Consider the following 71,271-nt stretch of genomic DNA (forward strand, 5'->3'; position numbering starts at 1 on the left):
CGCAGGGAAGAGCACATACGCGTGTAACATGTATGCTGTGGGTGGGTGCCTTCAGCCGACCAGGCGCCCAAATCTCACTGAAAAAGCAGCCGGAGCCTCCATCTGTGAGACGAACAGTGACTGGGCGAGAGGCTGACTGACTGAAAAAGCAGCCACTCGATAGGCTGCAGCACGTTTCCTTGAGACTGTGTGGTTTCACGAAAAGTGACAAAGCCCACACACACAACAACTACAGGAGAGGAGCTGTGTGTTTTGTTGTTGTTGTTTTGGTGACTCATCCTGAGCCCCTAAAGATGTTAATGTGGCCCAGAAATACTCAGCAATGGCTGCTACAAGGAGGCAGCAGGAAACCAAAGAGTGAGGAACCTTATGTAATGTAGTAAAAGTAATGAGGTGTGAGGAGTAATTTTAATGCGCTGAAACATACTTGGAAGAGGAGAACTAAATAAAGAAACGTGCACAACACACAGACACACACACACACAGGTAAAAGGTAACTGATGGAACACTACTTCAACGGCAGTCCCAAGCAGAGAGGTTTCATTCCACGTAAGTGGGAACTGTGGCAGCATCGGAATCGGCCCAAAGCAGCAGATGCACCGCAGAGCTTCCCATGACAGTCAGCACAGATGCATGAAGTAAGACGCAAGCTGAGACGGTCCTGTGTAAAGAAACAAGATTCTGCAGAGCTTGAAGTTCCAGACCGAGAAGCAGCTGCTGGTAAACCAACCAGACATGGGGACGGGGGACGGGGGACGGGGGACGGGGGACGGGGGACGGGGGACGGGGGACGAGAGGGTTCAGAGGGGCGGCTGCGGCTATCTCAGCTGTAACGTTAGGAGGGAGGAACGAGTATAGGAGACGATCAAGAAGTTCGGGACTGCTGGTAAAGATCTGGAAGCTGAAGTAGTCCCAGTGGTGATTGGTGTGTTTTGGTCACGACCCCCCCCCCCCCCTCCCAAACTAGAAGAGTGCAGTCCAGTCAGGTGAGGCTGAGTTAGCATGCTGCAAAGACAGCAGACAGACCATCCTTTTTCTTGTGGACAGCACAACCTCAATCGTCTTGTCTACAGCTGCTGTACTTTCACACAAGAGATTTTCATTATTGCTTTTTCCATTAACTGAGTGATTGGATTTACCATAATAACTATAATGAACCAAATAACCATAACTGACAGCTCCAAGTGTTACACCGAAATGTGCTGGTTTGTTTGATCAATGGCCCAAATCTAAAAGAGGATTCAGTTTATTCAGAAACTAGAACCAGGACGTTTTGGACAAATAAATAACAAATAATAATTTAAACAAATGCTTTCTTATAAATGGACAAATTCATGAATGCACTAATCAGTTAGCCTCTACTATTTCAGAAGCTTGGGAAGTGTAACAGTAGATTTGATTAGTTTTATTAGTTTTAGAGGGTTTTAGTCTTTCGTGTTTTTGTTTTGTGTTTTAAACCTGGGGGGGGGGGGGGGGGGTAGTAGCTAGTACGAAAGCTGTTAAATGAGGGGGGAGTAAGAGGTCAGAGGTTTCCCACTGAAATGGTCCAGAGAGCAAATACAAAGCAGACTAAAAAAAATAAAAACATCTAGAGAAGTGATGTGCTGGAACGAGGAGAGCGCTTGAGTAAATGCAGAAAAGTTTTTATCTGTCTCTTTGTCACTGTCTACCCATTTAATCACTACTCGGTTGTGTATTTCTCCTTCACTTACTGGCATGAAGAGAAAATGAAGCTCGGAATATCCAGTGTCCTTTAGATGGTATGTAAATAATGCAGTCCAGACTATTTGAAGACGCCATAATGTCCAAACTTCAGCGGGCCTGAAGGTGTCTGAACTAAACAAAGTTGATTTCAAAGTCTATCTTCAAGCATCGAGAGGCTCCTAGAAGTGTGTGTGGTGTGTGTGTGTGTGTGTGTGTGTTCGTTGTGAGAGCAGATTGTTTGACACACCAAGCTATGACCTGACTTGGAAAGAATTTCTGAAAGCCTAGCGATGTAACGGAGCGACATTTGATGGCAACCTGGCAAAAACCGAGCCGCTCATAAAGCTGCAGAGCCGATCATTCAGTGGGGACATAAATAAAACCTCAGCCGATGTGTGTGGGAGCTGGGATAAATAAAGGAAAAGGTAGACTGAGATATTTCAAACTCTGCATTAGTGCTGCTGGGTTTTTTCTTTTTTTTTCTTTCTCTATGTCCTTGTGCTTGGAGAGATGTTGTTTGTGTTATGTATTGTCTCATGCCTTGCTCGATGCCCTTAGATGCCTGATAGCGAGCAGAAGCGCTTGTACAAACACAGATTTCCTTCTCCGTATTTCTGTTTTTGTCATAAAAAAAATATGCGTGATGTCACAGCTTTTTCCTATCAGTGCTTCAGGATGCCTGTTCTTTTTTTTATTGCATGACTGGACAAATACATACAAATACACCTCAAATGCTCTGAATGAACTGCAGGCAGCTCATCTGGGCTATTCTGGATTTGGGGATGCTTTTCATCATGTTTTGTTTGCGGTTGTTTGCCACAAACGAACCCTTGAAGCCTCCGAAAATGGTACGCGTTTGTGTATTTGGTCCGGCCTCAGTCATAGACCCGTCATGATCTAATGTCCTTTGTTTCCAGGAGCTGTCAGTACCATCAGAAGCAGAAGACAACTGAGCGACTGACTGATCAGGTCAACTCTGTTGCTTCTGAAACATTTACAACCAGGATGACTCACGGTCTCTTGTCTTCCTCTGCTCTCCTGTCTTTCTACATTTTCCTTCTCTGTCTTCTGGTTTCTCAGAGATGCCGTTCCTCCCAGTCCTCCTCCTGCTGCTGCTGACTGTCCCCCACCACGCCACCAGTCAAGACTCCGATGACCCCGAGGCTCTCCCGAGAGGCTGCGGTTGGGGCTTTGGCCGTCCCTACACACTCCTCTGTGACCTGGACTCCGTATGGGGCGTGGCCGTTGAGTCGGTCGCCGCCGCCGGCGTGCTGACTGCCGTCTTGCTAGCCCTAGTCCTGCTGTGCGGTTTACGCCACGTCAGTGAGGCTGAGAAGCGGAGTGGCGTGGGACCCGTCCTCCTGCTGCTTCTCGGCGTCCTGGGCCTGTTTAGCCTGAGCTTTTCTTACCTGATTGAGCAGGATGAGTCTTTATGCTTGGTCCGCAGAGCCCTGTGGGGCCTCCTCTTTGCAATCTGCTTCTCCTGCTTGCTGGTGCAGGGCGTCCGCCTTCGCCGGCTCGGCCGCGAGCGCCGGAGCCCCGGCGGCTGCACCCTCACAGGCCTTGCGCTCGGCATGAGTGCTGTTCAGGGCATCATCGCCGCCGAGTGGCTGCTCCTGACCGTGCTGAGGGAGGGGCGGGCTGCCTGTCAGTACCTGCCGCTGGACTTCTCGCTGGCGTGCAGCTATGTGCTCGCTATCCTAGTGGCTGCACTGACCGCCAGCTGCCTGGCCCTGTGCGGGAAGACACGCCAGTGGCGCTCCAATGCCGTCTGGCTGCTGGTGACCTGCCTGCTGTCGCTGCTGCTGTGGGTGGCCTGGGTGGGATTTTATCTGTACGGGAACGAATGGCTGGGGAGGTCCCCGGACTGGAATGACCCGGCACTGGCCATCGCTTTAGTGGCTCAGGGCTGGCTCCTGCTGATCTTCCACGCCATTCCTGAAGCCCACACCTACCTGAGACCCCCACCACAGCCCACCGCTCCAGACTACTTTGACACATCCCAGAACTCGACACGCATGCGGGAGACCAGCTTCGACGAAGACATCCCGCTCTCTCACAGGCAGTTTGTGGAGAACCAAGGCTACGGTTACAGCGACGAGAACGCTGCAGGTACGGCACAATTTCATCTTTCACAGCACACAGAAATAATATGTGCTGACAGCCTGTTGGGTGGCAAGTAGGCCAAAGTGAGTAATAGAATGAGATGGCAGATCCGCTTTGTGTGACCAGAAATAGGCACGGGAGGAAACTCTGCATAATTACAAAGCGAGAGTTTCTCCTTCAAGTGACACGCCGATGACTCACAGAGCGTAATCTTCATCCAGCACTTTGTCCATCTCATGCCACCAGGCCTGAGGAGCGGCAGCAGCGCCGGGCAACACAACAGCAACACTGGCGCCAGACCCAGCGCTCCTTTCCGCAGCAACGTCTACCAGCCGACCGAGATGACCATGATCCTGAACGGGGGAGCGGTGAGTACATCCGCCCAGTCACAGGTACACAGCGCCCGCTGACACGCCGCTCCCGCTCGTCCGCACCGACTGCATGCACATTGGTGCGTTCCCGACCATACGCCATTGCACAAGAATGAGGCAGAAGCGTGAGTGCGTGTGCATTTATTACATTGCAGGTACAGCGATGACGTGCCTTTGGGCACATGCATGGACAGTTTGTCCCTCATGGGACATTGACTCATGTGTGGGTGAGTGTCAGAGAGCTTCCATATGCTCCTGTGTGTGTAAATAAATCTGTCCACAGGGTGACGTGACTTTCTGCTGAGCTGTCGTTGTGCAGGATTAATGGCTCACACAGGCGCCTGTACACAACAAACCTCACACCCCTAAAGAGGTTAAGATGCTCTTCCAGACTCTGCAGATGGGTTCACGGCCGTTCGACTTCACGGCCGCACTCATCTGTTGTTTCTTTGTCTGCTTACGAGGTGTTTTTAACGACATGCCGGAAAGCGAGGGAGACAGTTTCTGCGGTCGCACCCACGATGTCTATCTTTCTACATTTACAGAATGAGGAAACAGCATGATGTACTTAAGGTTATGTAACATGGGAAGATTTACGACCAAGTCGGCTTCAGACAAAACCCTCAGAACCAATTGTGGTCGTAAGTCGACGACCCCCCTGAATACATATTCTGGCAGGTCCTTCCATCCATGCTCTTCATTCATTTTATTCTTATTTGTGTACGTTTCCAGAGGGCTCTTGAAACGAAAGATGTCTATGGATAACACAAAGCAGGAAAAGTGAAATGAAAAATATAAAAAAATATCTCTGCACAAACTTGGCGGTTTTTATATTAAAGTCAAAGACAAGGACTTATTCACGGAGTTCTTTTACATAAGCACGAGTAAAAAAGTATGAATGTTGCCAATGCATCTGCTGCTGCATTGAATGCATGTGTGATTATGGGATGCTCATTTACAACCCGTCTTTCCACAGGTGCCTTCCGCCCCCCCGACCTACACGGGGAGGCAGCTGTGGTGAGCGCGAGAGGTTCGGAATGAAGATGGAAAATGAAGAGAAGAGGAGGAGGAGGAGGGAGGAGAGAGAGGGTGAGGAGAGAGGAGGTCCAGGAATGGGGCGCTTTGGAATCGAAACGTGGATGCCACCTGGGCCTTTTCGCTCTGCACAGACTTAAACACCGACTGGGTGCCAATCAACCATAGTGTAAGTGTGAGTGAGTGCGTGAGTGAGTGAGTGAGGGTGGGGCATGGAGGACAGAGCTAAAGCTCTTCTAGCACACAAATCCCTACAGAAGAGATAAAAAGAGAGGACCAGACAGCAGAACACAAGAGCAGAGCGGCCTCTGATCTGAAAGCACCAATACGCCCCATTCTTCCTTCGAGCTTGATTTACGCCCGACAGCACTGCAAGCGTCCTCAAAAAACTGTGGCATGTACATTGTCCTCTGTCCCGGTGCTCTCTGGCGGAGAAACATTTGGCTCTGTCCTCCATCCAGCCGCGGTGCAGGTGAAAGATAGAGCACAGGGAACGAGATCCGCCTCTCTCTGGCTCTGTGGGCACGGTATACACGAGGGAATGAAGCGCGAGTGTATTCCCTACAACTCAACTCCACCACGCCAATAAACTAGCCCCTCTCCAGACTGTTACCCCTCAGCCTCTCCATTGAATGAGTGTCCCTCGTCCCTCTCCATCCTTTTCCTGGCACTATCTGTGAATATAATATGAGCATCCTTCCACCTGCGTGGACACGTGGACTCAAAATGTGAAGCAAACTGTGAAGACCGAGCCAAGGTCGGAAAAAGACATTCCTGGTCACCATGCACACAAGAAACAGAGCCCACACACACACACACACACTCTCCCTGGAACACGTGAACTCCGATTGGATGAGCGGGGCGTCATTCATCAGCGGGTATGCATCTAGGTCAGACTGCTGTGCGCTGCTTTCCCACGACTCTGGTGGCCACTGGCGGTTTCAAACCGCCAGGGGAAACTGTCACTTTACATCAGCAGGAAGCGGAGCGACAAAACGAGGCGGCCTGATGCTCTCCGTTCATCTGTCCGTGTTCATATGTGTGTGTGTGGGGGGGGGGGGGGGCAATGAAATGAAAGATCGAGTTGTTATCATGAGCTAAAAAAATCATAATCCTCCATGCGAGTTCGTGTGAGCAGAACTAAAGCAGAGGAACAGCAGCGATGCAGATGCAGTAGAAAAAGGCGTGAGTGACGATGGAGGTGCGCGTGAGAAGATATCCAAACCGAGAGCCTTAGAAAGATGAGATTTACAGTGAACAGGTAGAAGGAGGGAGATGAAATGGAGAACCGGGGAGGGGGGAGACAGCAAGAGGAGGTATGAGGTGAAATCCCTTCCCTTTAGTCTGTTTGATCCGTGTGAGAAAATAGTGCCCTGATCCGTGTGTGTTTGTGTGTGATGTCTTCTTCATTTGGTGACGCGCGCCCCCCCCCCCCCATCCTCTTCGCCCTCCCCCTGCCTCTCTGTGGTCGTCCATAGCTCAAGTCCCAGTGCCAAGCCGGACTCTCGTGTCCCCGGAGTCTCCATTTCATGCCCCTTTCCCTTCATGGTGATACCGGCGCTGTACATAGTCGTGCTGTAAAGCTTTGCTTGCTTGTTCAATTCGTTGGCTGACATTAGACACCAGCGTCAAACGCCTGATTACTTAATTTCTTTTTTTTTTAATCTGGAGATTTTTTTTAATGACTTGCTTTATGTTCATACATTATGCTTTTATTTTTCAATCGCTGGTGTCTTTAATTTTTTTTAAAACCAGTATTATGGAAACTGTATTGCCAACACTAGATATACTTTTATTTTTATGTTTGTCTGTTGTTGTTGTTTTATTTTGCTTGATTAATATAAGGAACTCATATGAGCTGATATTTTTTTCGGGGTTTTGCACCAGTCCTTGTGCAGTATTCTCACTCACGATGGTGGTCCACTCTGTGCTGTCTATGCTGTAACAGTTGTTGGGGATACAAACATAAGTTTTTTTTTTTTTTTTAATGAAGGTCAAATTGCAATGGCTGTGAATAACTTTTGGCACTTCAAGCAGTAAGCAACTTTTAATCTGTGACACTCTAGGAATACAGAACAAGGAGCAAAATGATCAGAAAATAATCCCTGGAAGAAAATAATACTAATCTGTCCAAGGACAGAATCAGGGTCAACCCTTAACTGCTGCTGTATGTTTATGTCGTACCCACTGGCTATTCTAAAACTGGACTGGTACCAGCAGACCAGCTCTGAGTCCAGAAGAGTGTCCTGCCATGTCAGGCCATCAGAAACCGGTTCCAGATCCGTGCATCATAAGCTCTTAAGAAAAGCTGTCAGCAGTAATAAGACAAAGCTCCATGAGTCCCAGACTCACAGGGGGGGGGGGGGGGTCAGTTCTTGTAATGAATGGAAAAAAAACAAACATGTGACTTTGTAGATTTTGCACTCGTCAACTACCTATCTGTGCATGCTTATCACCATTTCTACATGTAAGAACCTTTCTCAGACATACTTTTGAATACTTACGTAAGGGTCATGTGACAGCAATCATACTTTCAGTGTAACTCAGATGACACATTTAATGTCTGTGCTTTCTTATACATAAAAAGGGAGCTGGCTCTGGAAAAGCAAAGAGAGTAACACGGGGATATGGGGGGGCGGGAGGGGGGGGGGGGGTCCAAAATAGTATGATTCCTCAAAAGAAGGAATAGAATGCCATCATGACTGGACCTAATAATAACTTCCTCTGTTAGTTGGAAGCTGGGGGGGGGGGGGGGGGGGGGGGAGATTCTGACTGATATCGTCTCTGTGTTGAAAATCAAATAAACTGTGGTGAAATTTGCACAAAACTTCTATATGTTACGTTTGTCCTCCCGGGGCAGCCCGCCGGACACCCACCCTGGGTTGGAGGCCCTCACCTGTCCTCTACTGATCAGTCTTGCCATCAGACTGTTCCAGCAGGGTGGCTGACGGGGGGGCGGTTTTGGTTTTCACAGCTGTGACTGTTCAGTGACGCAGCATGCCTGTATAGAACCCGATTCCCCTAAAAAAAAACAGTTCACTCTATCGCTTCTGTAACAGAATCAGGAAAAAAGTTCAATAAAAGGTGTCACCTTTGTAGTTAACTTTAAATTGGATTTGGAGTGTGTTGTTTTTTTTTATTTTTCTAATGTTGATATCAATATTTAAATGTATCTTATGTTATTTTATAACTAAACTGATGCTCTATATTAAGATACTCAGAAACATTGAAGATCTGAGAAAAACATTTTTGTTTTGAAACAAAACAAAAAAGATCTTGAAACAAAATGAATTTCAGAATACTTAAAATAATAGTTTTACATTTTTGGAAATACGCTTTCTCCTTTAGCTTTTTAAGAAGCATTTGATGAAGCCACTCAAATGTCCAATGAGCTGCTTGGCGGAGGTCTGCGCTTTCTGAGTGCTTTTCTAGTTGTACTTTAAGTCTTAAACTGATCAGTTTCATTTAGCCTATGGATATTAGAATTATAGTAACATTCTCATCTAACTCTCACTACGAAAAAGTCACATGTCTGAATAACTGCACGAAATGACAATGTGAATGCGAAATAGGTCTCTGTTCTGCCACAGTGTTTTCTTTGTTCCAGTCTCTCAGCTGACAAAACATTATTTTCAGTTGCAACAAATGTTCAGAAGTCCTTGAACACAACCTCTTCACCACCAAACGGCATGCAGACACATTCACCAAATGGCTAGTGAGCACGGTGGGGGCATTAAACCTAGACTTCCTCAGTAGTCTTGGTTGAAACCAAAAACAGAGCCCCCCCCCAAAAAAAGCAAATGATCGCAAAAAAGGTGACGATACAGCCGACAATATTGTGTTTCACACTTTTGTCCACTGATCCCGAGAAGGCTCCTGTCATTAGATCAGTCACACAAACGACTCCAGCATTTCAACTGGGTTTTATGTTTAGACCTACCTTAGCTCATATTGCTACTTTGATACTTAACTTAAAATCAGCATCAAATAGAAATCCATTCTAGGAGTTTCTGCACAAACTTGTGTTCCACACGTCCACCTTTACTCTAGAACGCCAGCAGAGCAGCAGTTGCTCTTGGTCTTTACTATGACAGCTTGGCGCCCCCCCCCCCCCTGCCGCTGTGTGATCCAGTTTCAGGCGCTTGTCAGGCTCCGAGGAGCTGGCTGCAGTATCGAATGTCACCGGGATGAAATGTTCCGTTCTATCACCTCACACAGTGGCAGCTGTCTCTCCGGCATCCACATACCTGCAGTGGGGAGATACGTGACCCCCATCATGCCCCAAAGCGAGGCGGTGGGCTTCATCGACCGGGCTGGTCGGGACAAGAACGCCGTCAGAGACGCTGAATGGGAGCGTTAAAGTGTCCTCTCTGCTCTGCAGGGCTGAAGGAGTGACAGATGCAAAGGCAGCCTTAAGGTGGCCTTTTGAACTTTACATGTTTTTATACATTAAACTTTCTTTGTCGGATGTTTCACGTTTGACTTGATGTTTCTTTGCTACAAAAGACTGAACGTAATCCTGAGGATTAGTATTAATACTACACTGTGCAGAAAAGTACAATTATTCTAAAACCTGCAGATCGTCAATACTCATAACAGAACTCAGCATGCAGAAGGCAAAAAGGAAATGACGCTATCCTGCAGTGCCATACTTTATCAATGTTAGGTACGAGTATTGTTCTTTTGATCATTTATTTTATGTCTTCATGAGTGGATGTTTTTTGTTAAGCCAAGTCTCAAACCACATCACCTTATTGTCTGGCGGAATTGTTCATTTATTAGTCGACACAGGCTGTATTTATCCAAACTGCTGTACAGAAGGTAAGATTTCACACGACAAGGTTATTATTACCGGTACATGGAAAATAATAATTCCTTTCTGCAGCTCTGTCAACCAATTGCTCAATTTAGCTTCTTTTTTTATGATTATTATTCTGTTTCCCTGACAGGGTATTTTCCTTTCTGATAAACAGGATAGAAATGGCTGCTCTTGTTCCTGTCTCTGATGTGGACAGATACTGCATGCATGGAAAAGGGAAAAGGAAATGGCAAGGCAGGGAAATATGTTTTGGACGTCTTCCAGCCAGAGGTGCTGAGTGGACAACAACTTGGATGAACACGCCGTTGTCACGCTGGGGGGCTTCCTGGAAGGTCCGTCATGGCAGAGCCCACTGGAGACAAACGAGAACAGCATCAGCTCCTTCATTCAAGTTTGAGGCAGGGCAGATTTCTTTTCTAAATGTGGTTTTGAAAAGAGAAGTTTCTTATTTGTTTTGTTCTTAGAGGTCACATCTGAAGAAATGAAGCTCCTTTACGGCAAATTATTATCTCAACAAATAAATTTCACTGTTTACAATATAGCGTTTTTATATGTGATGACGCACCAATCACACCAATTTGAGTTTGTATCTTGATCCGAGTATTCAGAAGTTTTTTTCCGTGATAATATTGTTTTCCTCAGCTGGATTAATAATTAGAACAGAACTGAAACTCGTTGCTGAAGCGTCAGGCAGTCGTGTGATTCATGAGCTGTGGGGGGGAGCTACACCTGTCGAGTGAGCCGTGACCTTCTGTCCCTGACGTGTCATGTGTCTCCCGCGTGCTCCTTTCGACTCTGTGTTACTCTCAAGGTCAGCCTGAATCTGATGTCAGACCGCCAAACGTGAAACGGAAGAACACGCATCGGGTGTCGGTCTCTTTGGGTCAAATGTGATGAGTGCAGCTGTTGGATCGACTTAAACAGCAGGGAGGTGCGGGGGGGTCCCTAAATAGTTTCACTCTCCTATTCACCCTCTCACAACCTGCGTGCTGAACATGGCTCATCTATCTGTCAGCAGTTCTTGTTTCATTACATCCGAAACAGCAGCAAGCTGCAGCGTCAGCATCGCTTCGGCCTCCCACTGCTGGTCCTCGTCCATCCATCATTTACTGACCTCATTCAGAAAAAGCCTTCTATTCCGAACAGTCACCTTCTTGCATACACACACAGAACCCCCCCCCCCCCCCCCCCTTAAAAAGACAGGTCAGCAGTAGTGGTACAGTGGCAGTGGCTGCAGCCCGGTGCGACTGTGGGAGAATGTTCGCCGGCCCGTCGCAGCTGCAGCCTTTGTTGTAAGGAATGTGTCGGCATGGAGGAAAAAAAAAAAAAAACGTGTTTGTGACGGCGTCTTTGTTTGTGAGCCGCACAAACAGAGATGCTACATCACCTAGCCTCAGAGTGGAATTTGAAGCGCGCACACGCATCATCACCTTTTTGTTTGTGCATTCCCTGAAAGCGGCCTGTTAGTGAATAATGAATTTTTGGATGGATGGATCACGTGACTGATGAAACTCATGACTCAGCAGCTCCACTTGGTTTTAGGGCATCTTGTAGCTGTTGTTGTTTTCTGAAACACAACTGTGTAAATTACCTGCCTTCTGTCAAATGAAAGGTGAGATTCAGTCACTTTTGTGTTTACAGCTTGTTTTGTTTTCTCAGAATGTTGCTTGTCGACCGACCAATGCAAACCATGTAAAACAATGACAACAAAATGAATGACTTCAGCTGTAGTCTCTGATATTGGGTGGAGTTTTCTCAATGCCTATTACACGGTACAACGTATCTGTGTATGTGTGTGTCGGTGTGTGCGTGTGTGTTTCTATTTCCAAAGGCAAAGTTGTGTTCGTTACTCTCACTGAGCCCTACTGCTAGTCACACTCGACGTGGGCCTGCATTCTCAGCTGCTCTGTCCTTCATGTGCTTAATGTACACACACACACACACACACACACACACACACACACACACACACAGCTAAGCTAAGGGACACATTTATCGTTTCATACATCTCCCTCTGTCATCGCTATACCTCCTCCTCATGTCTCCATCCTCTGCTCCATCCCTTCCTGACAGAAACACAGTCCTGCCCCACGGACATCGTCTTCCACTCCTTCACGTTCAATCATCTCTCTCTATCTCTCTCTCTCTCTTTCTCTTCATCCCCCCTGTCTCTCTCATTTTCACTGTTCTGTTCTCATCGCTCTGCTTTTGCTTTAAAGCCTTGTTGGCATGAGTGCTGCTTCTCTATCATTTATACGTGTGCCATTGTGTGTCTGAGACTACGCAGTGCATCTTTTGCTACATACGTGCACGTGTACTCGTGTACAGTGTTGTACGGTTTGACCTTTGTTTGTCTGAATGTAATTGTGTGTTCATCCTATCTCTCAACAACCACAGGAGAAAATTCAAGATTGATGGTATCGTGTTGTCAGTGAGCCTGAAACTTGCCATTCAGTGATGCCATGGGAGTGTGTGTGTGTGTGTGTGTGTGTGTGTGTGTGTGTGTGCGTGTGTGAGTTCTCACCTCTGCTCTCTTGTCGAGCCCAGAAATGCTCAACGGTTTTTGCAATGTCACGCTTTTCCCTCAGCTCTTTCTGCCACTGGCGCAGCTCCTGGACGTCTGGACGCGCTCTGATCTACGACACACCCGAAAAGCATCGACAGTTTTAATATTTCATGATGTCGTTTTTTTATGCTCTTTGTCTCCCAGATTTTACGTGGTCTTATTTTCCCGTGTACCCCGCCCCTCGCCTGTAGCCATCTGAGATGGACTGCAGCATAACCTGCCACCCGTGACTTCGGACAGACTCGCCATCATCGCCTCTTCAAAAAGATAAATGAATAAATGAAAGATTTGCCCTCATAAGGCTCCTGACAACTGTGTTTAGAACGTTGTTTTTGCACCTCAAACGAGTCGGATTAAAGCATGCCTGTCTCACTGTGTGTTAAGGAAAGGTTTAGCTCACCCACAGAGGAATGTTAGGACTGTGTCAGTGCATCTGTGCACACAGAAGGTAAATGAATGGGTGACATTCTGTTCAGCTGTTTCCTGAGAAACAGCTGAACAAACTCGGTTGTTTTCACATGAATAGAAAGTGTCCCTGAAGAGCTCCATCTCCCTCCTCCTTCTACAACTCCTCTCCTTCAGTGCCCGGTCTCTCTCTCTCTCTCTCTCTCTCTCTCTCACTCTCCTCTTCTTCACAGCAACACGTCAGTCTCTCCTCATTCTCCAGCACATTGATCTTTTATCCTTTTCCATCCGTCTCCCTCCTCTCTATTTTCTCCCACCTTTCCTCTCTTAAATCTCATTTTCCTCTCTCCTCCTCCTCCTCTTCCTCCTCCTCCTCTCTTCAGCCCCTGCTGCTTGAGTGTGACAGTAATGTTGCTGTTAGCAGCGGCTATAAAAGTGGCCTCGTTATATAAGCCTGGCAACGGGTTGAGGGATGGACAAAACTCGCAGGCTCCACGAGTTAATTTACCGTGTGTCACCGTGTCACAGCTTCCTCTCTGCTGATTGGAGCAAACCATACAATTGCAAATGAAGGGGGGGGGGGGGGGTTGTTTGTTGTGTTTGCTCACCATAGCTTGTCTATTTGTGTCTGTGTGGTCAGTTCTAGTCTGGGTCACTTTCCATTGCTGTCCTGCAGCAGCGTGTGTCGCTCCACTTCCTCTCCCGCTGCTGCCAACTATACCACTAAGTGACGTTTTTGTACTCAATGGCCATTGGACCCCCGAGGCAACGTTTGCATGCGTCAAAAACAAAGGGATAAATCCAAGGCTCCGTTGTTGGAAAGCTGGTGTGTGTGATGGCAGCACACACACCAGCTGATTAGAAGGGCAGCGGTATTGTTGTGTATCTCTGCATGCTGTATCTCTCTCTTCGTCTTCATCATCATCATCATCATCATCATGAATTCGTCATTAACAAGAAAAGCACTCAGAGAGCACAGAACTCCACCGAGCAGCTCGTTCCCCTCCTAACTGGATTTACACCGTCCACACGGTGATCTGGATCATCCTCAGAAGGTTCTAAATGGTTCTTGGTGTCTTTATACTCCAACCATGAAAAGTAGAGGTGAATCAGAGTTGATGTGTATTTATAACTGATTTTTTAGTTTTTAATGTTAAAATGTCATATTTTTTCCTAACGTCATTCTGGATCTGATCCGGATTAAATTCGGTGGTGAATATGAGTCTGTACCCCGTGTTGAGTGACAACATGAACATGGGATTACACAAATTATGAAAAGGAAATTGCAAGGTGCAAGCATTTGTGCAAAGCTACAAACGAACACACACACACACTGAAAATGGAACCACTAGCACACAAACTGTGCACACCGTGCCCTCTGTCTCACACACACTGTAATCCCACTGCGCAGCCTTTCAAGTTACCTTCCTCTTTGTGCAAAGCTGCCTGTGAGACTGAGCTGCTCTCTTATTCTCACCCTCTGCAGCAGCACAATGGCCTCTGTTTGGAGTCTCCAGCCTCTCTGACAGGCTGCACAAAGACAACCTGCTCCGTCTGCACCTCACACTCCATCCACTCGCCAGGCCTTCATCTTTCTGTCGCTGATGCTGCTATTTAGGCTTAAACAGAGCAACCCGTGATCTCGTTTGTACTTCTATATAGGTTTAGGCACAGGGATACCTAAGATCGCTTAAAGGTAACAGATAGAATACATATGCGGGAAGGAAAGTCCCTGCAGCCTCTGCAGAGGGAGATGGGAGGATAAAGCAGGGTCACAGGTTACTGGATGTCCCTCCTGAGTGTCTCTGATATAGTTTCTGCAGGAGTGCCCCTGCATGCACTCCTGTCATTTATTCAGCACTGGCCCTCAATTCAAGTTATTCATCTTTCGCTGCCCTTGGATCATTCAGCTGGAATCACAGACCCAGTTCTGCTGTTGACTATATAGATCTCTGTGCATGGATGTGTAGGACTCATTCAAACAGTTCTATTTGCTAATGTCAAGACAAATATTCACAGATTCGGACTTCCGGCAACAATAAGTCATTGGTAATACGTTGTCAAAAATTAAAAACGATGCCTCTTTCCCATCGTAGCCAATGTGCTATCAAAAGTAGCCGTCTTTCAAACTGCAGAAATAACATCGGTGTCTATATGCCGGCTGTGAGACAAGCGCAAAGGGACCGTCTGCAAATTGCAAAACCTCTGCAACAGCGAAGAGAGACACGACACAGATATTCACAAAAATCACTGAGCTGCATTACCTGTAGCAAAACATCCTCAATAAATTTTACAAGTTTATAAAACACAAGACTACATTTTTCAGAATGCAAAAAATAATAATAATATTTAAAGTCATGAAATCAACTTTTTAAAACTAAAGATTGACAATCTGGGAAATGATTTTTTTGTTTGTTTATCAGTAGAGCATAAAAAAAATCCTTGCTTCTAGTCTGTGTGGTAAAAAAATGCTAAAGCAAGCAACTGCTTAGCTTATCTGAGCTTAGTTTTCTCTGTACTCAAACAAAGTGTGAAGTAACAACAATTTGCCGTTCAATTTCTTGACTGGGAGCTGAACTTCATAAGAATCTATGACCCACATAAAGCACAAAGAACCCTTTAAGTTTGTAACAGATTTCCATGAAACTTTTATCAGACATTTGCGTCAGCGATGGGAACAAATGATTCAATTTTATAAAGAATCTGCCATTCAGAATAGGAAACGCGGACTCTTCTCTAACGGCTGGTTTTCCAGTAGAGAAAGTTAAAATTCTGTGTGTATGTTTTCACTTTGAAAGAATCTAAATACAGATGTTATATAAACAATGGTGATGTGATTTGTGGAGAGAAGAGACCCATTGGATGGAATGGTTTTCTGGGTCATAGATGTGTGTGTGTGTGTGTGTACGCTACTGCTTCTCCTCTTCAGTTCTTGCTTTTAATATGTTTTGATGAACCCTATTAATAATAGAGGAACACAACGCCGATCTACAAAAATACCCTCCCTCCCCCTCCAGCCCTGGTGCTCAGTGTGTACACACACACACACACACACACACACAGCCTCTGCAGTCAGCGCTGCGTCAGGCGGGTTATATAACAGTTGAGGTTGTAAGAATGAGGGGCGGAGGAGGGGGATGTGACTGGGGGACACTGGTTTAGGTTGAGCAATCTAATTCCAACCAGGTTACTGATCAAAGGATGAAATCCATATCTCTGATTCTTAGTTCATAAACCAGACCGATCATACTGAGGGTCGACTCAGAATGTGTTTTCAGTGTTTTAGATGGTTCAGTGCTGAGTTAAGCTCATTGTTTGCGCATTTCGATAACAACTCTGTAAACACTGCTGCCTTGAAAAGAGCGTTTTCTCAAAATACATGCGCAAAGGTGGAGAACTATGTTGCAGACGGCGCGTTCAGGTTCTCAGCAGCAGACACACACATTCTACAGTACATTTGTGCTGCATGTTTGTCCTTGTCTTTGCACTGCTGCCCACTGAGCTGTTAAATGCTGTTTTCTCAGGCCGAGGCAACAGCGGTTGTGACAAGCCGCCGCGCCTGACAGGACTTTGCCTCAGTGCCTGTCGACGTTTAATAAGTCATGATCCTAAGAGGCACACAAAAAATCTTTCTGGCCTGATCGGCTTTTTTTTTTAAATCTTCCCACTGTCTTTAACAGCTACAGATGCAAGGTTGAGCGTCTCCTACCCTAAACCGAGGTCACGCGGTGGCCCAGGCTCTCTCCGGATTTGATCTGTTATCCTAAAATGTTTGTTTGTCATCTTCCCAGATACCACAGGCATTCTCCGTCTCTCTCGCTCGCTCTCTCTCTATCTTTCTAAATGCGTCTTTCTTCTTCTAAATCCTTTCGGGTGTTGGGCTGCAGTGCTGTCAGAGGCCCCCCCAAAAGAAGCTCTGAGGCTTCAGCGTTAGAAGCGACAGACACCCGGGTCAATGCCGCCACCCTGTGTGAGAAAAGGTCAATCGAAGTGTTTCTCATTACGGACAAAAAATAGAGGAAATATCTCCCTCTGCTGGTGGTCAACTAGCCAGCATGCACAAATTCGTCCACAAATGCAAAGATACACACACAAAAATATGCTTTCATTACATTTACATAAAGGGGAGCACAGAAGGCCTTTTGTGCAGAAAGACTGACTCATGCTGATAAGAAGGAAAAAGTAAGAGCTCCAGGTGAGACAAGCAAAATAAAACATGACCCCTGCGTACATCAGATCCACACAAGACTCGGGTTGCTTGTGCGCGAGTAAATCAATGCTGTGGCTATTTATGTCGCAGCGCAGAGCACTTCAGAACACAACACCCACACAGGAAGGAATCAAAGCCCCGTACCACTGATGACATAATCAAGCTGCAGAATAAAATTGCAGTCCCTGAGGAAGAGGGTCCTTTTCAGTAAAATGGGATTATACAACAAGATTGCAGTGCAGGAGGACGCCTATTGTTTCTTAACAGACTCACATACCCAGGCAGAATGGCTCACGGTGGGGTGCCAGGGTTCCTCATGTTTCAAACCTCAGAATCTAATTTTTGCCATATTGTACAAATCTTCAAACCCATGATTAAACCCACCTGACTCTGTGCCTAATTAGAGTTGACCAGTTTGAATAGCATAAAAATATATGTCAAATATGTTCAGGATTAAGGAATGTTTAAGTTTTTTGTTTTCCGAGTATTTTAATTTAAAACATCCCTGATTTTCTTATAGTTAATATTTTTGAGTACATATTACGGCTCCTCTTTTTCTCTTCCTGTCTATGGTTCTGGTCCTTTAACACAATTCTTGACAGAAAGCTTCCAAACATTGTTTTGCTTCTAGTCATGTAAATTCTACCTTGTATCCCCTCCAGAAAGCCTGGATGAGCAGAGCAGCCTGGTCCTTGCTCAGCAGCAGAAACAGGGGGAGTGGAGGTCTGGGGCTGAAGAAAGAGGGGGAAAGTGTAACAAAATGCAAAAAATTTAGGACTGCCTCTTTTCTTTTTCTCATGAAAGTTATGCATATTTAAATTATTAGATTCCTTTTTTTTGTTTTAGAATTCAAAAGCCAAAAATGAAGACATTTTTCTGTTCTTAGTCCAAAATAAAATGACTGCACTGAATAAGACCAAATGAAAAAAAGATTTGTCTTTATTTTGCTTCGAGGACACTAGAATAGAATAGAATAGAATAGAATAGCACTTTGTTGTCATTACACACGGTGATGCAATGAAATTCAACAGACGTGATTATTGGCTCTGGTTTTATAGCCATATAACCGCATATATAGCCATATAATCGAATCACTTTTTAGATGCTACTCCTTCCTTTTTTGACTACGAAAAAGAAAAATACTTATTTTCAGTTTTATGTTTTTGGATATGTGGACAGAGGCGACACTCACTGCATGCTGAACCAGTCCTTTACAAATGGGATGTCTTGGAAGTCCACTTGGACTTGTCCTCGTCTGCGTGGGTTGTTGCTGAGAAAGAATGGACATTAAGAGAGGACAAAAAAATGTGTGTGTGTGTGTGTGTGAGAGAGAGAGAGAGAGAGAGATTGTATTAGAAGGCCCTTACTTGTAGAGCCACTCAGTTAAGAAGTCACAGGGGTTAAACGCTGTTAACTTAGTCTGCAACAAGAAAGACAGTATTCAGTGCTCTGCAGAAGGATTATTCAGTACATTTAATCCCATTTATTGACTAAAAGTATTATTTTCATGATGTAAAGATACTTCTGAGAAAATGTAGAGAAATGCTATTTGAAAAATACTCTTGAAGTTTCAACACTTGCTTCTGTCCACGGGGTGAATTTTGGAAAACAGCAGAGATTAAAGTTTGTGGAGTTTCCAGGAGGAGTTCTGGATTCTGTATCACTTTTCTTTATTTATCATTTTTCAACCTAACAAAATAGATGTTTGAAAGTGCAAAGCACTTGAATTTGTTTGTGTATTTGTCAAGTTTTTAGTCATTTTATCCAGTCGGAGAAATAAAAATATACATTCCTCCAATTTCAGGGTTTAAATCAGCCTTGAATCATTTTACAGAATTGGTTGCATGTGGTTTGTTTATTAGTAAGATGATTATAAAAAGACATTCAGACCTCAAAACAGTCATGCTTCTGGGCTTCTTTCAGCAAAGCCTCCACTCCAGGCAACAACGCTGGAAACACATTCTTCTCTAAAAAATGTGTGACAGGACCTGAAGCAAACATGTAAAAAAAAATGCACACGACAAGTATATAAACACATTTAGAACAGATGTTTGTTTACATGTTCACCCTGTAGTCCATTCGTCTTACGTTCAGGCGCTTGCGGAGGTGATCTAGTTGCATCTGCTGAGAGATGCTTCTCACTTAAACTGCGAGGCTTTCCTAACAAAGAACAGCCAGCGAGAGCCGGGTGACAAAAAGGAGGCTGAAATTCTGTCAGAGGATCCCCATCAGCAAACACCTTATGAGATAAGATGATGATGATGAGGCACGACGGGATCTAAATGGAGGGGTTAATGTACTGAATGAGAATCTGACCTTAGATGTGTTCTTAAGTCCATGAACGTCTGAGGAAGGTTGACTGACACCCGCTGAGCTGTCATTTACCCGCACGTCATCGGGGGGACGAGGCTGATCACCTTCAAACTCTAAAAATCCACCGTGGATAATAAAAATAAAAAATAAAAATACCTGTTTTTCCCCCCCCCAAGTTAATTTATATTAAATATTTAAATGTTTCATCTTACCTTCACAAACTTGTTCCCAGAGTGATTTTGTAGCACTGGAGATGTTTGTCATTCTGCTTGGCCTCCAGGTTTCCAGGAAGTCGCTGTTACTAAGGAAGTAGTCAAGCCCATTACTTCCGGTGTAAACACGGAACTGGCGTGCAATAGTAGTAGAGTATGGAGGCGTTAGAAAGAATAGCAGACTATAGAAAGTTCGGACTATAGAAAGTTCGCTCACGTTAACGCGTCAGAATGTATTTTTATTTTATTTTTACTTGTTCTTACGTTTGCGTCACGAAGCGCTATATTTTGCGGCTTCTCTACAGACCAGCTCTGCAAACATGATCTTGTAGAATGTGACGCATAGCCAGCTGTTTATCCAGTAAATTGAATTTAGTCATTTGGGTCAAAACTGAAGTGAATGTTGTAATTCCGTCAAAAAATGAAATCACTGTCGCACGTCTTTAACACTGTTGTATCCATATTCGCCGCTAGGCGGCAATAGATTGTTGCTAGTGTATGTTGTCGTTTATTAGAAAGTTTCATCCTAAAATATAAACAGAAGGCTTTATGAATACTCAAATGTTCTGACTTTAACAAATAAAATATGATCATATATTTGTCTCATGCTGTGGGTTTAATTTACTCAAAAAGGTGCCTGAGAAACAGAGTAACGTGTCTTGCAAGTGCTCTTATAAAACCCCAAAACTCTCCTGGGGCCTCTGGATATTATCGGTTACATCTCATCAGAGAGGAAATGCCGGGGAAAGAGGTTCCTGAAAAGAGAACATGCAGAACAAACAGTTTGTATGAGGCACATTTTACTTGATATTTCCCAGATTTAGTGCCAATGTACTGAAGTTTAAAGTGTCATTTAAACTTTAAAAATGTATTTGGTCTGCATAATTCCATATTCTTCCACATTTCTATCTACATTGGCCGACCTAGACCTTTAATAAATAATTGGGACAGAAAGCCTCCAAATTGTTACGTCTCCCATCCCCCTCCAGAAAGCCTAGATGAGCGGAGCAGCCTGATTCTGCTCAGCAGCACAGCTGGAGGGGGAGGCCTGGAATGAGCAAATGGGAAAAGGAAATAAGTGTGGCAAAAACCAGGGACAGGGGCGTTGTGTTGCCTTCTTTATCATTTTGGGCCTTTACAGCTGTTTGGTTGGGGACTACTGGATTATTACAAATGCTTCTCCAATATTTTCTTTTCTTTTTTTCCAAATATCTATATTTTATTTCTTTTCACTGAGATGAAGATCAGTCCTACATTTTTTGGGATTTGAAATAAATTATTTCAAAAGATCAATCAAAACCAACTAAAAAGAAATAAACAATCAACTCTGTCTCGAGTTCAATAACTTAGATTTCTTCAAAATTAAAGTCTTTATTGGAATATATCCCAAAGCAAAATACTCTCATGACTGAACAAAATAGCAATTTATCTTTAAAAACAAAAAGTCCCAAGATGTTTCCAAAATGCACTGAAAGCTTTTGACAAAATATACATGCCAGTAACTTAAATCTTGCGATCACTAATGACTTGTTAATAAATAAGATTGTGAACAAGACATCATTTTATACATACATTTTAGATTTCCCCATATAAGCCACCCAAACCCATAACTACAAACCCTCCATTTCAATTAGACAAATTGTGAAGACCTGTGCAACAAACATTTCTCAACCCAGTTGCTGCAGTGCATCCTCTGACATCACAAAAACCAAACACAATGTAGAAAAACTGTAGCTTTACAATAAGGATGGTAACGGGTATTATAAAGCAACACTGACAAAAGCAGATATAAAAGGACAACCTATCAGCGATTAAATGTACATTACATTCCATCATGTGTTCAGAATAGAGGAGCCCACGTGAGGACGTTTAGAACTGAGCAAGGACACAGTCCACTCTTCAGAAGGTAAGAAACAAAAATTAATATCTCGTCTACTTTTGTAGACAAGATATTAATTTTTGTTTTTAAAATCAGTGAGAACTCAAATCTGAAGAGACGAAACTCGTGTAAATCCATAATGCATGTAGGTGTAAGGTTCGCTATGAGCCACATGCTGGAGGAAATCCTCCTTCATCTACTGCATTCAGTGAAGGGTCTCCTATACTCTGAACACGTAGCGCCAAGGTCAGTGGTGAGTAACATAGTGCCGCTGTTGCATTAAAGGACGACTTGCATCAAACCCTCCGGTTCAGAGTCATTTAGTTTATTCAGAGGCTTCTTTAATTCCAGGAGAAAAATATCATAGTTATGGCTCTGATGAAGCACGATGCCAAGTTTCGAATGCAGTGAGGCGTTCTTGTCCAGTTTGATCCAGTCCCGCAGGCTGTACAAACTACACCGCTCCAAGACATGGCGATATATCAGCACAGCATCGCAGACAATGAGGCTTGATCCTGGAAGTAGCTGACTCGGACCAATCCCACAGAGATGCGCTGCCAGAAAAATTATTGTTCAACTCCAGTTAGGAGCTCCTGGCGTGTTGCTCCTTATTGTGCCCTCTCGTGTTTCTTTGTGAGCAACGGGGCTGAACGTGAAATCAAAAAGTTACATGCATGAGTAAAAACATTAAAAAAAAAAAATTCAGATTAAAATGTGAAAGGTGGAGGAGGCTGAATCCCTCACTTCAAGCGCTCGTTTCCCTGGCAACATGGAGTCAATGGACATGTTTGAGCCTGCTGCCCTCATTCAGTGCAAGAGACATTTTATACAATAAAAAAAAAAAGGGGCGCTGGGATCTTAGCTTCTTCTCTGCTCTATTCATCTTCAGCAATTGTTAACAGCCCCCCTCCAAACGTTACTGTGATTCTTCCAATGTTACAAAACATCCGAGCAAGATTCATTCCGGACACGATCCCCACACATCCCTTTAACAATCCACGGCTTCTGTCTTCTTCATGTCCACATAGTTACCATCGAGTCCACTGTATTTTAACAAGCTGGTGCGAGCTATGTACAGATAGTGTTTGTCGTATATACGAGGTCGTTCACCGAGGCCGAGGCTCTCCATGGACTCGGATGCGGTATATGCATGTATATTCTGGGTGACCCCAGTTAGACAGCACCCGCACTTCGATAATCTGGAAGGGTTTGTCATTCTTCTCCTGTGAGAACAGAAAACAATCAGAAGCGGGCCAACAGACCAGGAAATAATTTTTAGTTGAGAGGAGGAGTCTTAAGTACCTTGATGGGAAAGGTTTGCAGTGACTCCCCATCTTCCTGGTATACGTAGTGGCCCAGCAGCGTCCCTTCTTCCTGGTACTCATCATCTAATCCCTGCACGGAAACAAACATTAAAGATCACACTGCTCCACTGACGACTGAGTGTCGAGCTGCAAAACTCCTTACAAGAACAGTGAAGTTGCACGGAGCACTGGTGATGTTTCCGGTGGGAGACATGGCCTTGGGGATGTGCTCCACACAGAAGGATGTCGGTAGGATCCTCATTGACAACCGGATTACCAGGTAGCCCTGAGACCCTTTGAATGCCCAGCAGTTACCTGGGTACACATCAGGCTGAGGAGGAGGGAGAAGAATATACACGTTTGTAAAAGCACCAAATACGTCAAGGTCATTTGTCCCTGAAGGGCAATCTCTAATTCATATTAGTTTCCCAACATTCATTAAATGAAAAAAATACTATAAGTGAAGGAGCAGAAAAAAACTTAAATAAAAAAAGCCCAACATATAGTATTTTTTCTCAAATCTTCATCCTCTTCTTCAGCAACCTTCACATGCTCATTCTCTAATGAGGCTCACCTGGATGACGACGCGCGGCGACTGGGAGAAGTACCAGAGCGGCAGGCCGAACAGACTCATGAGGGCCGTCTTGGTCTCGTACGTCTCAGAGCAGCGAGTGCTGAGGACGCTGCCGCCTGGACACGCACACACGGGGTTAAAAAACACAATCAGAATCAAACCAGGTATATTATGATCGTATGCAGTCTTTCTAGTCTGCTAGGCCATGCCCTCTGTGACACTCCCATCAAGGTCAACAGGCTGCTCAACAACACACATGAAAATGGCGCCTGAGCTTCCACTGTTAATACCTTGCTGTCCTCAAACCGAGCTAATGCCTGCCCCCCTCATCGTGTAGGCGATGCACACGCTGGACACGCTGCTGCTTCTAATCCCTGCTCCGAGTGACCGTCTAATGGCCCTGGATGGACCGGCACTGGTTTCCTACCTCCAGACTCCAGGGCGTAGTCGACCAGGCCTGTTCTATCCTGGGAGTAGATCCTCAAGGCGTTTTGGACAATCAGCTTAACTTGCTGCGGTCGAAAGCACAACACAAATGAAAGAACGTGATTTAGAAACGCAGCAACAGCATCAGAATGAGATGTAATCCGAGTTCATTACCTCTTCTGTCAGTCCCTCGCTGGCAGCAGCGTGCTGGACGGTGCTGGTTACCGTCTTAACGATGGCTTTGGCTTGAGACTCCGCTCCACCACGCGTTTGGCTGAGGTCGAGCTGCAGGGATACGTTTCTCAGGATGTTCGTCTCCAGTGAGGCCAGCGAGGCCTGCAGGTCCGGCGTGCTCACGTAACGCCGGGACAGCCAGAGGACCAGAGACTCGGGCACCTCTCCGGACTCGCTGCCGTAGAACAGCGCCCGCAGCTCCTTACGAACCTGGGATGACACCTGGGTTGATATCTGGAAAAGGGATTGACAGAAATGTAAAGAAAGCAGACATGGATGTTTGTGTGAATGCAGTGAGCGAGTGAATGTCGGTGAATTGGCCGCCTCGCCCCTGTCATCTCACCAAGCATGGAGTGAATGAATAATGCACATAGAATGTAAAGCGTCTTTGAGTATCTAGAAAAGCGCTTTATAAAATCAATGCATTATTATTATTGATGAAGCCAAATAAGAATCAGTGTTCATGTTACTCACCGTCTCCTGCAACATGCCCAGCTGCTCACACTTGCCCCTGCATCCCATAACACCCTGCAGGTCCTGTCTGATTCGGCCCAGCTCCGCCTCAAGTCTCTGTACCTCCGACAGCAAAGCATCATGGTCCTCCTGCTTGACACCAACACTAATCGAAAGACAGACAAATCGGCTGACAATCTACTCTCACAAAACATAAACACATAAAAATTAAGAACGAGGCAGCGCGTGCGCCCGAGGCTTTACTTCTTCTCACCTGGCAGAGAGAGTGTCTGCTGCTGTGGTGATATCCTTTCTCTCCCTCTCCTGCTTAAACTGCTGCTGTTTCTGCTGCAACTCCTACAACACATAACATGGGGGGGGGGTCAGATGAAAACTGCTAAGTTCCTAACAGACAAACCGAAACAATAATTATAGTGAAGACAATTTTCCATGAAGACTCGTCCATTAGATTTCTGATACAGCATCAATGATCTGCCTTCATGCCCGTCGTTTGTCCTCACCTGTCTGATCATGTCTTCTTCAGGCTATTGGTTTCTATCTGGGCGTCTCACTAGAATAATGAGACTCATTCGTCACCATTAATAATATTTTGATGGCTTATGTCTTGTGCTGGCTGGATTTGATGACTTATCTGCTCATGTATGCTTTTCTTTGTAGATTGGAATTATAAGACCCCCCCCCCCCCCCAATAATTCAGTCCTCTGGCCACATTCTCACAAGCATTCTGCATGTTTTCAAGTCATTTGTTGTAGTTAAGAATGCGATCCACACACCTCCGTTTTGACAGCCAGAGCACTTAGCAGCAGTTGTACATCAGCCAGCCGTGTCTCCTGACTTTCCTGCTGCAGCTTCTGCTGCTCTGCACTCTGAACGGAGCACAGATGAAGAAAACCAAAGTGATATACACACTAAACGTTTTAGCATTACTCCTGTAACGCCACACTCCTCCTCCTTTTTATTACCCGTGTTCTGTGGACGTTCATCTGCACCAGTTCTCCCTGCATCACGCCGAGTCTCTGCTCCAGCAGGGAAGACACCCACGTTCCCAGGCTCTCCCTGTCAGTCTGAGTGTGGAGGCGCTCTCTCAGGGTGTTATACAGAACAAGAATATCACTGCGGTACTGCTCCTGCTTCTGGTCACCCTGCTGGACTCGCTCCCACAGCAGGGCTAGCCGGCGCTCCATGTGCTCCAGTCGCTCCAAGTCCAAACCAGAGAGCGCCAAAGGGCGGAGCATTGGCTGAGGAGAACAAATGAGTAAAAACCGGTTCAAATGTTTTGGCTACTTGTGAACCAACTCTGCATTGCAGCAGACACGCACACTGACAAGAATGATTTCGTCGCTTTCTCTTACTGGTCCCTGTGAGACCGGCGTGGCGGGGGTTTGTTCCACCAGAGTCTCCCGTGCAGCAGCGGGACCAGATGCAGGAACCGGAGAAGAAGCTGGCACCAAGATAGACAGGAAAGTGAAGGCAGAGGCCGGATGCCACTCAGTCAGGTTTACTGCTGGAAGGTAGGCAAGCAGGGCAGCAGTGGACGGACCCCACAACCATAGCGCTGCACACAGACAAAGATAAATGTGCTAGAGTGTTGTTGCTCTGTCAGAATGTTTGAGCGGTGTGGGGGTCAGAGAGGCTGGCCTGAATCTGTACTGGATAAACGGCATTAATCAGGAACAGTCAAATCTTGGAAACTCACCGAGGAGGAGCAGAAAAGGCAAAAGGAACAGTAGGAGCCTCCAGAGTATTGGAAGACATCTGAAACACAGTCGCACAACAATCAGATAAAGACACAAACCGGCAGGTTGTTTATAAAAAATAAAATAAAAAAACTCCTGAACAGCATAAACTGTTCTTTATGCCAGTACAGTTAGTATTACCAGTCGAACCGTCATGGAAAACTGGCTTAGCTAGAAGAATGAGAAGTAATGTCAGTACCATTGTTGTAATTTTTAGAACTGATATAAAAACATCTGCATTGTGCAGACAGCAGGGGAGAGTTGAATATTCATCCTGCTGCTTCATTTTCACTTTGTCATTTGAAACATTCACATATTAACAGAGGAAAAGGAGGAAAGGCTTTTACCGTGTCAGAAAGAAGACGTTCAGGACAGACATGAGGGACGCCAACTGGTACCATCCCGTAGCAAGAAACCACAAGAGTCCTCTCCCCGCCGTCACTGGGTAGGTTTAATGAATATAAAAATACAAACGCATACAGAGAGTAAGAGTACAGTCGCACCATGCTGTGAAAGGAGACATTTCTAGAATCACATCTAACCTGGAGCTACCAGGAGCCTCCAGGACAGCGCCAGCAGCCTCTGCATCACCGTCCCAGCGGCAGATGCCAGCGCTCTGCCTGCTGCCACCACGCAGTACCCCGGCTGGAGGAGGCAGTGACCTGGAGGGCGGCGCCAACGAGGGTTTGGTTAACGGGTTTTAAATGGAGTACAACTATAAACTATCTTCATAACAGTGCATCATCAACATAGGAGGTGCTAGTTAACCTGTGTAAGCTAGGACGCTGCACAGAGCCCCCGCCAGGCGGCGACGCCTGGAGGAATGTTCGAGGAGGACGGTGTGTGTCTTGGAATGCCGTTTGCCTTTACAGTCATCACCTGTGCACGGCGAAAACATGCGCCATGGGCAAACGGGAAACACAAAAGCAGCAAACGAAAAGATGAGAAAGCGTAAAACTGAAGTAAAAACCACGCAACAGAAATACAAACGGAGAATGAATGACAACAACATGCATATTATTTAAAAAACACAAGTGGCCCGCTTTTAGGCAGCGTGATGTTTATAACAACATGCTTTTTGTCACTGCATTGTAATTATTGGCAGAATTACAGATGCGATGAATTGATGAAACCTTTGTCAACCAAAAACACAAAACAAAATCAACAGCCTGTAAACAGGTGCGGAACAAGCAGCACAAATATTTCACCGGGGTGTTATCTAACCCCTTAAAATCGGTTTGGATGACTAACATGTCTGAAAGAGACGCATCTGCAGGTTAAAGCTGTTCACACAACCTCTGCTCACTCAGGTCACGCATATAATTAACTCCGTCGATCACAGCTACAATAAGAAAACATACGTGTGTGTGTGTGTGTGCGCACTTACAGAGGGAACCATTGAGATGCGCTGCGTCTTCAGTGACCAAACCTTCCACGTTCATTCTTCCACAAAAACTGGAGTGAGCTGCAAAACACACAACACATGTATTTACAACAACAGCATGGTGTGTGAGAAGAGAATGGAATGAATGGATGAAGAAGAATGAATGCTCATGCCGCCAGTCCAGATCGTGATGTAGAAAAGGAGAAGAAGAGGATGGGCTGTGACTGCTTGAAACAAGAAATAAGGAAGCACTGAAGTTCAGGGGATCAAATTCTTCTGTGAAAATCAGGAGAAGACGAGAAATAAAACCGTCCTTGTGAAAATTACAGCCGTTTAACTTTAAAACTAACCCAGACCAAAACTTGGTGGGCTGAAGGAAACCCCCACCCGAACGTGAACACTAAGGTCATAATTGAGACAGGAGTCAGGATGTCACTTTAGTTCTGCTTCATTTAAACATTTATAATATATATATATACAGAAAGCGTGACCTACCCACTCACACACATTCAAATGTGCCCATGCGGAAACAGTGGGATCTTTGCAGGATCAATAGGCCTATTCTGGGAAACCAATGTCAAGGGATGTAAAACAATCACCTCATTGGGGATAGGGGTCTGGTACACGCACCATCATCCCGACTGATGGGACATAAGTTCAACCAAGACTAGAGAACGTCACGGATGTTTGGAGATGTGCACAGTTTTGATTTTATTTCTAGTATTTTCTAGTATTCCTCCTTCAGAAATAGAGTGTGAAAGCAGAGGCTGGATGGAGGGAAGAAAAAGAACGTCCCTCAACTTGAGGCTTGAGCATAGAAAGGAGAGAAATGGTGACAAGTAAACAGAGGTCAGGAGCCTCACGGCGAGTACCTTGTCCTTCATAGCCTTTATCCCTGTAGCTCATTGCTCTGTGGAGCATAGCCCGCTTCATCAGCGACAGCCGGGACAAACTGAAGGAAGCTGCGCGTGTCATCGTGTCTGAAAGTGATGAAAAAACACCTGGTGGGACCCCCGCCCCCCCCCCACCACACACACACACACACAATCACCATTAGTCCAAATGGAACATTCATGGATCCAACCCTTCATAAAGATTCACTCCAATGGTTCTTTAGCCGCCACTTGGGCAACCCTTTACGAAGTTAATCTGTTACCGGTAATACAATAATAGGCATGATGGTAGCCCGTTTTTCTCCTCAGGATCCCCGAGAGCTGCCACAGCAAAGGGACGGAGACCAAAAACAGAAACTGCTAATTATTAATGAGCAAAGAACATCCAATTGAACTTTACCTTTTCCTGGGGGGCTCGTAACTCTTGACCGCAGCCAGACCACGCTGCGGAAGAGCAGGGTGACCAAGGACACTACGGGGGCCAGTGCTCGTTTGCTGTAGCGCACACAGGTGTTAGACATGGACACCAGGACACCTGGGGACACAGGACACTAGCCATTATGCACAACGACTCCTCCCAGCTCCAGTAATGACGACGTCCAGCAGTTAAAAGGCAGCAGTGCACCTGTCTTGTTCCTCCGAGTTCTGTCTCTGCTGTATATGCTTGTGCACGGAGAAGATGAAAAAGAGAGCGCATCCGAGGACGCTTCTGCGGCACGAGATGATGAACACGATGTAGAGGACCGCGTGAGACAGGAGTCCGTCTTCGGAGAGTGTGAAGAGCAGTCTTTGCAGATGTAGCCGTTGTGGAGCGACGCGTGGGACTTCGAAGCATCGCCGTTAAAACTGGGCGAGCCGTGGTCAGCAGTGAGGCTCCTCCCTGCAGACGCAAAGATGGAGGACCGCTGAATTTCCAAGATGCCTACGCAACATGCGTGATAAAACGTTCGTCTGGTTCCCACAACTGACCCCAGTGTCCATCCACAGAACTGGCGGTGGCGGCGGTGACGGTGCGCTGCCTCATGTGAGCGTGGTCCAGGGTGGAGGCGAGCAGAGCCGCGTCAGACGTGGCGTAGGACTCCTGGGTGACGCTGCCGTAAATGGGGGTGTTGACAGCCGAGAAGGAGAGCGTTTTCCTCGGCGTGGCGAGTTGGCTCAACGATAAAGACAGGCCGCCGGAAGCAGACTGCAGCTTTTTGCCCCGTAACGTACTGGAAGAGATTTGTTTTCCACATTTAGCCATTTTAGTCCTCAAAAAGGGAATGAACGGCTCTCAAGGTCAGACAGAAAGTAAAAACGACTTCCTCTCCGACCAGCCGGTCAGAGAGCACCGCCGGTCTCACCGTGTCTCCCTCCTGGTGCTGCTGTAGCTACTGCCGTGGCTCTTGGAGTCGAGAGCCGCGCTCTCGTCGGCATAGTGACCGGCGCTGTTCTGGAGACGAAGGCTTCGCCGTGACATCCTGGGTGACTCATAAACAGCAGCGATCTGGTGTTCCCGCTCAAACTCTAACGCTGAAGTGGAGTAGCTGGAGCTGAGACAGAGAAGAGGGAGAAACGGCAGGAGGAGAAAGAGAGGGAGAGAAAAAGGGAGCTTCAATGAAGGGAGGCTGTGAAATGTTAATCCAAAGGCGTGATTCTCGTAGAAAACAACTTCCTACCATAAATTAATACTGCACAACAATATCCTGAAGTATCACCCTGCTCAGCCTCAGAAAAACTTCACAATTAACAAACAACAACAAACAGCATCAGCAGACCCGTCGGAGCGCTGCCATTCCCCGACAGCGGGAGAGACGGGAAGCGAGGAGAAAGCAAAAACAATCGACACACCGTACCTTTAGAAAACAAAGAGAGCCAGGTGGACATCCAAAAGCATGCTGGGATACTGGGAAAAGTATCGGACGCGAGTTGGAGCGAAACAAAGAGACTGCTTTTGGACAAACGGAAGGCGCCGTGCAGCTGTGACTCAGAACCACTCCCACATGGCAGGGCAGGCACGCACAGTCGCAGCCAACAGTCAGGCGCCACTTTATGCAACAAGCCAGCGATTGTAAAATCCACTGGAGCATCGGCCTCACGCTGCAGCAGTGAGGCCGACAGCGTTTTACTTGGAGCTACTACCGGTAACGCGTGCTGTTCAATCAATTATAAGAATATAAAAACCTCGTTAGCCTGTCTTTACGGGCTCTTTGGATCACCGTGTGGCTCAACAAGGTCAGACTGCATTAGTCCACAGACATACGGGGGGCGGGGGAAGGAGGAGGAGGAGGAGCAGTTTATCTGCCAATGGCTGGAGAAGGATCAACTTCCTGCCAGACTCTTAAGGGGGGGGGGGGGGGGAGCCGCTTGATTAAATCGGTGAAAAGGCACTCAAGTCTCCTTAGAGCCCCTTTAGATCACTCAGAACGTACACACACAACAGATGATAAACTCAGCATCAACTGTATGTGCATGCATGCGTGTGTGTGTGTGTGTGTGTGTGTGTGCACGTTCTTCTGTGGCTAAACCTTGAGGATTACTCTTCCTCTGGGAGCCAATTATGAGCTTTCATTTCTGTCTCGCTCCTCCCACAACCAGCATTTCTCTGAACATAGTTTCCACAAAAAAAAAAAAAACCCACAAACGTGAACATTCATCTCTCCAATTGTGTTTAGCCCACCCTCTCCTATTGTCACAGATGCAGCTACGCCAAACTAAAAGCACAGAACCTCACGGTGAAACAAGAGGATCTGTTGAGGAATTCATCAAGAGCTTCGTGTTTATAATCATTTGCTGCACCACCTCTTGCTCTTCCATTATCTTATTGCCTTACTGGTAATTATAAATTTGTAATTCAAATCTTGGAGAGAAAAAAAAAAAGCAGGACAGTGCAGTTGGATTTGAATAACAAACTTTATAGACTATAACGTTCATTTTAGTCAGTCATTTAATTGAAATAACAGTCAATCCAGTGAGTCCAGATTCCAATAAAAACACTTCTTCATTCACAAACCTGTGTTCAGGTGCAGAGATAGGAATCTCAATAAAGCGTGCATCTAAATTATAGAAGATTCTTGCACATTAGAGAAACCCCTATCTGTATTACCCACGCTGTTCTCATGCAGCTTTAAGCAAAAAGAAATCTGTATTGCTGCATGTGGTTTGTGTCTGTCTGGTCAGGTTCATCACTAGTTAGTAATAGTAGCAGAAACAGGCTTGTATAGAACCGTCATACTTTCATCTTTTCGAGGGACGCCTGAGCAAACCAGACATTTGATCCGATTTCCAGCAGAAAAGAAACCTGCTGTAAGGCTGACTGTTGTATTTGTTTGCATATGTATTCATTTGTGATATTTAACATATCCCATCTACAAGTCAAATCATGCCCCATTTCCTAGATTGAGATTCCAACCGCTAACAGTGAATGGCAGGGCTAAAAGTGTGTGTGTGTGTGTGAAAGAAAGCAGACGTGTCTGTGTGTCACCTGCAGCTACACACAATCATTAAATTGAGCCTTCTGGTCGACAGCAACCCACTTTCTAGTTTCCATCAAAAATATAATAAAAGATCTAAAAACTGATGTAATAATGTATCCCAGCAACTCTATGTTTAATCAGTTTTCAAATTCATTCCTGTTTTTCTGGCTATACTTATTGATTTGTGTGCCACTCTCCCCCCAGGCAGCTCCCACGCCCTGCATCGCTGGTAAAAATAGAGACGTGAAGAAGACGCAGATGATGATGAAGACTTTACAGTACTGAGATAGATTCCTGGAATCCCTTATGTAACACGGAAGCTTTAATACTCTTCCCACACTTAGTAGGTACAGCTGGCTTTGGTTCAGGTCTACACAAAGCATGAGATCAGATAGGAATCCACATTTCAGTGGCTAAGCGTTTGTATATATATATACAATTGGAAAAACAGAAAACTTCTAGAAATGTCTGTTGTGACTTTGAAAGCACTAACTTTGTGCAAGAGTACGATCAGACCAGATGCAAAACATTTTCCGCTTGTCAACACTTCTCCAGTCTTTTGGCGTCCACAGACGGACACATGCAGCCTCAGATCTGCGACGGTTCGTCTGTCAATTGACGAGAAAAGTCCAACCAGAGGCCCAGCCTTACTGACCCACTTCTACATCATGAAATATGAAAGGGTAGGTGTGGGTAATGCAGGACTCACTCCGCTTCCAGTGGGCAGATGGCTGCAGTTTGTGTCTCTCAAGAGGGGGGGGGGGTTCAGATCAACTGTGAACCACAAACTAAGACCGTCCCCACTATTTGAAGCGAGGGCAAAGATCACATTCCAACCTTTTCGTCATGTAGAGCATGATGCATTTTAGTTTTCCCCCCTAAAAGGCTTCAATTTTCAGATTGATAATTGTAAAATATGAATGAATACTTCAGCATTACCACTTAGATTTAAACAAACGTCTACGGAGCATTTTAAATCCAGAACTAAAACACATTTGACCTGATTTTTTATTATAACCTGTGACTTACATCGGATAAAAGTGTTGGTCTCTATTCTTAAGAGAACAACTCAGAAAACATTCAAATTCAAAGACTAAATCCTTGTTGGAGGACAAATCTATGAATGAGTCTCCCCCCCGTTGCATTTACAGTATTAATCACACCAACAAAAGCTTTGTTCGTCCAAGTTGCAGCAGCGGTATGCATGCGAGACAGAAACAGAGGGCGACTGGCTGGCTCCCTACACCTCTTTTATCCCAGACCTTTCAATGACACAAAACCCGTCACTGCTCTTTTGAGTCCTGACAACAGATGGCCAACGGTTTCTTCCACCTGTCCCCGTCCGTCCCTGCAGCGCTCTCTCTCGTATTCAGTGTTCTGTAGACCATAGACCCGCCAAAGTCTTATCACTATCCGCTGTTGGACTCTGGGATGGGGCTCGATATAGTTTTTTTGTACTTTGAACTTGGAGAGAATGAATTTACTCTCTGGCTGTAGTTTACTGGAGGCTATTATTTCTCAGGAGAATCATCAGCCGCTCTGCTGTAATACTCACAGACCAACACGAAGCACAGATCTCTCAACTAGCTGGTCACACAGCAGAAACTATTAAACTAATCCCGGGATCAAGGCCACAGATGTGACCGTGTGGTCCATTAATAGCTTCTCAGCTGACCACGTTCAAAGTGACACGATAAGCGTGTTCCAGCCTATCCGTCTACCTGGCACACGCCTAACAAGTCTTTGTGGATTCATCTACCTTCGCCTCGGCATACAGTGCGACTCACAAGACTGGTTTCAAAGACTGGATTTTACATTATGGGAACGTTTCTGCGTAAATACGTTCAATGGAATAATAACGATGTTTCCGGTTACTTTCTGCTGAAATGTGTAAAAACAACCAACCAGCTGTGAATTTCTGTGTTGCAGACACACTTTTACATCGACATGAAAACACACAAGAAGCAACTTTCTGGGTGGTAATAACAATGTAATTACAACCAGTATGAGTACAGGAGCGCCTGATATGTCATCTAATCCAAATGACAATATCCTATGACGATAACACAATGACCCAATCTGACTGAGGCTGAACTTGTTCTGCTGGGTGATAAACGACTCTAATGTTCGCCTGCTGACAGCGAGTCTCATCAAACCACAGTTGTCAACCCAGTGAGAGGTATTTATTCAAACGCCTTTTACACGTTCAGACTTTCACTTAAATTATGGTATACTTTCAGTCATGCAATAACTCCTTCACAGTGTTTCAAGCATGAGGCAGCATGAACAGCAGGCATCGGACAAGGCAAAAATCACCGCCCCGCGTGTACAAACCCTCCTGGTGAGGTGTCACCCACGCCGACCGCATGATCTGTGAGGAGGCATTCAATGGGAATATGAAGTAGATGGTCAACAAGGCATTTTGAGAGCTTTTAAAACTGATTAAATGTGACTGCTCCGTCTTAACGTCAATTTGTATTCAAATGTAAGATCCGGGACTGTGTGGAGTCACAGGCTACAGGTTAAATTCCACGGGTCCGACTGCTTAAAGCTGCAGCCAGCGCTGGAGTCTCACCTGAGGGAGTAGGTATAGCCGGTGTTCTCCGGAGCACACTGAGGCGGTGTGTATGTGTGCAATTGAGAAAAATCCATGGTCATTCTTCTTTGTTTAGACTGCAAGAGTCAGGACGCAGAGGACAGGACTCTTTAGCCAAAGCAGACATGGTGAGACCGGGATCACAAGCACACACACCAACTTCCACACACACACACTCACAAAGGGGACACATGCATGGCCTCGCTCATCCCGTCGCTTGCAGACGAGATTTGTTCTGCTAATCGGTCTGCCACCGATTGCATTTAAAAAAACAGAATCATTCCTCCATCCACACGTAAAACTAAACCCAGCCTCTCCACAGTTCTACAGCGTTTCTCTAGTCTGCCCTCGTTTCGATGAAGGCCCAGCAGTGGCAGGCAGAATGGGAGCTGCTGGACTGACCTGACCCTGCACGTCGGCTCAAACACCGACGCTGCGAGCCGTGACTCGTCTTTTCTCCTCTGGTTAACAAAACAGCAACAGAGAGGAATGACCGTCCCCCGTCCCTCACCGGGACAGATACTGCCTACGGGGACTGCTTGGGTAAGCGCCACACACTGCACTATGAAACCAAATTAAACAGTAAGGGGTGGGGCTCCAGATTCATCTTTCGGGAAGTCATGTGACATTAATTCAGGATTCAAGTAACAGGTTCAACAAACACCAGGCCATGCAAGTGTACCACAAACACGCACCTACTGCCTCAGCATGCCACAGCAACACTTCTGAACACAGACCGTATTTCTCCTGTTTGTTTTGTAGGCTCATTTACGCAAACAACCTGCGACCAAAGGGGGGGGGGGGGGGGCTGTCTACAATTTAACTAAAACACAACTGAGGACATTCCCACTGTCCCAATGCTAAATTTAAACGCCGCGTATTTAAGCAGCGGCGTCATTCATGAAAGCGCCGAAAGGCTGGCGCTACGACGCGCGTTTCCCACCGCAGATCAAATAACGATCACGCAAAATCCCTGTCAAAATACGCACGAACTGCCGCGTATGATATTTACTAGTTATGATGTCACAGACGTGACCAAAGCAGCCAAAAAAAAAAAAGGGCCGGAGATCGCCTTAGATGCGCGTAAATGAGCGCAGCAAGAACAAACTTAATCCGCGTAAAACGAAATGGACACATTCACAACCAAACTGTAGCTCCGTGTCGCTAACACACGTCAACTTGCCCGCGTGTCTGGAGTCCGTGTATGTTATTATTATTATTCCTTAAATCCTTAATCCAAAGGGGCGCAAAAACAATCCGGATGTGAACGTCACGGAAAATGCGTAAACTTGTGCCAGCATCCCGCCGCACGGAAACGCAAAGGTGACCCAGCTACAGATGCTCAGATCCTTCTCTTATTACTATTATTTATTTTTCCCCAGCAAGAAAACGAAACCGTTTGCAAGTATCCTCCGGTTGTTATGCTGGTGCAAAATAAGAAGATTTCCAAAATGGCTTCCCGAGTGTAACAAAGCCAGAAGGATCGCTGCTGAGCTGATCCTCCCACCTCTCAAGCCTCTGTTGTCGGCCGGGCCGCACTTTGTTTTGAATCTAATGCGGGAATCGAATGCGGGAATCGAATGCGGGAATCCAATGCGGGAACGCAGCCCTGGTGCGACGGCGCGGAGTTCCAGCGGCGCGCCGCTGACATCTGCGCTTTTGCAGATGTCAAAAGGAGAATTAAAATCCCCGGACAACATCTGCATGCCGAACAAACGCCCACACATTAGACTACATGAATGATCATTGATAATAAAAAAAAGAAAGAAAAGAAAATAGAATATTAAGGGGCAAATCCTATATATTTTTTACTTCATTTATTTAACTACTTGTTTAGATAGAAAACATGAGACACATAAAATGTCTTACTAAACTTCATGGGTGTTTTCCCTCGTCTCTGATTTAACATAATCAGGAAGCAGTTCTGCAAAGTTATGCTGGTAGGTTGCACTAGTCATTGTGTACTATTAAAAACAATACAGTTGTAAATCATAAAGGCATGTACAATTATTGTTTTGATTTTCCCACATAAAATGTTAAAATAATACAAGTTCAGCGATAAAATAAAATATATATAGTTATTTCGGCATCATAATTCCAGATGAAGGGAAGAATCTCCAAGTAAACAGGGAAAACGCGCGAAATAACGCCGTTTCAAGCAGAAAGGGGCGGAGCCATGTTTTGTTTACAACGGAAGTCGCTACGGCTTCTTCTTCTACTATTTCCGGCGAATTTGGTAGAAATTGCGCATGTCAAAAAAGGATTTTCCGATCGAAAGTGTGACGCCTGCACGCGCAAACCCTTATCGGATCAATATTTCTAGGGTCCACAAACACAGTGCATCCGATCACAATTTTACTCCGAACTCCAATCGGATTAAAGAAATGTTGTCCATGTAAACGTAAACGCAGCCAGTGACATCTGCGAAGACCGTCCTGGCTGGGACAACGACACCCCACAGGCCCGGCAGCAACTCCCGGCGGTTATGACTGACGCGCGTCCGGACGTCGAGAAGCAGGGAAAACGTCCTCAAGCTAACAGAAACCGGGTTATTTAGTTAAAACACAACTAGAAATGCTTCCGCCGCACACATAACAAAGACGGAAGTGCAAAAACGTCCTAGCGTAGCTCGGAAAAAATGTAAACTTCCGTCTCTAGACTTCACAACGGGCTGCTTCTCGTGTTCATTTGCTATAAACGAGTAGGCCCAAAAACCTCAAACAAGGCGGAAACGTGTTCGTAAAATACTGCCTCACACAGCACAAACAACGCATAATCAATACTGTAGCAAGAGGTGAACTAGCTTCAGTAGCCGGTTAGCACAAATGAAGTTAATTTACCGAAGTTACAGCTACTCACCCGGCGGTTCCGAGTATTGAAGTAAACTCCGGTGACGCTTCACAGCAACTTTGCAGCTCCCAGTTCAAAAGGACTCTTGATCTATCGTTCGCCTTTTCCCGCACACGAGCAAATGTTCCGTTCCGTCACACGCGTGGATCCTTATATGGTAGAAATGACCATATATGGGGCCCTGTCAAACGCTTTCAACCAGACTTTCAAAATAAAACAGCGCCACCAAGTGGCAATGATGATGGAAACCACCTAAAAATGAGTCAATAATAATAATAATAAAGCATATTTCTTTACGTGGGGGGGAAGCGGGAGCACCTGATAATAATGATATTAATAAGACGAAGAAAAAGAAGAAGGGCAGTGTGGTGAAAATGGGGTAGTCGTTCGTACTGTTGCCTCACACCAAGTGTGTTATTTCCATGTCTTGGATTCTGGCTTCCTCCCACAGTCCATAGGTTTGAATTTGGCTGTGAATGCTTCTTTGGTTTTCTCTGTGTCGACCCTGTGATAAACGGGTTACCCATCAAATGTGTATGACTTTCCTCCATTGTCAGATGGATTAGGTTCCAGTGGTCCTACACGCCTGCAAAAAAAAAAAAAAATGTGGTCAAGAAAATTGATGGATTGGTGTGAACAACAAGTAAAAGACATACTGTTTGTCGTGCAAAACCTGGCCAAGGAAAGATTTGCAGAAGATTTACAATATGAAAGTTGATTCTCACTGAACTGTTATTCAGAAAATAATCATTTATCATTTAAATACTCATATTGCAGCAATCTCAAAATTTGCAACCGCATTCTAGCTTAAAAATATGTACGGTATTCCTTATGCTTGTTCTTTCCGTCCCTCCTATTATTAAAAATAGGTCAAAGGCCTTATCTTGTGTTTGTGTAATTTGTGTGTTAGCAACAGCTTTATGCATCCGGAGAAAACCTGAAAAACTGGCCACCTGTCAATTGTGGAATGATGGTGATGTGATCCTGTAGTCCTAGAGATCATGAGATCACATTACATGTAAGGGAAGACAATTTAGCCCGAGTAAAGTCTGCTCTGCCTTTGTGTGTCTTTCTGTTTGATACCTATAGTTGGAAGGACGTTCGCTCCACAGTCACTGGCAATGAAAGTCATCGTTTTTGTTTTGTTTATGTGTTTGCATCTTCCTGTAAAGCCCGATGATTCAGAACGCCGTAAGTAAACACCGCTGGCTTAGACCATTCCTCTGTGATAATGTTGTTTGCCGTTTGACTTGTTTGTTTTATGTTTGATAGTTTTCCGTTTTCTTTTTTAATTTTACAGATGTCAATTGTTTGAGTTGCCTCAGAGCAGCGGAAGGTATCTGTGCTTTTCATAATTCGGAAATTAGCGGTTTAAAATGATTTTATAGAAAGGTTTCACCTACATATATTACGCTAGTTTTGAGTAAATGGGTTCTTATGACCATTTGCGCTTGCGCTTGTCCACCATATTGCCAAATTTCGTGAAGTCACAGAAAGTAAATAAAAGTGTGTTCTGTCACGAAGCGATCGAGAAAGTCATGAAGGAAGCCTCACCGAAGAGCAGACGCACTGTCATTGATAGCCTCCTCAGAGGGGACGTGTGTGTCAAACTGTCATCCTACAAACAAGACCGCATCTCTAAGGACAAGATGGCATCCTCCTGCACACACCTGCTTAGTAAGATCAGGATGAAATGCTGTAACAATGAATTTCCGTGTTTTTAAATCTGTAATCAACATGTTTTTGACAACAGAGTCTCATTATGGCCGATTCAAGGAAGCATTGGTCGATAAAGAACCAAAGCATTTAAAAGCCATCCTGTGTTATGAGCAGTCCGCAGCATGTGTGGGGGTGAAACTGCAGTCTTTTGAGGTGGGTCAGATCAGATGTAAACACTAGCATCCATAATTAGACAGGAGCTTTGTTTCTGTAAGAACTAACATGCCTTCATTTTTATGACAGAATTCCAAAGAAAGCAGCTTCACGGAAAGTCACATTGAAGCTCTTCTTCGGGACAACAAGAAAAATGTGCGCATTACTCGACCCTCCCATCCAGGATCACCCGAGCACTCGAGAGATGAGTTGTGAAGACAGCAATGACACTTTGCTTCGACTGAATGTGTGATGCTTTTTTTTTACGATACTGTATTTCTTGAGTGTCAGAATAATAAAGTCTTTATTGTCTTGTTGACTTGTAATTGACCTGAACCTGAACAATGACATCACAGTTGCACAATAACAGCAGGAGGCGTTGCCAAGATTCCTCGAATAACAGTGATGATGATGATGATGATGATTGAGATGATAAATTCCTTGAGTGCCCCTGAAATGAAGTTAAAGCAGAAGAATGCTGGCGATGTAAGGTGATCAGCACGTTGGGAACAGTTATCGCTGCTAAACATAATGTGAAATAAGATTACATTTTATTTAGTTTAAAATCCCAATCAGTTATAGCATTTATTTCTGACCTGGAGGCCTAAATAGCAGGGCTGGCATCACAGAAATGGCATTAGGATATTATTTTTAATGCATCATAAATCACATCATTTCAGCTGCAAGAGAAGATGAAACAGGACAAGTGTCTCGTTCCATTTATCTTCCTTTGCTTTTTCATATTCTCTTCTCTGACATCTACTAAGTCTCCTAAGATTTATATATATATATATATAAAAATGCATATAAATATTACAATGCTTAGAGACAACATATATTTGTCGTCGCATAACTAATGATATTAATGGTGCTCGCTGGTTCCCCGCTATTGTATTAAAAAAAAAAAAAAAATCAAATTTTTTTTAAAAAAAAGCTGGGGCGACGGTGGCGCAGTGGTTGAGAGGGTCGTCCTACGACCGAGAGGGTCGTCCTACGACCGAGAGGTTGGCGGTTCGGTCAGGCGCATGTGTACACTGTCGTTGTGTCCTTAGGCAAGACACTTCACCCGCATTGCCCGGGCGCATGCGCACGCTGCGACCAGCAGCAGTTCAAACTGCTGTAAACCAAATTGCCCTCCAAGGGACAGATTAATAAAGTATTGTATTGTATTGTATTGTATTGTATAAGCAGACTGTGCAGGTCTCGTTGTTTGGATTGGAACGCGGCCCGTGCTGTTGCTAGGAGGCGCTGTTTGAGCCCGGAAGACTTGAACGTGATGAGCAAACCGAGATAGAGGAGAAGCATAATCATTACTCGTTCTGTAGCCGCACTTTCCGGATAATTTCTGCGTCCTGTAACACCCGCCGCTTGGAGACAGGAAGGAAGAACTCGCCTCGACCAGCTGTGAAGGTAAGATGGATAAACAAGCGCGCTTCACGGTGTCGACTGTCATTCTCATAGGACACATCTGGACTGGGCACATTTTATTTATTAATATATAGCTTCAAACGACGATCCAGCATCTGTTTGATTATATTGAGGGGAAACTATCAAAATGTGTATATCAATATATATCCAGCTAATCCAGCTGTGTCCAGCTGGATTAGCTGGACACAAAGGCGAACCTGTCCCCGTGCACCCCCGCATTCAGAACCGTGTGGACCCCCCTGCGTGAATTAGAACCGGAGGGGGGGGATTAATGGAAAAGCTCTAAACTGATTTCAGTCTAAATGTTCTCTCTATTCAGCAACGGGGCGTTCTGTCACCCCCGCCTGTCTGTGAATGGAAAGGTAAATGCATTCGCTCTATAAATAGAAGCTATTGATTTGACACATGATTCCATTCGCGTAGAGAGCAAAGCCATTGAAACGGTTTCCATCGCAACGAGCCCACAGCGTTGGAAGCCAGTCGCCACGCCAAGGTCTGACAAAGAGGAGCGGCAGGAATGTGACGCGTGTGATAAAACGCTGAAGTCACACAGACCCTCTTTTGTGTTTCTGATGGTTGCTCCAGTGATCCACACCCAACGCCGTCCCAGTCGGTTGACCTTGTGGACTTCCTTCTAATTTCTCGCTCTCTTTTTTTTTTTTTATTCTGCAGCTGGATGACGAGGCTACATGGTGTGCGTTTCCCATTATTTAGAGTGTGGATGTGTGGGCGTCCAGAGATGGAGAGCTACGAGGAGTTCTGTCTGCGGAGCCGGGCCACGCTGCAGGAGAGGGGGGGTTTCGAGAAGATGAGATGCGAGCAGCCCCTGAAAGCTCGTTCTGTCATCTGCTTCGGTGGGAGAGCGGCGCTCTCACCTTTGGTAAGAAGAAGGAAAGAAACCGACGTGATATATGAAGGACAGATCGGCTCATTTAAATCCATCAGCTTGCCTCAAGAAAAGGAGACAAAAGCCTTAGACTAGCGGACACTTTGAAGAGGTCGGTAGTCACGGTAACAATCAGGAAGTATTTCTTATTGGCCTACAAATGATGTCATAAATCATCAATATTAGATTTGCATAATTTGTCGGGGGGGGGGGGGGGGTAACTTCTAAGTGGCAGAACAGAAATGAAAACACCAAAGAAAGTGTGCAACATTTTATACATCCAGTCATCACAGTGTCTCCTATCCTTATTGATTTTTTTTTTAATGGCGATTAAGTCAACGCTCAGAACTGGATTCTGTCCTTTCCTTCCCTATCTTTGCATCTTTTTCACAAGTGTGTGTTTGTTTAACAAGGGAGTGATCATTTGGGATTATCTGGTTAAATAGTTTGATCAGACTCAATGTTTCACTTATTTATTTGTCCAGTTAAGTGCAGAGCAGCGCAGTGAGATGTGTGAACACAGACGGAGGGCAGTCCGGCTGGAGACGGACAGACGGAACAAGCTTCTGGCCCGGGTTCAGGACACACTGGGTCAGCCCCAGGTCAGTATGGTCCTGTTCACAGGTTTGGGTATGGAACACAAATGCATTCATTCATTCGTCTTCAGCGGTTTATCCAAAATGCAGGTCGCAGGTCATGCTGGAGCGTATCCCAGCTAACTCGGGTCAAGAGGTGGGGTATACACCCAGGACGAGACGCCAGCTCATTGCAGGCTTACTCATAGACAAACACACATTCACACCTACGGACAAATTAGCGTCCAATTTGCCTACGTTATATGTTTTTGAGGTGGGAGGAAGCCATAGAAACCAGGAGAGAACCCACCCAGACACGGGGAGAACAAGAAACACAAGAAAACTTAAATAAAGCAATCCTGGGATTATTTTCAGTTAAAACTAAAACCATTATTGTGTATCTCTTAAATCCACACATCTATAATTCTCAGCACTTCCCAAATGAGAAATATATCTGCGTGTCATTTCCATAATCCAGTCTGCTTCTTGGAGTCTGGGCTCTTCTTTTATCAACTCATAGAGCCGACTGATTCGACTGATGCTACTGCATCTGTGATGATGAATGATGATTTATGCATTTTTACTGAAAGAAAGCTCCATTAACAGCCACTACTGAGCTTCTTATTCAGAGCTCGTGGAGCGTTTCACGCGATGAGAGCTGTGGAAACGGCATATGAGCGTTCATTGTCTCTGTTGGATTAAATTTTTTATATCAATGATAAGAGAAAGGTGAGTTAACCTTGAGATCAGGTTGCATTTATTCTCAAGTGTGTTTTTTCAGTTTAGGCTCCTGACATTAAGACATTACTTGTCTTTATGCTAGTGATGAATGAAAAATGTTAAACCACTGCAGAACTAGTACCTGTAATGCAAGCGATTGAAACTGACAGTGATTATTTGATGACTCATCACTTAATGTCTCTGCACAGACACAGAACGCTCCGAGAGAGGAGGTTGAAAAGCTGCCCATTTCTACATCTGCTGTAGTCAACGGTTACACCCTGGTCACTGACTCTCCTGGACTATCCAAGGACCCTGGATTTGGGCTTCAGACAAAAGATCTGCCTACCAGTCCCTCTTCCGAGATGTCCGCTCTCCTCAATGGCTGCAAGGCGGCGGAGGAAGCAAAGGTAGAAAGCGAAGAGAAGAGCGAGGAGGAAGAGGAGGATGACATCAGTCTGGACAGCCTCCTTAAGACATCAAGGGATTATGTAAAGAAAGAGCAGAGTCAGCGGTCTAAAGTTGTCCGCATGGTTGCCAAGACTCCCCTTCCTGAGACTCCTGCTGACAAGGAGAGGAGGACCTCCAGTCCCATAAGGAGCGCGGATGTTGAATTTGGATTCAGTCTGCCTCTGCACCACAGCCCTATTGGCACGCCTCAAACCCAGGTCCAGCATCAAACTCTGTATGAGCCCTATCCCCAACAGTCTGGCTGCCTTTCACCTCGTCTGCCTGACCCGCTCGCTTGTCTTCCCAGTCCAGAGTCCAGCATTATCCCCCGTCCTCCGAGACGCAAACCACGGCCAGTTTCTACCGGAAACATTAATATTTCATTTCCCATTGGCCCCATAGATCTTATCCCTCGAAACCCTGGAAGGTCCGGGGATGGTGTCTCAGGAGCTGCAAAGCCCCTCGATCACTGGAGCGCAGCAGGTAGTCAAGTTGCTATCGCCAGTGGCAACCGCCGAGCCAGCCACTGTGGTACCAGTCCAACGCAGGAGACCCAGAGCCCCATTAGTGCCTCAGGTTTCTGCCCAATGGGACATCAGGACCATTTGGCTGCAGGATTTCGTCGGCGCTGCCACACCCTTGACAGCCAGCCACACAGCTACCACTCCGGAGTTGAAAGCATAGACCGCAGCCAGGAAAGGGTCCCTCGCTTCATGGCAGGAGTTCCACGGATGGCTCCGAGTCGCCGCAGCCCTGCAGCCGCCACAGGCCAGTCGTACGACAGAGACAATCCCCTGCTGTCTCTGCTGAGGCCTCAGGTCGCTGTCAGCATGGAACCGGACGATGCTCAGAGGACAAAGAATGGAAGGGCCGGTAAGACAGGTGAGTCGCTCATAAACACATCCATCCATTCACAATAAGAGACAGCGAAGAAAAGGAAAGGGATCAAAAGCTTTGATAAGTGAAGGATGAATGATTTTATCTTTGCTGCCCATCGAAAGAGGAGGACAAGAGGAGAGCACAGGGTCTGGAGGACATGCAAAGGCTTCTGAAGGACGAGCATGTCTTCCAGATGTCTCTGCTCCTGGCTGAGCAGGAGAAGGAGAAGCAACACCTCCGTCTGGTGAGAATTATTTTTAAAAATAATTTCAACTATCACTATCACTAAGAAAAAATAAACAAATAAAAATAATTTGCTGTTTGTTTCAAATGCAATAATGTGAATGTATTTGTTTTTAACTGGTTTAAGTAGGTGTGTGTGTTTGTGTTTAGGAGTTTGAGGAGACCGAGAGGAGACTCAGGGAGCAGGGGTGTGGTGGGGAAGCTCATGGATGGACGTGTAGGTCAGTGACTGACGGATATTCCGTTGAGGGCCCCTCCAGCCCCGGACGGAAGCTGTCCCACACACCATCTGACCCGCTGCCTGGACACGGTAAAGTGTTCTGGAGTTAATACAAGTTTAAGAGGGTTGAAAATCAGGGGACTCATTATTGACTTTTCGTTTCTACACTGGAGACTTCTGCCCATTTCCCCAGATAAATATGTCTAGAACAAATATTTAAACTTAACAAATTGGTGCAATCTAGGCTCAAAAATGTTTTGTTTTTTTCTCTTTCCCCAGATTTCCCCAGTCCTGTAAACTCCTGTGTGTCCTCTCCCTCCGTCCAGCCTCCTGTCTATCTTTGGGGACCTGCATGGGCAATCGGCAAACCTCGAGCAAGGCTAAGTTTGGTGCGTGTGTCCAAGTAAGACAATGAAATGTAAGTGAATACGTGTGCACTGACCTTCTTTATGCTCCCCAGGTTCTGACAGCAGGGCAGCAGAAGACGTTTTGTAAAATCGGTGCCATGGTTCGTGGGTTCCTCACGCGCCGTCTGCTGAAAACAGAGAAGGTTAAACACCTGCGAAAGACTGTCGCGGTGAGATTACACACTTAAGACGCAGTAACAGAAGCCAAACCTTTGCTCTGAATATGACTTCCCTTCCCTGTGTGTGTTCCTAGGATACGCGAGAGTTCATCCGTACTTTCCGGACTGAAGCGACACAGAAAAGAGGAGCCTCCTCAGCACAAGATCGTTCCTTAGAGGAGCGAGTTCGAGCCCAGGTATGAGCGTGTTACTCTAACGTGTTACTCTATTGCCATGGACAGTAGAGGCCACCCTTTCCCTGTTTTTTTACGAGTGGTATGTCTTTTGTCCCTCAGCTCCAAGCAGCCCTTTATGACATCCACAACATCTTCTTTGAAATGCCTCTGGGTGATCGATTGGCACTGCTGCCGCAAGAGAGGGAGCTTCAGGCAGAGAGGAAGCTACGGGACATGGTAACCAGAAAATACAAGTTTACAAACTGACAGACGATAACGACGCTGTTATTCGGTCACCTTGTGACATGCTTCGCCTCAAGCTGTCACTGTCAGTAAATCTATTGTAAATTACATTCTATGTCAAACCTGTAGGAGAAAGCCAAGAGCCCCAAGGAGAGGCTGGTTCTCTCTGCTGCCACACAGAGGTCACTGGACAGGAAAAACAAGTAAGATGGGATGAATGGTGTTAGGCCTCGAGATTTCTGATGATGAGATTCAGGACTCGGCCACGACTTGTCTGGCGCTCATACAGGGTCGGCGAATCCCCAGTGCAGGCTAGGAAAATGCAGCAAAAGCCAAAGAGCCCTACTACCAACCGGAGCCAAGCACATCAGTAGGAATTTGTTATAAGCTTTGCAGTTCATTTGATCTTGCTTCATGTTTTATACTATTACACTCTAAACTTTTTTTTTTTTTTACTTTTGTCAGAGGCCTGAAGCCATATCAAGGCCAAAATTCTCCCCAGCTGAACCGCCAGGGGTGAGTCTTTACTTCGACTTATTTCACAAAGCGTAATTATCTCAGAAAGTTCCTTTTCTTTATTAAAAGTCATGTGAAATGTATTTGGAAAGATCAACCACTGTAAAAAAATTTAATGTCTGTATTAAACCTTTAACGTTCTAATCACAATAGTTATTACAATGTAAATGTGTGTATTTCAGTATTATAGTAGTATATAACCAGTCTTCCTTTTCAGGAGCTGGTACAGACGAACCCCAGAGGAGAGGATGAGGCGCGCCGATAACCTGAAGAAGCAGCACTCTCTGGGTTAAAAGCTCCATTTGACATTGTCTGAAGCACAAACTTTCATTTTTAGTTTTGGATCCAATCCTTGCATCGGTTAAACTCTAGAGTCAGTGCTGCTAATAAAGACTTGTCTATAAACTACCTACTGAATTCTACTGATTGTATCCTCGATAATTCACCGTTAGAATGTCATTGTAATTAACAACTGTAGCTTAAGTAGTTGTAGTAGCAGCAACTAATTGTTATCTGCAAAACACTCATGTAGCTTGATGTAAGAGAGTAAGAGGACATCCTTTAGTCAAAGAAGATTTATGACTTTGACCTTTGCCCTAATATGAAATAATATTTGACCTTTGACATTTTTATGATTGTGAATATTAGAAGGACGGGGTTTTTGACCCCTTGACCTTTCCGGAAGTAAGGGGGGGGTGCAATTCCTGAAAATATCTGCAAATATGGGGATTCATGTAGTTACTACTTTACACCAGCAGATGGCAGACACATGCCACTTCAACCTGAGCCACATTTGTGGGTGTGTTTCTATTCAAAGTTTAGGAGTATAAATAGATTGAAAACCGTTGCCCGGTCGAGGAGTTGAGACAGGGGATGGGTGTACTTCTGATCTGACAAATGCTGAGCCCATTGATTTCCTCTCTCTCCTCTTCACCAACGAAACTAATAGATATGCCCACCAGTTCTTAGAGATGGAAGAACTGAATCCAGATTCCATGGGAGAAAACATGTTTCAAGACGTTTCACTATGATTAAGTGTGTACTATGAAGTTAAATGTGTTTGTTAAAGGGCTTTGAATACCTGTCTGTGCTATAATAAATTATTTAAGATTATAGCACTATGAAGTATTGCAGTGTGTTTCAAAATTTGGCTATGCCAAATAGGAACATATCCAATTGTATGTGTACTAGCACCACTACACTACTAGTACTGGTGTGTTATTACACTTATCTAGCTTCACATCAGAACAGACACAGTGCAGTTTACACTGGGGCAAAAAACAATATGTAAACCCATTATTTAACCACATGTTGATGAATTTACTCACAGCAAGTCTTCACTGTTATACCACAATGACTTTATATTTCTGTGCCAGTATTATTCAGTGTGTTGATGCTTGCTGACGTCACTGTACTTTGTAAATTTCATGTTTTCTATGACCAGAATAAATTAAGAACTTAATTTTGGGGGGGATTCTGTTTCATGATAAATTTCACAGATGTTTTCTGTGAAACTGACCCGACAATCCACATGAATGCTTAAGATCTCTGTTGGGGTATATAGTTGTAAATGTACATACACACAGTGGAACAGCTGATTGTGTCTTTAATCAGAAATGTCTATTTTTGAAGAAACTCAGACGACTGCATGGAATCACAGAATAGGAAGTATGGAGGATCAAAAGCGGTATCAGCTGAAAAAATGTCAATTGCTTTTACACAATAGGATAAATGATGGAGCTGCAAGAATTAGGATGTAGGTCAGTCAGTGTTGTATGGCCATAAAAAAGTTAGTTATAGATTTATTAAAGTTGTTATCCTGGAAGTAAACACTCAGATTATCACAGTCAGCCTGCACGTGCGCCATCAAACTGATTTATTTTCATAGATGAGCTTTTCTTCCAAAGGTCGCAAATCCTCTCTGCACTTTCACATTAGCTTAACACTCAATGCAGAAATCTGCATGATGCGTCTGGCTTTCCCCCCTTCAATCTTCACACGTTTTCATACACACAGCGTCCTACTGCTCTCTGTTGACGGTTCTTTTCAAAGCTCCGGCTGCTGCAGCCAAAGATGATGCTATGATAGCAGTGGGAGTGAAACAGAATGGTGAAGTTACAGGCCTGACAGTTAGACAATGAGCAGAAACTCACTGCAGCCTCAGGCTCAAAAGCTGTAACACAAAACGTTTGAGTTGAACTGTGAGATGAGAATGTGCTCACAAGTTGTCTGGAGAGTCCTTGGACAAACCCACTGATTTTGTATTGTCATGTGGCTTTGATTATGGGATATACTGTTTATTATGCTGCTAATGCAATGTCAGCATAATCTGATACGGCTGTGAAGTCATGCATGTGTCATGACATATACTGGTGCTCTGCTTGCTGTGAACACCAGAAGGAAGCAAGGGTTGTTTCAAAGTGTTTAGGATTTATCCACACAGAATACGCACTGACATTTTAACACAGAGGGTGACAATGCTGTAAAAGAAGTATGGAAACGTAAAGAGTTAAAAATGGGATGATTAGAGTGCCATCATAAGAATATTGATTGCTTTTGACTGATAAAAAACAGGCAGTACCAAAAAGTACATTAACTTAAAGCTGTTGAAATAGTCTGCTGTTCGTCACCATGTCTGTGATTTTTCAAAATAATGTGCATGAAATGAGCAGACAGGACAGAGCAGGAAAGCTCGGTGCAACCAATAGCATCATTTGATTTTTTTTTTTAGTCAATCACTGAATTTCCATGAAAAAGTCTTTTCTCACAAGGGAGAAATTGAAAGTTCTGCTAATTGTAATTTTCCGGAATAACCGTGCACACAGATTTTACATTTGGAGAAACAGTGAGAGTTTTCAGTTCACTTTTAAGGCATCTGTTCTTGTGAAAACTAAAGGCTCATGTCTAGACTCTACCAAACAACAGGCGGAATACTGTAAAATATTTAATATTTACTAAATGTTTTTCTCACAATTTAGGAAACAGAAAAACGTACATTTTTAATGGCGGGAGAAAACCCATGCGAACATGGGGAGAACAAACTCCACACAGAAAGAATTCAAACCTTGCTATGAGGCGACAGCGCTACCCACCACCTAAATGTAATTAGAATGCTGAGAATTGGGATATATATATATAATAAATAATAATAATATTATTAATATTGATATTATATATTTCAATATCTGGGAATTAGGATATTATTATCTGAAAATTATTTGGAAATTCTCAGATATTTTACAGCGTTAGCATTGCTAATTATACTGTAAAAAGAAGAAATTGCAAGTTTTAAACAGGCAACCAATTAAATATGAACTCTTGTTGCATCTGTAAAGGTGGAGTGAAGCAGAGTAAAGACTCATCAGATGATGACATCAACATCAAATCTGCTATCAAAATGTCAAACATATTTTTATATGAAAAAAGAATGAAAAGGTTGTTCTCTCCCTCCCCTCCTTTATTTTTTCATTTGTTTCTGCTTTATTTTTCTGCCTAACATGTCTCCCCAGTATTTATGAGAGTGTTTCTGCCGGTGTGTACAAGCACATGGAGTTTGTCAGTATTCTAGTAGTGGGCAAACACCGCCGCCGGCCAAGGAAAGCTGCGGTGGTGGTGATGTTGTGCATGTTAATTGGAAGGAAGACAGACCTCTGCCTCATGTGAAGAGGCTGGATTAACTTATTTTGAAAAACTGCAATTAGCCGAAACAGGCTGGCAGCATCTCAGAGGATCTGGGCGATGTCTCCTAAAGCAACAGCGTGGAGGACACCAGTGAGAGAGTGAGGCATGCGTGGAATGATGCTTCCACAGAGTGAGGGGATCAGTCTGATTTAAGAGCTGAGATCTGGATAAGAGGGGGGGTAGGTCCAGAACATTTCCTGTTAGAGTAACACATGTGTTGCCTGGCAACCAAACACAACTATGTCATGCATTTGACAAAGACAAAAAAAAAGAAAAGAGCAAAGACAAATTTAAATTTTCTTCCATTTCATTCCTTCAATCTTTTTTCTTTCTTTCTTTCTTAATAAATAATAAATAAAGATAAATAATTATTTGTTCCTCCTTCCTTACTTCCTTTCTTTCTTTTCACCCACCCCCTGTTTCAGGCCATAAAAGGCAGGGATGCTGTGTGATGGATGGCAGCGTAACCTCTGACTCAACGGGGGTCTGCGGTGCCACTCTGCAGAGGTCCTGCAGTTTCTCCATTCAGCTCCATGAATCGATGACAATACGGGGGATCCACTTCTCATAGTGAGCAAACATTTACCACATCCTGCCAACCAGCGATGCTGTATTTTCATAGAGTTGGGAAAACTGCTCCTTAGCAACCAGACCTGAGGCACCAGGAGACCCGCGTCCAGTGCATCAAAGACCAGCTCAATGTTTCATGGCAGGTATAAATCTCACTGATGATATTTACTGTGTACCTTTGCTTTCAATAAACCATGCATGAAGGAAATACACTATTAAAATTTAGTATTCAATGGAAATCTAGGTTAATTATTTAAATCATGCCTCCTTGACGTAAATAAAAACATCATGACTTTAAAGTGAAATTTTACTTCTACTAAATACTCCTATACCCTTATCTATTTACACTGTTACACTGTTTTTAAGGGGAACATTTACAAAAAGTACAACAACAAAAAAACACTGAACTGTATATGGATCTTAAAATATGGGAATTGTTTCAATTACATGCAGATATTGATCCAATAAAGTATCATAAAATAATATAACACATCCATAAAACTGTCTTTGGCCCGATAAAATCCATCAAAACCAGCATACAGATGTGGTTTGAATCATGTTAACACACGTAATAACAAAAACAACATGTTAAGGATATGAAGTCCTGCGCCATCATTTATACCATAAAATATTATTAGGACTGCCTTTTATAAAGCATTTAATATATAAAAGCTGTCTATAGATCCACCATCGTAATCATTGAAATCAACACGTCTTCATTCCAATAACTCCGACAGGGAATGAGTGCTGCTCTGTTGACAGCCTGTGTTGCACTAAGTGGAAAAGCTTGTACTGAGCACACATCCGCAAACACTCATTTACAAATGTTGATGGAGCTGAGGCTGTCCCGCAGCTCTGTGGGATTCCAGGAAACTTAACAATGCCCCTTTCTCCTCCAGTTCATCATCCACTGCCTCCCTCCTTCATCACATATCGGCCCCATCTTTCCCCCACTGCTGGCTGCCTCTACATCGTCACAAATACAGACACATTCCTCCCTTTTCCATAAGGTCCCTGACATATTTGCTCCTTTCTCAAATCTAAATAACAGCGAATATTCTTTGAAAAGACCAAAAGACCTGCTCTGCGCTGAAGAATGTCTGTAACAAGTCGCTGTTGATTTAGTGATGACAATCCTGAAGAACTTGCGGAGCTCTCGCTGCTTTGAGGCCGTCTCTCCATGCACAGTTTCAGGGCTCGGGCAGCGGGTTCCACTGCCACCAGGTATGGAGAGACAACTTCCATATCCTCCTTTCTCACCTGTGATCTCTTTCACCTTGCCAGCATGACTATGGCTTCATAGCACACCATGACTGCTTTCCATTTGTCTGCCAGCCCATATTGTACTATTAAAACAAAATTCCTCCACTGCTGAGGAAATTAATGGAATGGATTGAGACTGTTTTTTATATAATTATATCAAAAATGCTCTAATTGCACATTATTATAATTTCTTTTTTTTTTTTTTTTACATGTGGTCTCTCTCATGCAGCTCACCCACCAGGCCAGCTGCTGGTTATCTCCTGTGATAACCCATGAGCCACGGCTTCATTAGTCTTCTGCTTTGACGTGTATGTTGAAGGAAGCAACGGCAGCAAGGAGAAAAGAAATATCGTGTTTAAGGAGCCCATTCATATCCTGACCTTCTCTCCTGTGTCTCTCCCGTCATTCCCTCCATCCTTTAGTCAATACAGAAAATCATACACAAGATCATTTAAGTGAGGAAATATAAATGTAGACATATGAAAAGTAACTGCTGCATGGAGCTCACAAAGGACAAAGTGTTTGTTTATCTGCCTGGTAAAGGTTTTAGGAAAATATAAATCTTGCTGTGAAGCTTCGAACTATTACAGGTGGTAGCAGTTCAGAAGTCAGGAAGGTGCAGCGTGAATTCTTACTTTATTCCACACACAGTATCGAGAGACAAATTTAAAGACAGTCAAGCGCTGCATGCATACTGTGCCCATTCAATGTCTCTTCCCACTGGTCTGTGAGGAGTGCATCTATAAAGTTGCCTGCTGTATGTTTGTTTGCATAATATTCTAAAAGCATGGATATAAATAAAATACATTTTTTATTTCAAAAAAGGACAGAAAGGGACAGACAGCTATTTCTGTCCATCTGGAGACAATATTCAGAAACAGGTTATCTCTGCTCTATAGATGGCGCCAGACAACCAAACATAAACATGTGTCTGTTGTGTCAGGGCCGGTTAGCTCAGTTGGTTAGAGTGTGGTGCTACTCACGCCAGGGTCGTGGGTTCGACCTTACGGGCCAGTCTTTTCAACGTGGGACAGATCTGTGAACCCTGTACAAGTTCAGAAACCCTGGTTTCTGTCTTTCTCCAGAAACAACATATTTACTGTAGGTGAAATCGGAACCAACGTTTCGTGGGTCGGTCATGCCCTATTTGAAATTAATAGCTGCTTTATTTACTTTCAGCTAGTATAATCAATTAATCTTTTTCCAAGGCCACAAATATGTTAACCCTCAGTACTAATAAATGTGGAATAAATGTCACTCTTAGAAGTTTTATTTAATTTACTAAAATGTTTAATAAATCAAACAAGAAAATAATCAGAAGGATAATTGGTGGTGAAAAATAATCCACTACTGAATGCACAGAAAATCCACGTGCATTCCATTTTTTCTTCATGACAGATTGCAGTAATCTCTTGACACTCTGCGCATACAGGCTTCATTGACTACCATTTTTTTTATCTGTCCCGTGTAAACATGCAGCAGCTATATCTGGCTGTGGGAACTCCTCCTCTGACTATGGTTATGTTGGGATCCTCCACAAACAGAAGGAAAATTCAAGGAAGAGTCACTGATTGATTCAGTTTCCACACATCCCCTTGCTGGAGGGGGTCAGAGGAAGTCGGGAGGTGCAGAGGGAGCCGATTGGAAAACTAAACATGACAGCGCCAGAGGAAGCCATGGTACAATCAAAGGATAGAGGGTTGAAGGGAGGGATCAGCAAATATTGGAATGCTCAATAGTTGCACCCAGGTAGAAATCCATCCAACCTCCTATGTTAAAAGTCACTGCTAAACGTCCTGAAAACACACCACAACGCCCACAGGTCAGGACCAATATTTGCTGTACCAGTGCAGGCATTGCATGGTATTGTGTGGGTGCCTTCTTCCCTGTACCTGCCTGGATGACTCTAAAACCGGATCTGCAGGCCAGTGAGCGTCTCACACAGGCATAATGACTTTTCCACTTTGAGGCAAGTGAACTTTTTTTCCACTTGCCCCCATCCACCTCATTTCTTTTACCAGCTTGACCGTTTCCTTGGGGACGATTCAATTTAATTTGTTTTTAACTCCTGCCTTGCCACAATGTTCCAAAATCAAAACTCTTTGCACATCTCCTGCGCAGGTAAGCAAAAGCGATGGGCTTTCCTGGTGTGTGTTTTTAGGTGAGACACGACTGACTCTTGAAGCTTGACTGTGTAACTCCAAACCCTTCAGCTGATGGCCCATTAGATCAGCTGGGTGACCTAACTGCGCTGCCCAAGGGCTCAAAAATAACGAGGGGGTGAATGAAGCAATTGTAGATGAAAGAGGCAGGGCGGGTCGACGCTGCAGGGTATGCATCAGAGTATTTATTCTGTCTACACAATCTAGCCCCAAATTCCCACCGCCACGTAGCCTAAGGCTGCATATTTATGATGAAAGGGAAATTTCCCAAACATTCACATGTGAATCAGTGGTGTAAATGTGTTGCAAGTCAAGTTTTGTCATGGGCCTGTTGGACTAATAACTCCTGAATGGAAGTCTGGAGAAGCGGCGGTCTTGCTCTCCTGTCGAGGGGGTTAAATGCCAACATGAGATGTGCCCAGGCTCCACGGCAAAAAAAATCCCAAGTCTATTGAAGTTTATTCTAGCTTTGATTCAACCATGCCAACTGATATTTATTGGAAGAAAAATGGTAAAAACACAGCCAGTAAGAGATGAAGCATCAAAATGCCTCAATATTGAAGAGATCCCGAAAGGGAAACGCACCCAGATGTTTCTTCTTTTGTTATACAAGAACCAGAACTTGTCTTCTGCTTCGTCTTTTCCCCGCCCCACTGTTTGAACTTTTTCTAGGTTCAGAGAGGTCAGCTTTATGAAGAACATCCCCATTTCTGTAGGAGCACATTAGCGGTTTGTGCTGAGAATGTCAAATATCATTTTTTATTAAAATACTAAATATCTGGAAGGTGTAATTTTAGGAATACTAGTGTAGCAGTAATCTCAAGCTAGCTTTTCCATTCTCTCCCTGTTGATGTTCTCCTCTGGGCCCCGTCCTTTCATGTCAGACCGTCACTATCGTCCAGCGTCCTGGTCGAGTGTTGGGTCACGTCAGTATGTTGCCAAATGTCTGCTGTAAAGCCACACTAACACACGTGTGTGTGTGTGTGTGTGTGTGTACAAGGAATTCACATGGCAAACAGGCAGGCACATACAGAAATGCCAGTGGAACACACGCATGTATGTGACATGCATACTACACGTTTGCACATGCTGTAAAGTCGATCATGACTCGAGACTGTTTGCCACCTGATCAATCATCCCAGCTGCCATTAGATCTACAGGAGAGGCATTCCATCCCAGCAACTGGAGAAGGGCGGTGCATGTTTTATTTCCACTCTAAGAACATGACTGAGAGGAATTTAAGGCTTCTTTGGTCGGCTTTTTAACAAATATCCAAAGATCTTTTTTCCAATTTCATTCCTTTGACTATCTCGACTCTCTCAGGCTCGACGAAACAGAGCCGGCGATTGTGAGCAGGGAAAATGTGTAAAAGTGGTAAAGGAGGAGTGAGGAGCAAAGCCACTGTGGATGAGGCACTTTATCTCCCCTGCTGTCTATATCTTTCACCCCGTCCATCCTTCTCCTCGCCTCTTTGCGCTTTGATTTTTCTCTTTCTTCTGTTCCCTGAAAGAGCTGAGTGTCCCGAGTGAGAGAGAGTGTGTGTGTGTGTGTGTGTGTGGGTGTGGGTGTGGGTGTGTGTGTTATGTATTGTTCTCTTCATCCACTAAATGATGAGAAAAGCTTGAAATAACAATGTGTAGGGGCGGAGGAAGATCCCTCTGTTCTTTGTTTCATCTCTTCTTTCTCTCTGTTCTCACTTCTCCAGATGACAGCAATGCACTCTGCAGATCTCCTGCAGGTGTGGGGCTTTTCACCCCCCCCTGGAACAAAGTGCACACACACTAATATGTGAGTGTAAATGTGTTCGCTATGCTACAGCACATGCACATATGTGAGTGTGGAAATGAGATACGAGGCCATCTGCAAAATCAAGCCTGCTGTGGGGTTTCCATCATTTTTGGCGAAACTCTAAAAGCACCGTTGTTAACTATCAAGCGCCAAACTTAGCAACCATCCAACGTGGTGGGCAAATATGCACACAACTTCAGCCTTTCCAGTTTAAGGGGAGGACAAAGATATGCGTGCCATGCTGCTATGTGAACAGGATTATCAGAGAATCTGACCTGCTGACCTTGAGGAGGTCATGTGTGAGGTGGAGGCTGCAAGCATTAGCCCCGCCAACACCAGAATGTCTGACGTCTCAGGAATCCGTGCAGCGGCCCGACCACGCGGCACAGCACAGTGATGCCGGCAAAGTTGGATAAAGTGACGAGACGACTCACCAACATCGGCTCATCATTGTCTGAGAGATCTGTTTGCCAGAGCTGACTCAGATTCCAAGATAATACTTTTAGAAGCTTTTGAAGATGTGTTTTTTTTTTTCTTTTTACAAATAAGTGCACAGTCAGGACTAAACCCTATCTTAAATCTCAACAGTATTTATCCAGAAGTCTAGTGTGCTAATAAAACACTTTATATCAGTGTTATTATAGATAACTGCTTACACTAAGCAGGCCGGGTGGCAGGAGCGTGATTTATTGCAAGAGAAGGAAATCTCCCAGAAAACACAGGCAAGAACGCGAGTACCACATTGAGATATTTAGATCCCTCAATGAACGGCTCTACGCAGGCCTCTCTTTGTGTTCGCTCATGTTCCACATCATTCGGGTGCAAGTGTAATGTGTGTAGCACATGTGTGCAGTAAGTAGCAACCATGCGGGACATGTGATATACAGTGCAGCGCGATGAGGAAAGTCGAACAGAAACGTCTGCTCTTCTGACTGTCACATCAAACCCACACTTTAACTCGGACCCTGATTGCCTGTCTTGGATGCACATGTCTGAATCAGGCTGCAGTCTGCTTTCTGGTGGGACTGGTTTAGAGAGATTGCAGGCTGTTCTCTGTGGTGGATCACATCAGCGGCAAGACCATCGGACATCGTGACTCCCTGCTGTGTTCCACTCAGACGGTTTCCACAGGTGGCAATGCTTGGCTTCTCAATTAGCTAAAAAATAATATACACAAGTGTAACAACTGGTGCTCGCATTGCCCGGTGACCTCACGAGCAGAGCTGGCCACTGGTAAAAGTCTCACATGGGCCCTGTGTTGGCTACGCCTCTCCTCCGTACACTGCGCCGCTCATCATCACTCCAGCACTTTACCATTGACACCACAAAAATCTCCCTCTTGTATGTATGGATGCGTGCATGGGGGGTGTATTTTGCATGTGTCGTTATGTGAGTGAGTCCGCGTGCGTTTGCGTGTGCATGTACGTAATCGTGTGAATGTATCTGTTTTTGCAGGAGTGCGCGCCAGCCACAATCACTTTTTGACGGATATCTACTCTGGCTGTGGAGAGCTGTACGTTTTCCAGTGGGTGACTCATGGGGCTTCTGATGGATGTCTGAACCAATTTACTGCTACTGCCACTGCTGCCGCTCTTGTTCCCTACCTCAAGTGTGTGTGTGTGTCTGTGTCTATGAATAAGTGTCCTGTGAATCGGCTGCTTGTGGTTGTAATTTCCAAACGGCTGTATGGACTTTCCACGCTTCTCTAAAGGCAGCGACAGAGAGCAAAATGAGAATGGGGCAAGCAGAGTTCCTTAAATGACACCGTACACACACACACACACACAAAATGACTCAATCAAATTCTTCAGATTACTCACTCCCATCTTCTCATGTTGTCAGACTCAGACATGAAAATCACTCAAATTATTTATCTGATCAAAGTTAAATGTGAGCAGCAGGTCCTCCTATTACACGCCCTGCACCACAGACAAAATGTCTGTTTAATGGATTGCACAACTTCATGTTGATCTGAACTGAACAATGTAGGATTTGCACAGCCCCTCCAGTCATAGAAATTTTACCTGTTAGGTTTTAACCTGGAAATGCCTTCTTAGATTATTCCATTTATCTTTTAGCTTCACGGTCAACATGTCTAATTTTCTATTTAAATTCTGTCATAGCCACAGCCGCATTTACTCTCAATCCATAATATATACTGTCTGTTACCAACTGAGGGGCGGCAGTGGCTCAGTGGGTTGGGCCTTGGGCCCTCAGAGCACTGCCCAGGTGCCCTTGAGCAAGGCATCGCCCCCCAATAGTTCCGGGTGCGCCGATCATGGCGGCGCCTTCACCCTCTCCCCTTGCGCTGGATATATGCTTGTGTGTGTGGTTGTTTCAAGGGGCCTTTGTACTCGGGTGTACACAGAATTTTGTTGTGTGTTTGCAGTGTAAAAAAGTGTAACATGTAGTGACAATAAAAGCTCATCTTAATCTTAAGGCTGAACCCAACAGAGCCTGAGACTTTAGACTGAAGTGAAAAGGCTGGTGCAGAGAGCTGGCGGGTAACAAGGAGTTCTGGCATTGGGCTGGTTCTGACTGAGACTTGGACTGACTGATGTCGGAACAGGATGAGGTGTGGGCGTCGGGAGATGGATCTTGCTGTCTGCACCGAGTTCCTTAGCAGAGAGAGAGAGTGCAAGTTAATACCAGACAAAAACAGAAGGAAAATAGAAAATAGACTGACTAACAAGGAAAAAGCATGCAAGAGCCAATAAATCGACCTCTGAGATTAATCAATAATTTGGTGAAGAGTAAAACACAAACATGCCATTCCTTTTATTTAAAATAAAATGTAAGAAAATCTTTATTCAGCATTAAAACTAGGTCATTGATGCTTGTTGTCCATACATGGTTTTTAAATTTTTGAAGAATTTTTGAAGAATAGATTTTATCCAAATCGTTCCAAATGACAACTCACATGAACTAATATACTCCTTTGAAATGGCCCCAACACCGTGGAGAGGACGTGCAAGAAGGCCACATTTGAGAATATAAGATTGGTTATCACTAATATCAACGAATCTCATCTCGCCTAAATTAACCAGGATGTGATTGGACTGGATTAGAGAAATCAATGTATGAGAGAAAGAAAAACTGTTTCCATACTAAATAAAATTTAATAGTTTAATATTATGGATAGAAGATTGACATTAATGGTGGAAAATAAAGGTAAATGTGTGACTTTAAAATGTAAAAGTAGTGATAAATTATTAGTAATATATAAATGGTGGAGAAGCACAAACAGCAATGGTTAAAATAATTGATGATAGATTTTGCTAAAAGGAAGTTTAAGTGAAAGGGGCCACAGTCGAGAGCACCCCCGCCACACCACACACACACACACACACACACACACACACTTGAAGACTGAAGGGGAGTTCCCACGTCACAGCAGGTAAAACAGTATTTCTTCAGAAACCTCAGGGAGCTATAACAGTGTAAGGACATCGCTGATCGATGATGTCGTCCTTTGGCTGCGTCTAATCTAATCTAATCCAATCCAGGCTGACGGAAGAAAAGGTGAATAACTTCCACTGAAGGGGAAAAAAAGAAGATACAGTTTAGAAGAAGACTTGGCTGTAATGCGTCGACCTTATTTAAGAACTGCATGACTAATCGCTGACTGCTTCTAACAATCAGGCCAAAGACTCGCTCGGGTCTGTGGCCTGCCAGGAGGACACCCCACCTGGGAAACATTCAGAGATCATGGAAACACAGCACATCCTTTTTAACACAGCCTATTTTTTTTTTTTTACATCTCTGCTGTCACCTCATGTTAAACAGTACAAGAAGAATGAGCATGAAGGGACTCGGTTAAAATCTTTTGGCTTTAACACATGTGTCAGTGACCTGACCACCCAGTCGGTTCCCAGGATTCCCAGTCCATTCTCTCCAGAAATGAGATGCCAAATGCCAGTGGGCTGTTAACTGCTGACCCAGACATGAAGCTTTTTTTTTTTTTTTTATCGTGCATCAGCCCTGGGTGGAAGGAATTACTTCTATTCACTGTTTTCATCCTCATCTCTAAACACAGGAGACTAACACACCACTGTGACTGCTGTCTTCATTGGAGGCTATTCTGGGCTGAGGTTAGGCAGGACACTATGCTGCTTCACCCAAATTTAGCTGCCCACAGCATGCCTGAGTTAAATCATCTCTCTGTGTGAGTGTGTGTTATGCAAATAATAAATATTCATTAATGCTTCTTCCACAGTTCATCGGATTCCTCCTCATTATTTTGTGTCAGCTCTGTAATCTCCATAAGAACTTTACCCTTCTGGACTTCCAGAAATAATCCTAAACCAATATTGACATGTGCTAAAGAAGTGCGCCTGCGGCGGTGGAGTTGCACCAGAGGGCTGTGAAGAGGGTCGTGGAGCCAAGGCCAAACCGCAGGGCGGCATAGGAGGAGAGAGGGCAGCTAGTGGAACAACGGTGCATCAAAGACACCAAGTTAAACCATCTGCCTTGCCCCCCCCCCCCCCCCCCCCTCACACTCAGACCCTATTTTCAGAAGCACCAACATGAGGGCAAACAGCAAAAGCCTCCATTATTGTTGTTATCATTTCCAAACAGCAATTTTCTGGGCCAAGACAAATGTTGGGGCTCTGGTACATAATGTGTATATACAGGGACATGCATGGGTGGGTGTATTTTTATCAAGCTGTGCACACTTTCTCACAGATCTCCGTGTGTTCGCCCGTGCCGTTTTAGCTCATAGGATTAGAATCATATTCGACCAGTTGTGCCCCTCCCCGTTGGTCCAGATCTCCCTATCAGCTCGGCTCTGGCTGAGTTTAGGACGGACTTGGGCAGGGTATGCCCACGCTGGGCGCGGGTCCCATCCCCACACTGAGGTGATGAAGGAGGACTCTGTCCCCTACACCCTACCCCCCCCCCCCCCACCATGTGGCCACAGAGGTGAGGAGGCATCTCGAGGACACGCTGGCCGATTCCATGTATTCAAGACCGGCGCTGGCTGCTCTCAAAGTTTTGGTGCCAGGCTGTCTTGCCCACAGCTGCATTACTCAGCTGTGAAGTGCTCCACAACCACTACAATACAGCCAGGTCAGCAGTTCTCGTCTTTATCTGTCCAGGTTAGCGCTGACATCTCTGGGAATTAAGGAGTCGGACCTAATTTATTGCAGACTGTGATTAAAAATGTAACATTGGAGTGATTTAAATGAGATTATGAAATTGAAATGCGAACATTTTCTATTTTTTTTATCCTTATGACCTGTATCATGGCGTATTCAGAGACAAAAAAAACCAGCCTCCTCTTGTCTCACGTTGTCCACATTACCCACCTCCCATTCTGTTGAAGAAGAGGATGCCTCTGTTAGTTTTCTTGAACACAGTCTGTCCTCTCATCCCTAATCTCGAAATCCCGTCCCTCTGAGTAGGGTCACGCATGTGCTTTCATAACACAGCAGGAAGGCCTCACTGTGCCAGCCTGGCCAGGTGCCGGTGAAAAGGGAGCAGCAACAATGAGCCATCAACTGAAGGCGGCATCAAAGCGAGAGCTGATGATTTGACGATGATTGAAAGTCTAAGCATGAGGGTAGGGGCCTCCTGCTTCAGAGGGCGAGCACCACCATACAGGTTCAGCCTGCTTTTGATTCAGGCCTTTCCCTAAGTGCCATGGTGGCGCTGACGTCAGCGGTGTCTTACTGATGCCTGGGCAAAGGACACAAAGGGACGAGTTAACCAGGTGTATTGTCCTGACTTTAATGGACAACAGGCGAGAGCTGACGAGGGAATCTAGAACAGAACAGAAGAGCCACAGATAAAGGGAGAAAATAAATAAAGCCGGGGTTTGTTCCCTTTTTATTTCAGTCTTTGAACTCAACACTCGTTTCAGGCCAGCTTGCCGCCTGTTTTCATGAGCCACACTCAAGGGATGAGTTTACGACACAAATGGAGGCATAAGGTGGAAAAAAAGCATTTCGATCGAGCGCAGCAGGCACATGCTGAGAGTCGGTTCAGAGAATCAGAAGACAAGTTGATAGACGTGAGTCAGCTCGCCTCACTCAGATGGGAAGGGGCTACGAAAGAGAGGACAGGAGAAGATTAAGAGGCCTGGAGAATATGAGAGGGGTGCAGCTCGCTGGGGCACATTAAGACAGTCTCTTTAATCGGGAGCCTGCAGGACGCTGACGGACGAAGGACAGTGACTGATGGAGGACGACGGTGAGGGAGGAGGCAGGCAGTGACAAAGATAAAGGGGAGAAGCTTGAGGAGATCTGCAGCTGGAGTACCTCAACACCCTCCACCCCTGCCTGCCTTCTGTTTGCCCTGGTACCCCCCCCCCCCCCCGCCCCAGAAAAAATGTCACTATCTCCTGGCTAGCACCCCAAAATATACTGGTAGAAAAGATGAATGCAGCAGTTCAGGGGGAGTTCAGTGAATTTCTGACCTCAGCTGTGCTCTGACAGAGACTCTTTGAGAGGGGGCAGCAGCCAGGTAGGGCTGTCCAAGATTTAATAGTCCAGGAGAAGCAATAAGACAGCCATGCCACAAGCGGTTTGTCATGCTGTCTCTACAGTTGCTCTCGGTGCTCCCGCCGTATCTCTATCCCACACAAACACACACACACACACACACACATGCACATCACAATCCCGACTGCAGGATCCCAGACTCAGAGCCCGAACACAGACTCGGCGCATCTGTAGAGAGAACAAGTGAGCCTCTTTGTTCGGTGACACCATCATCCTTCAATCCGGAGGTAGCCCGCTGACACACTGCTCTGTCTCCAGAAGAGAGATGGATGAAGACACTTTGTACCTTGAAGAGCGAGGGAGGGTAGATGGAGTGGTATGACTGAATGATATAACCAAGAGATAGCCGATTGTAGAAAAGAAGGGCTGTTCTGATTATAGGAAATGGACAAAAAAAATTTTAGCAAACGGCATTGGGAGGAGAGAGCAGAGGAGCCAGGCCAGAGTAACAGGAGCTGCATCCTTCGGAGGCACGGCGGCATTGCAGGCCAGAATACTGTCTCCTCTGTCTCTCAGCTGGACTTCTATAAGAACCAAATCCTCATGCAGGACGCCTTGTAACCTGGGCCCGGGCCACAAGAGGGTGGGGAAGGGTCAGGGGTTGGGAGCTATAGGGCTGACGGACAAGAGAGATTGATGCACGTTGACAAAACCTGAGCCCTACTCCATCTCAGCAGCCCAGCCTGCCTGCTTCCCAGAAGCAAGGGGGGTGGGGGTTAGCGATTCAGATACAATTCCCCATCCTCTTCTCATCCCCAGAGACGCATGCTGACAACCCCCCCCCCAACTCACACACACACACACACACACACTAACCCTATCCCCGCCTTCCTGTCCCGTCTTGCTTGATCATGTCCTGAATGTAAGAGGAAGCGGCAAAAGGCCTCTGAAAGCAGAGCGCTCAGACATATATTTTGTTACATACAGTCGGGAATTCCTTAGGGGGGGGGGGGGGGGCATTACTGTACTGTAAGTGTGTCCATTTGCCCGAGGAGACCATGGTGTCGCCGGGAGAGGGTGGGGAGGCATGAGTCTAGTTGGAAGAGGTGCTGGAGAGGTGAAGTAACTCAGCATGAACAAGATAGAGTTTCATGGGGGGGACGTTTCCTAAAGCTAAAACAGAGTATGGAAGTGACGTTCAGACAAATGTCTTTCAAATGGAAAAAAAAAAATAATCTGCGGAGATGACAACGTTAGTAAGTGATCTTTGTTCGATTCCACATGTTCCTACAGAGGTGGAGATCTTTACAGGCTTTCTCAAGCTGTGGGCGGGAGGCGGGGTACACCCTGGACAAGTCACCAGTTCATCACAGGGCTACACATGAAAGACAAACCACTCCCACTCACACACACACTCATACCGACAGACCATTTTGGTGTGAGCAATTGACCTAAGTTGTATGTTTTTGTAAGGTGGGAGGAAGCCGGAGATCCCCGAGAGAACAAAGCGCAGTTCTGGAACCTTCTTACTTTCATTTATTTAATGATAGCATCAAAAGGCACACTTCTTATTTAGAAATATACAAAAGGCTCACTTGTGCAAATGTCCAGTTCACATGTGGAATGATTTTGATTTCCCAAATTACTGTAAATGTTTAGTTCTTGAACTGAACTCAAATGTATGGAGATTAAAATGTATAAAAAAAAACTTTTTTACATGTGAAAATATAATTACAACACCATTTAATTCATCTACTAATATAAGCTGTTGCATGCGTATTTTCTCTTCTTTTTAGTTTCGATCAGAATACATATTTGTGTTCCAGCACAAACACATTGTACGTGTGTCAAGTTTAATATCAAGAAATGAACAAAAGTACATTGAAGAGATAAGTAAAGTTTGAAATAATGGACAGGTTTTTGGTAGCGATGCCAGGTGTGAACCAGCTGACCTAATTCCATTTCTGGTAGCGCATTCCCTATCGGATAAACAAGGCGAGGATTAGGTGTAAACAGAAAATCACCAATGCTTTTGAAGCCAACCAGGAGGTCACGTTCATGGGCCGCCAACCACTTCCACCCTGTTTCCTTCATTGACTGGGAATGTTTATCATATTAGGAGAGGTCAAGGAGGGAGGCAAGTCAGAGAGGGGCTGCCCACCCAGCGGTCCCGGTGATGATGCTGTCCAGAGCCTGGCAGGGAAACCCCGGTTTTAGTTGATTCAAGTTATCGAGAGAGAGAGAGAGAGAGAGAGAGAGAGAGACCGTGCTCATGATTGATGGAGGCTTGGAAGCAGACGAGGAAATGGAGCTTCTTAAATTTGCAGTTAGTTTTTTTGGCCACTTTCACACCAAACACCGTTTACCCACCTATTTGGTAACTTCCTCATTTCAACATAAACAAGCCATGTTCAGCCCTCCTCTGTAATCATGCTGGTCTCAGACCTGCAGGATGCTCGCATTAACCTTTCATCTTCAGTCAGCGACCGAGTTCAGGGCCTTCCATATGACTCCAGCCTTGCTTTGGCTTAGCACGGGGGCGGGGGCAAAGACATCCCTCTCATGAATGACATGGCTGGGACCACCCCGGCCTCCCCCCCTTTGACCCCCTTGTTGGCCTAATTGTGTGTAATGCCAGGGCCATGCCCCACCCAACCCCGGCAGGCCCCCAGGCTGTTGTGGCGAGGCCCACGGGCAACAGAGGCCAATTATTTCCTTATTGTTGACACAGACATCCTGACAGTCTTGCTCCTACATAACTCCTGTCCTCCCATGTCCTCCCGTGTCTCTCAGTCTCCCTCTCCAGCCATCTCTTTCAGGACCACCTAGGTGTCTGCCAGACCTAAAGCACACAGGCGTGATTTTTTTTCAATCTGCATTGGCAGGATTCTCTCTGTTCTGCTCACGTTGTCTGCATACCAGCGAGGAGAGCCATTAACAATGCTGCCTCAAGGCACGACCGTGACAGCAGGGTGTGTGTGTGTGTGTGGGGGGGGGGGGGGGTTACAGGTCATCAGCTGTTGATGCAGTTTCATTTGTTAACGTCGAGACTCGAGTCGAGTTCCACAGACAAGTTTATTATAATCATTATTGTAATAATTTTATAGTTTTTTTTTCTTATCTGGTTTTCTTTTCATGCTGTAAATAGAGATACAGGACATAACTCATATGAGAGCTGTGTTTTAGACATTAATCAGAGGTAGACAGATAAATTTAGTAGCTTGAAATGTTAATATCATGTAATTATGTAAGTAATTGCCTCTGCCAAGGGGGTTATATCTTTTGATGGATTGATTGTTTGTCTCATTGTTAGCAGCAAAAAACTCCTGGATGGATCTTGATTCATTGCCTAACTTAGATCCCATTAAAGTTTTGAGAGAATACCAAATATTATTGCCAAGATCAGGCATTTATTTTCTTATGTGTTTATTTTAATACATTCCAACAATTGTCCAAATTACCTCGTGTTTAAAGCCAAACACTAGTTTGCAAACCTAACCTTCAATAGAATAGGACTAAAAAAACATTCAATGCACAACTAATAAAGTCTCAATATCTATGATCCTTCCTCAGCCCACTCCCACTCTTCTCCCTCCTGCAGTGGTTTGAGGCTGCGCTGGATGGTATTCAGAGCACAGTCCATCTTAACAAAGCTGCCTTTATTTGGACCCACTCACTGTGGTTTTGACCTCTAACTGCCTCTGATGTCAAACCAAGATTGAGTGTGTGTGTGTGTGTGTGTGTGTGTGCAAGCGTGCGTGCGCGCGCATGTTTGGCAGGCTGTGTGGTATATCTGATTTGATCTCCATTCTCCAGTCTAAAATGTTCACTCCGCTTCTCGGTGTCCACGCAGTATTAAGTAAGTGACAGTTATTGTTCTACGGGGATACAAGTCGCACCAGGTGTGTATGATGTGCGTGACAGGCTGATGATTTAGCGCTGCAGTTCTGCGTTTTTTAACGAGTTAGAGGAGCCTTCACAGGCGGGTGGATAAGTTGAACCCATGGGAGCCATACGGGGCTACTATAGAGAGGTCCCCGGGCCTCCTGACTCCACCTCAGACACGATGCAGCGACTGGGGTGTCGGCCTGGGCTGTTGTAGGCTGGGGTCAGTCCGTTGTGTGACGAATGGGACACCTGATCCAAACTGTAACACTGCCTGCATGATGGGTCCCCCCTAATCACTATGGCTGCCCAACTTGCAGCATCAGGTTTCAAGTTCCAGGGGGGGGCGTGACGGTGGAGCTCTGGCCCAGTGGGGCTGAGGTGTCTGGGTTGCCTTAACAACAAACATTTACAGGTTCTCCAGCGCGTACTCGAAGACAAACCCAAAATCAGACAGAAGAGGAATTTAACACATGCTTTCACACATGCAAACATGCTAAAAAAAAAAAAAACACGCACACGTGCAACTCACACCTGTGCTCTGATGAAGTTACAGGGCCAATCGTTGGACAACCTGGGTCTCAGACTGGATCAGTGTCCAAGATTTACAAGACTCGGTCTCACCCAACATTTTGTGAAATATGATCAGTGTTATGTTCAATGATGTGCTTTGAATAAAGCGAATAGCAGGAAAGAATATAACAGCTGCTTCTCTACATTTAAACCTCTGGCTTGGCCGTACCGTCAGGCCCCCAGGGCAATAACATGTTTTAGGAAGTAGTATTATTAGTCCTCTATGTACGCAGCATTCTCCTGATCAAATAAACTTTGGCATTAAACTAAATGTCTTGTGAATAAATATTTCTTTCAGATTTAATTTGCCTACTTTGTGTGTGTGTGTGTGGGGGGGGGGGGGGGGCAGAATTTGATGCTTGGTGACGTGGTACTCTGTTGACACAACAAACTATCAGTTTACCCAGTTAATTGAGCATCTAATAGCCTGCATAGAGCAGATGTCCTGAGGTAGAACATGTCATCTTGCCCCCCTCCGTTTCAGATTTTATTTCTGGATCAACTGAAGGAGGTGGAGTGAGAAGGGGGCAAAGGACAGTCTCCCAGCCAAGGACTCTATAGCCTCCCTGTTTGGGCGCATGAGACCTACTCCTCCCCTCATCTTTGCCGGCATCCACCTCATCCAAATTTAGGGAAGGGGAAACTATGCAGGGAGATATTTCAGTTAACTGCGTGTCAATATGATCCAAGTCAAACCAAACTCCATTTGCACTCCGTAATCGCTCATCTAAACAAGCTCGAGGGTTGGTGGGAAAGGAGGAAGACGTGTAAGGGAGTCGGAGGTGGAAAGGTGAGGAGGCAAGAAAGGGGGGCAGGGGGGGGGGGGGGGTGGAACGAGGTTTGCCAAAATAAATGCATGAATGCCGTCTTTGACTGACTGGCATCTTTGAAGTGAGCTATAATTGCAGGCCTCTTGTCCAACAGTGGAGCCTGTGGCAGACGAGGCCCTGGTCGAGCTGAGGTGTCTGGCTGCAGCACCGAGGAAACATCAGGGCTCAACAGGAAACAGCACAGAGGCCTCAAGCCAGCCTGATAGAGCACCAGGCTTTGGTGGCAGCGGAGTTAAACAAATCATCCATTAGTTTAAATTCCAAGAAATGCAATTGTTGCTGACTCATTACAGTGACAGGAACCAAGCATAACCCACAATGGGTGCAGCATGTCAACCCCCCCCCCCCCCCCCCGACTGCAAGATGACGTCATGAACGACTTAACACCGAAACTCCACGAGGGATAAAGAGGATCCTCACAAAGCTCCTTTTCACAGCAGCACAAGGCGGGCATTAGGTAACACTTGAGCCCTCTCAGAACAGCGCTATGTATGTACACATGGCTATACGTGCATTGGGGGGGGGACCTGGCGGGTTACAACTCTTTCTGACCGCAGCGATGTTTTTCCACTGGTTGAAGTGAAACAGGGTTACATAGGTGATTAATACGCGACTCCTTGATGTCTTGTTTAGAAAATATACCCACCCAACCCCATGATTATTAGACCCAACTCCCTGAAGAATACCTTATAAAATACACCTTTCAGCTGCTCTTTAAAACAGATTTTCTTTTGGCATGGGTGTGTGGTTTTCTTTTATTTTTTATGTTCCACTGTCGAACTTGTGAAAAGGGGAAACCCCAACTTGGATTTCCTCACAATGCCCCATGGTCTATGTGTCTGTAAGTAGCCTATGTTCCATTCTTTCTTTTAACTGGAAAAGTAAAGGACGGGGGGAAATCATTCGGGCAGAATTCTTCTTTTTGGGTTAAAGCTCAAAATGGATACACAGAGTTTCTTGTCCTTTGTTTCATTTCATACCGATAACGATCCTCTGCAGCTTGGCATGATGGGAAGGTGGAGAGGCCGATCACCTTGAAGTAGTTATCTGGTGTTTTCCTGACTTCGGGCACGGTGCCAAACACATTCCAGGTCCTGCAGACAAAGTGTCCTTCATTAACTTGCAGGTCTTCCCATAAGCCGGGGGGGGGGGGGGGGGGGGGTATTTGCTTCTATTACATCAGGTTAAATGATTCTCTAAAGTAAAATGAACCACATCTATTCTGCCAAATGCATCCTCTCCCTGTCTGCAGCGGACATGTTCTCTCCTTGCATGCAAATCCTACTGTTGACTAAAGGAATCCAGAGGCGGGGTGGGGGGGGGAGCTGGGTGAACCTGGCAACAATTCAAAGGCTGCCCCCCACCAACACCACATATCACACACACACACATAGCACCTCTCCTCAAAGGACACACACCTGTGCCTTGGCCTGGGCCTCTCGCGGCTGCCAGCCTGAACCCCAGGACCCTCGGAGTTGTTCTGCTGTTTGATCCAATAAAATCTGAGGCTTTTGCTCACATTCAGGTGCTGCAAACAAAAAGCACACCTGCACTAATGGTAAATGCCCACATGCACAAACAAGGAATATGCTGTGCATTCATTTTGCGGTGTCACTTGCATCACAAATGGTGGTTATATTGTGCGAGATGCACTCGAGTTACCTAAACACAGAAACGGAACTTTTGACACCGCAAAAAAATGGATGGGACGAAAATATTTAGTTTTGTAGTGGTTTTACCGAGCCTCGCAAAGTCCAAGGCTCCTTTCACAGAAGATTATAAAAAAGGAAGGGGGAGGTGGGGGGCCACTCTCTATAAACCCTATTCATAAAATCCTGTTCTCTGATCCTCTTGTTTTCTGATTGTGCCTCAGGCGGAAATTATTGAAATAATAACCTGCTAAAAGACATATTCTTTCTGTATTGTCATCTAGTGTTTTATACTGTACACATTTGTATGTGTATACAACTTTAAATGTGAGGGAATACTATGGTGTATGGAGAAATAACAGTCACACACTGTAATCGGGTTTATTTCTCCAAATCTTTTACCTCCACCAATGAGGAGCAGAATTTTAATAAATGGGGCTTTTAATTATTATTATTAATTATTACATGGAGCCAAAATCACAGAGCCAAACAAAAATGTAAATTAAATTGCGTCGCATAAGAAACATAAGAAACACAGAACCATAAAGGTTATCGCTCATTTGAGAAGATCCCTACATAATCACAAAGGCAAAAGATTGAACTCTGAATTGGCAACTCCTGGATGGTTCTGATCGGGCACATTAATGACCAGCCATATGAACAATAATTGCGAGAAACACTGTGTTCTATAATTTGCATGTGCTGCATAAAACAATGCAACATGGATCTGCACACGATGCACTCTGTACTCTGAGCACCCAATTTGCCGTTTTCATGCAAACCTAATGTTCATAGGCATTGGAAATTAAAGTCAATGCTCCATCTCACCCTTATCATTCTCCTTATCATAAAACCAGGCCTCATCTGACTGACACAAATGCATTGGCAGAAATTACAACAGAGCAGACGCCAAATCTTCCTTCATTTTCTTCACATGCCAGAAAGAGGAGGAAAGACTAACAGGCTTCCCAGCCTCTGGTCTGCCTTTCTCTCTGCCCAGGCTTTCCATGGCTCACACAAGCACAGAGGAAAGGAGGAAAGCTTAGAGGGAGGAAGACAAAGAGAAGAGGGAGGGAGAACGAGAGTCGAAGTTGGGAGGACAGGAACAAGGAGCCGCAGCCAGAAAATATGAAGGACAGAAGTGGAAGAGTGAAAATAGATTTTTCACAAAAGCATCATTCAGACAGATTGAAGGAATAGAAAGAGATTAAAACCAATTAAAGTGGAATATGAGACAGCAGAGGAGATATGCACCAAAACACGGGCTGCTGACACATCACAAACAGAAAAACGGAAACAAATGATGACAAAAGACAGACCTGGGTCAAGTCCAAGGCAAATAAAAAACACACACACATATCCTTCACGCTTATAACACACACCTAGTGTGTTTCTCCAGGTCTCTTTCATCTGCAGCTCTGAAGTAGCAGCCAGCACACATGAATATTGTTCAGGTAACGTAAGCATGGAGGGGTACTTCCCAAAGTCATCCTCAGCCCGCAGACAGCGTGCAGACAGATGTAGAGCCTGCAAAGATGTCATATAGCTGGATGGAAAGCGAGTGGAGACAGGATGAGAGGAAAATGAAAAAAAAAAAAAAAAAAGGTCTATCAAAGGATCCGTGACAGCAGAACATATTGGGTTTGGAAAGCTGAGAGTTTATACAAGATCAATGAGAACATCAATCTGTCATGGGACAGGAGAAACCAAGTGGTTTGAATTTGAAGAAGAAATGACAAGGTTCTTAAATGAGGTCATGCTTTAAGAATTCATGGAGAAATAACCAAGTCCTGCACTCCACCACACGTTCACCTGAAAAATATCAATCCCATGAGTGCTAACTATAACTCAATTTACCATTAAAACCATAATCAGTATTATTTTAAATGTTTTAAAGATTGCTCTGTCGTAGCAGAGCCTCTGTATTCCAGGAGTGATCAGAGGGCTTCCTTAAAAGTAAGAATATTACTCAAATATCATTAAAATGGCCTTGATGAGTGTGTAATTGTATTCAAGGATGATTATTAGATTTGCATTAATACAAATTATTGTTATAGCTGGCTGACATAGAGCTAAGCTTAACGTTTTATGTGCTGTATTCTAAAATA

General features: G+C 45.0%; 4 protein-coding genes and 1 long non-coding RNA gene across 5 annotated transcripts; 3 read left to right on the plus strand and 2 right to left on the minus strand.

The window, feature by feature from the left end:
• The first annotated feature begins 2,204 nt into the window (after positions 1–2,204).
• gprc5ba (G protein-coupled receptor, class C, group 5, member Ba) lies at positions 2,205–5,806 on the plus strand. The gene is made up of 3 exons (XM_068750185.1): positions 2,205–3,816; positions 4,057–4,178; positions 5,158–5,806. Exons 1-3 carry the CDS (start codon positions 2,787–2,789, stop codon positions 5,200–5,202), a joined length of 1,197 nt encoding a protein of 398 aa, XP_068606286.1. The 5' UTR covers positions 2,205–2,786; the 3' UTR covers positions 5,203–5,806.
• A 4,105-nt stretch (positions 5,807–9,911) lies between these two features.
• On the minus strand, positions 9,912–19,793 carry iqck (IQ motif containing K). Its single transcript, XM_068749822.1, is given in 9 exon segments — positions 9,912–10,354; positions 10,356–10,387; positions 12,560–12,671; positions 17,863–17,947; positions 18,409–18,486; positions 18,584–18,636; positions 19,107–19,204; positions 19,305–19,427; positions 19,742–19,793. Coding segments are annotated over 9 exon segments (864 nt in total). The 3' UTR covers positions 9,912–10,123.
• Positions 19,794–21,114: 1,321 nt separating this feature from the next.
• Positions 21,115–34,758, minus strand: sun1b (Sad1 and UNC84 domain containing 1b). The gene is made up of 22 exons (XM_068749558.1): positions 34,676–34,758; positions 29,989–30,177; positions 29,615–29,856; positions 29,271–29,525; positions 29,046–29,180; positions 28,625–28,753; positions 27,756–27,833; positions 27,137–27,247; positions 26,911–27,030; positions 26,716–26,809; positions 26,329–26,387; positions 25,985–26,187; positions 25,595–25,870; positions 25,406–25,498; positions 24,886–24,968; positions 24,633–24,777; positions 24,099–24,392; positions 23,926–24,010; positions 23,499–23,614; positions 23,088–23,255; positions 22,923–23,015; positions 21,115–22,843 (listed from the first exon to the last, which is right to left on the minus strand). The coding sequence occupies exons 1-22, from the start codon at positions 34,756–34,758 to the stop codon at positions 22,727–22,729; spliced, it is 3,168 nt and encodes a 1,055-aa protein (XP_068605659.1). The 3' UTR covers positions 21,115–22,726.
• A 4,317-nt stretch (positions 34,759–39,075) lies between these two features.
• LOC137905158 (uncharacterized) lies at positions 39,076–39,656 on the plus strand. Its single transcript, XR_011105841.1, has 3 exons — positions 39,076–39,223; positions 39,300–39,418; positions 39,509–39,656. It is a non-coding gene; the product is annotated as an uncharacterized lncRNA (long non-coding RNA).
• Positions 39,657–41,522: 1,866 nt separating this feature from the next.
• LOC137906131 (centriolar coiled-coil protein of 110 kDa-like) lies at positions 41,523–46,612 on the plus strand. Its single transcript, XM_068750437.1, is given in 13 exon segments — positions 41,523–41,726; positions 42,218–42,334; positions 43,237–44,403; positions 44,481–44,600; positions 44,753–44,909; positions 45,099–45,208; positions 45,280–45,396; positions 45,480–45,581; positions 45,681–45,797; positions 45,933–46,006; positions 46,093–46,173; positions 46,269–46,319; positions 46,537–46,612. Coding segments are annotated over 13 exon segments (2,493 nt in total).
• The last annotated feature ends 24,659 nt before the right edge of the window (positions 46,613–71,271 follow it).

Source organism: Brachionichthys hirsutus, chromosome 16, assembly GCF_040956055.1.
Source record: "Brachionichthys hirsutus isolate HB-005 chromosome 16, CSIRO-AGI_Bhir_v1, whole genome shotgun sequence".
Taxonomy (NCBI): domain Eukaryota; kingdom Metazoa; phylum Chordata; class Actinopteri; order Lophiiformes; family Brachionichthyidae; genus Brachionichthys; species Brachionichthys hirsutus.

Excerpts from the sequence above, each read along its gene's own strand:
- gprc5ba (XM_068750185.1), top strand. The coding sequence starts at position 2,787 with ATGCCGTTCCTCCCAGTCCTCCTCCTGCTGCTGCTGACTGTCCCCCAC. Across the intron at positions 3,817-4,056 it reads CAGCGACGAGAACGCTGCAG|GCCTGAGGAGCGGCAGCAGC; the intron begins GTACGGCACAAT and ends TCATGCCACCAG. Across the intron at positions 4,179-5,157 it reads TGATCCTGAACGGGGGAGCG|GTGCCTTCCGCCCCCCCGAC; the intron begins GTGAGTACATCC and ends GTCTTTCCACAG.
- sun1b (XM_068749558.1), bottom strand. The coding sequence starts at position 34,758 with ATGACCATGGATTTTTCTCAATTGCACACATACACACCGCCTCAGTGT. Across the intron at positions 29,857-29,988 it reads AGCACCAGGAGGGAGACACG|TACGTTACGGGGCAAAAAGC; the intron begins GTGAGACCGGCG and ends AATCTCTTCCAG. Across the intron at positions 29,526-29,614 it reads TTCTGTGGATGGACACTGGG|GGAGGAGCCTCACTGCTGAC; the intron begins GTCAGTTGTGGG and ends TTGCGTCTGCAG.